The 72,089-nt window shown below is 39.0% G+C and overlaps 1 pseudogene across 3 annotated transcripts; it reads left to right on the plus strand.

Annotated features, from left to right (window-relative positions):
• Positions 1–27,428: 27,428 nt before the first annotated feature.
• LOC149149547 (putative pentatricopeptide repeat-containing protein At5g52630 pseudogene) lies at positions 27,429–54,269 on the plus strand (annotated as a pseudogene). 3 transcript variants are annotated; one of them, XR_016262589.1, is made up of 4 exons: positions 27,429–30,232; positions 44,478–44,598; positions 44,781–46,237; positions 53,974–54,269. The product of XR_016262589.1 is annotated as a putative pentatricopeptide repeat-containing protein At5g52630 pseudogene, transcript variant X1 (transcript). The 3 variants fall into 3 exon arrangements; XR_016262590.1 differs by lacking the exon at positions 53,974–54,269 and having other exon boundaries at positions 44,469–44,598; positions 44,781–46,137; XR_016262591.1 differs by lacking the exons at positions 44,478–44,598; positions 44,781–46,237.
• Positions 54,270–72,089: the final 17,820 nt, after the last annotated feature.

Consider the following 72,089-nt stretch of genomic DNA (forward strand, 5'->3'; position numbering starts at 1 on the left):
TTCAGACAAAGACCCAGTTGAGATCAGAGAAGGGACAATGTACTATCAGTTGGTTGGATTTTTCCTATAAAGGAAATCATCCAAGCAGAAGGATCAAGGTTCCTTGAGGATTGTGCAGTTTTACAAGGTGTGAGATCAGTGTTATACATGGTAATAGGAGGATCACCCAGGAAAAATTGCGCAAGGAAATAGGAGTTTGGAGTAGCAGAGGAGAAGGCTTAGGAGAAGTCTTGATTGCCTGTGAGCATCCAGGAGGATTGCACTGAGAGCTGGCTAGCTGTGAGAGCTAAGGCTTTATGTAATCCTGATGTATTTCCACCTTGAATCATCTGTGAGGATTGTACGGAGAGCTGGCTAGCTGTGTGAGAGCTAAGGCTTTGTATAAATCCTATTTATGATAATACAGAGAGTGGGGTTTTAGGATGAGGCTTTCCCCGGGTTATATCTTCTGTGTTATGTGTGATTGATTTCTCCATATCAGTTATATGTGTTCTTATTGATGTTTCTCATGTTCGATTAAGCTTCAGCTAAATTGGTTGTAGAAGTAGATCAAGTATTTTGCTTTAGTCTATTGCATTATCAGGTGATCTACAGGTGGAATTTCTAAATGGTATCAGAGCTCGCTGATTTGTAGAAAAATTCTACACTTTTGGACCATTGGTCCCACTACTAATTAACATGCCACCCTTCCTCATAATCATCACCCACTTCTATTCATCGTAACTTGACCACCTCTCTGATTTCTTCCCCTTGATGTGACCTTTCCACATGTCTAGTTGACTAACACTTTATTTTTTGTTATCGGACTAAGGGTGGCCAAGTTAAATGGCCACCTTCGTTTATAAAATCAACTTTCTACATATTCCTACAGTTTAATCCTATTAATACTTATGAGGGAGTATGGATGAGGTGACATACCTGTTGGTCCTTTGTCTTGTTGATGCATGAGAGTGGTGTTGTTGTGCTGCTCATGACTCAAGTACATCTTCTTAACTGCCTTTTTATTTTTTGTTGATCTCATTTTGTTGACAAGTTGTTTTCTTGTTGATGTGCAGGTGTTGGCTTCCTCTGTTGCTATTGAGCTCTAGAAGAGTTTCATTGTGCCTGCAGTTACGTTTCTACTCTTTCAATCATGGTGTTGAAGGTTAGGCCTGGAGCTTTTTGTTACTTCAAAATAGGCTGCTACAAGGTTTCGTGTAGTACTACTACAGGAAGTCCTGTAGCTGCCCTTTTTTTTTGGAGGGTGAATAGGTATTGGAATGAGTGGAAGGTGTGGCCATGGAGTGGTATGTGAGGTAGGCTGTTGCTTTTTTTTTTTTTTTTTGTTTTTTTACAGAAACGGTTATGGATTATATTAATTGATTGGTCTAAATGCCAGATTTCAGATTACAATGAGAGGGAGCAGAGCCCAAATAGTTTCGACAACCAGAAGTGCTATGGAGCTTGTGGTCAGCTTCCAGCTCTTTTTGGCTACAACTATGGAATCGATTTCTGTGATTTGCCCAAGCTTAAAAGTACAAACGAACTGTTTCAATAGCAAGCAGTAAAACATATCAGCTGACTGATTATGGAATTGGATCCCATGTTTCGTCCCCGTCTCTTATCATTGCCCCAGCAGAGAGAAGGGCAGCTTTATTAGCTTCAAGATCTGCTTCTTTGTTGTTGTCTCTCAATACGTGGAAGTATTTCAGGTTTTGGAACAATTTCCCCAAACTTCTGATTCTAGATATCAGTCTTGCCAATCTTAAGTCCCGAGGGGATGAGTTGGTCACCATGATTTTTATTATCACTTGAGAATCCCCAAAAATGTTTGCCTCCTTGATTTCCAAATTCAAGAGCAACTTAAGACCTTGGAAGAGGGCCAAAGCCTCAGCTTGAATGTTGGAGTTGATCCCCAGACCCCAAGCAAAGTTGTGGGTCGATATGCCTTTAGTGCTTTTTACAATTCCTCCTGCCCCAGCCTTGCCAGGATTTCCCTTTGATGCCCCGTCAAAGAAGAGAGAGTGCACCTTTTGATTGGAGATCCAATCTTGAAAATCTTCATTATTTTTCCCCCTTATTTGCCAGTATTTAGAAGGGGAGATATTTCTGGTAGCTTGATGAAATTGCAGGTTTAGGGAGGCACCCCAAACAATATCTAACTTATTTAGATTTGAAGCGTCTTTTTGATCTCCCAAGCATTCTTTTAACTAGAATTTTATCTTAGCCACTACCACCTTGACATCATGCTGTGTGTTTCTAAAAATTCTACTGTTTTGCTCTAGCCAGATCTGCCAACAATAGATTTTAGGAAGGGAAGACCAAGCCGCTTTAATCACTTTGTTTTTGGGAGGAGGGTCGAGATAACTGTTCTGCCAATTTGCAAAAAGATCAATTATGGAGATGGGAAGAACAAAATTGGGGTTCCAATAATCCATCAGCTCACTCCAAACCTGCACAACGAATTTACAATTTAATATGAGATGTGTGGCACATTCCACATTCTCTTTGCACAGGGGACACCTGGACGGGCCATGAAATCCACGTTTCTACAATTTATCATCAGTGAGGATTTTCCTGTGGCATAAAAGCCAACAGAACATGTCAATTTTGGGCAGAGAGGAGAGGCACCAGACCGCATTCCAAGGAGCAGGGTCAGGAGGGACATGCGGTCTCAAAGAGAGTTTTGCGTAGCCTTGAGCTATGGTATAACCTGCTGACAGCGAACCCCAGCCACGCGAGTCTCTTTTGCGCACATGCATGGGAGCAATACCGTTCAACATAGCACGAAGGCAGCTGCATTCCTGAAGAAGCTCCGGAGGCAAATCTATAAAATTCCAACCTGCCCAGCATGTCCCAACCCATGTGGATATATCCCACAGAGTGGATTTTCCTGAAGTGGTCAACCAGCAACGCAACGCATTCAAGGAGGAGCATTCACCAATCGGATCTCGGTCCATGATGCGATTAGTCCAAATATTTATATTCCTCCCATTTCCAGGAATCCAGTAAGCATTAGAGCGGATCAGGGGAGCGACTTTGGAGCAGAGCCTTACAAAGGGAGAGACGCCTTGGGGGAGAGGCCCATCCAGGCATCTAACTCTCTTACCTTTGAAATATTTCCTCCATATCGCTAATTGGGCCCAGCCAGGCTTGGGTGCAATAATTTTCCAGAGAAGTTTGGCTCCCATGGCAATGTTTTGAAGGGAAAGGTTCTTGAAGTTTAAACCCCCCTCCATTAGAGGCTTGGAGATAGTCTCCCAGTTAACAAGAGGGATTTTCCTCTCATTTTGTTTGCCTCCCTTCCAAAAGAAATTGCGTATGTGCTGGTCCATTTTCTGAAGAATGCCAATTGGAGCAAGGAGTACTGAGAACTGAAATAAGGGGAGACTGCAGAGCACAACTTTGATGAGAACTGACTTGCTCGCAATATTAAGCCAGGTGAATCCCCATGCCTAGAGTTTGTTCTTGAATTTTTCCACTTGGGGGAGCCAATCCCTGCTGTAGGCCCGCTTGAGGAAGATAGGGAGCCCAAGATATTTAAAAGAAGTCCAAGCTGAAGAGGCTGCGAATCCAAAACATCTGGCAATGGAACTAAGCAAGTTGGGCGTAGTATTCCAATAGTAAATGTGGCATTTCCCCTTGTTGAGACTACTTCCCGACGCCATACAAAACTCATCAAGAGCTTCTTTAAATCTGTTGGGCGAGTGGATCGATGCAGCCCCAGCAGCAAAGTATCGTCTACAAAAAGGGCATGATTGATGCTTTTGACTCCTCTTGCAATGCAAAGCCCTAAGATCTCCTGCTCTTGCATTTTCTTATTTAGATGGAAACTAAGAACGGAGGATTGGAGGACAAACAGAAGAGGAGAAAGAGGACAACCCTTCCTTAGTCCTCTTGAGGGTTTGAAAAAACCAGCAGCTCTGCCATTTACAAGGGGAGCAATCCATGACTTCGAGATGCAGGCCCAGATCCAATTTATAAAATTCTCCCCAAATCCAAACTTTTGTAGAACATTCAAGAGAAAACTGTGCCTAGCACGTTCAAAAGCATTTGCTAAGTCCAGTTTGATAGCCATACCTTTTTCCTTGCACTGCTGGCTTGAAAGGATTGCCTCTTGAACTAATATGAAGTTGTCCACTAGCTGTCTACCGTGAATAAAGCCCCCTTGATTCTCTGGAATGATTTTGGGAAGAAGATATTTCAGCCTGTTAGCTATTACTTTGGTGATCAACTTGTAACCAGTGTTGCAAAGAGAGATGGGACGAAATTTGTTGAAGGAGCTGGCGCCTTTCTCCTTGGGGATGAGTGCAAGGAACGCAGAGTTTGCACTACCTCCAATTTTTTGACAGGCTTGGGATTTTTGGACCATTTTATGAAGATCCTTTTCCACAATATGCCAGCAGGATTGAAGAAAGCTGGCGGAGAATCCATCCGGTCCTGGGGCTTTGTCTGGGTCCATGGCAAAGAGAGCATTCTTGACCTCAACCTTGGTGACTTTAGCTTCTAGCTGGTGGTTCATCTCAGCAGAGATTGAAGGGGGAACCCAGTCCAAAAGACAAGAATTCTAAACCAGATTCACATCCTCACTATACAAATTTTTGAAATGTAGAAATGCTGCTCGTTTGATGCTTGCAAAGTCCTTGTGATTGGTAGTATCTCCCTTGATTTCAGCAATGGAATTGAAGCATTTTCTGGCTTGAGCTTGCTTGTGAAAGAAAGAAGAATTTTTGTCTCCCACTTTGAGCCAAAGGCAGTGAGACTTAATCCTCCAAAATTCTTCTTCAGCCAGGCAGGCTTTATGAAAGTGTTGTTGGAGTTGGACCTCCTTTTCGAGGATTTCTCTGGTTACATATGCCTCTTCCGAAAGCAAATGATGTGCATCTAGCTGATTTTGGAGATTTTTCCTTTCAGTTGCTGGATTAGGAAGGGTTTTGGCCTAGCACTTTAGAGCAAATTTTGTTCTTCTGAGCTTTTCTTCCCACACATAGAATGGTGATCCATTGACTGGCTGAGACCAACTTTCCTTGACTATCTGCAAAAAATTGGGTTCCTTGACCCAGAGGGGGCTAAATCTGAAGGGGATGGGGCCAAGATCGGGATGGGCCCAGAGTTCAAGCTTGATAGGATTGTGATCAGATATGCTGCAAGAAAGGATTTGCATACTAGCGTCTAATCCAAGCAAAAGAAAGGAACTTTGGACAAAAAATCTATCCAGCCTTGCTGCAATGTGTCCAGGGCCTACTCTTTTATTTGACCAAGTATACTTACCAGAAGAGGGCTTGATGTCTAGCAGGTCCCAATCTTGCAGGAGATCCTCTGCCCATTCCCTTGCCGGATCTCGCACAATGCAACCTCCTCGCTTTTCTGAGGTGTGCAACGTGAGATTTAGATCACCTGCAATAATGATGTTGTCTAGGTTCCCAAGGTCTACTTGGCTTCTTATTGAGTCCCAACAGGCCTTTTTTTCTCCAGCATTGATTGACACATAAACATTGAAGAGACAAAAAGATTCTTTAGTAACGAGATGCTGCATTTTTAGCAGCAACCAGTGAGTATTTGAAGTCTCAGATACTAACGAAAACTTACTATCATTCCAAAGAGTGCCCAGCCCTCCAGAGGCTCCTCGGGCTGAGACAGCTTTTGCTTTACTTTTACTCCAGAGTTTTTTGCTTGTTTGGAGGAAGTCTGAGTCCTCCATCTTGGTCTCCTGGATAAGGAATATGTCCGGGGCTTCTATTCTTATTAAGTTTCTTATGGCCTCTTCCTTGATTTTGCTCCCCATACCCCTACAATTCCAGGAGACTATTTTCATTATTTACCTTTGTTCTGTTGGGCTCCCTTGGAGCCTTGAGACTGGTTTCTCACCATCTTCGGCTTTTTTGCTAACAACTTCTCCAGAGTTGGTTGGCTGCCTTGTAACTTATCCTTGTACGTTTCCTGCTCTCTTTTCTCCCGATCTGTTTTGTGGCCTCTTATGGATCTCCTTATAGAGGCTTGGGAGTCACATATTTCTCCTTCCTCCTCCGAGTCTTCCGACTCTTGGTCCTCTTCCTCGACTTCGACAGGGATTCCTTTTGAGTTTTCTGCAACACTTGCATCCTTGGAAAAGATAGATAGGTTATCTTTATCTAGAGACACTGCCTTTTGGTCCACGACCTCCTAGGTGTCCTCTAGCTGTGAGCTTAGAGGATCAAACTTATTTTCCGGAATAGGCTTGGGCGGGATCTGCTGAGCAGAGGCCTGGTGAGGACTTTTGCCATTAGGGCCTCCTGGCTTTTGTGACTTGTGAGAAGTTTTGGAGTGCTTGACTTGATTCCAGCCGTCCTCCTTCCCCTGGACAGCCTCGTTGTTGGACAAGCAACCTCTGGCGAAGTGGCCATAGACATGGCATTTCCGGCATTTGAAGGGCAGCTGCTCATAGTCTAGTTTCTGCACATGCGTCCAGCTTCCGACATTGATTTTGATGGCCTCTGGCAGCCCCACCTCTAGATCTACTTCTACGCAGATTCTGGCGCAGTCATATTGGTCCTTATTGTTTGCTCGATCTATGAATTTCCCAAGGGCATTTCCAATGTGCATCAAAGAGTCCCAATTCCAGCAATGAACTGGGAGATTTGGGAGCCTAACCCACACTGGGACTGCTTTGGGCACATCCACTGCTGGATCAAAGTTCGGAGTCCATTTATTTAGGTTCAAACCCTGAGGGCCCATGAAGTAGGGGTCGTTTTGGAAGATCAGATCTTTGTCATCCTTTGAAGAGAATTCGAAGAGGAAGAATCCTCTCCCCACAAAATAAGAGGTAACACTTTCTTTGATCAACGGCGCCCAGTTTCTGTTGACCCAGCTCTCAGTGGTTTTGGGGGATGGCCATAGCCCAATGAACTGGCCGATGAGAGCTCGCTCAGCAACCTAGATCAGGGTTTCTGGGGGAAGGGAGATCTCAGGTATATCAACCAATTTTTTGACGAATTTCGCAGCTTCTGAGTTCTTCTTCTTTGGAAGCCCTGCCAAGAGTTGATTAAAGGCCTCAGCAGACGAGGGCAGCGGAGGAGGAGGGGGAGGCACCTGGGGAGTGCCCAACACCTCCATGGGTGCAAGCCCTAGATTAGACGCGGACCTGTCACAAGTACAGACGCAGTAGCAGGCAGCCGCAGCGCGACTCGCAAAAAATAGGTAGGTTGTTGTTGGCATGCCCCTTTGATGTTCTTTTCTAACTTGTTTGTTTGTTTTGTTTTTTGTTTGTTTTGTTTTTTGTTTTTTGTTTTTTTTGTTTTTTTGTTTTTTTGTTTTTTGTTTTTTGTTTTTTTTGTTTTTTTTGTTTTTTTGTTATTTTTTTGTTTTGTTTTTTATTTTTTTAATTAATTAATTAATTTTTTTTTATTTTTTTATGGACACAGGGGGTGACATGGTCATGAAGGGTGTTGACTGAGATGTGGTGAAGTCAATGTCCTTTTTTCTATCCCAAAACATGCCTACACCATATTTTTTCCATCGGACTGCTTTTCCTGTAACTTTTCAGGGCTTCTTGTATTTCTACAGGAAACTCCTGTAGTAATTATAGGAAATCCTGTAGAAAGCATAGAATTGCCTGAATTTGGAATTTTTTTTTGCTGGAGATGAGTATGGATGAAGGAACATGGGGATTATGGAGGAGATGAAATGGATGAAGAAAAACATGGGGTTTTGTAGGGCTTGCTGCCCTCTGTTCTCTGTGTTCATTATCTTCTTGCAACCTTGCAAAAACCAGAATTGTTATGAGTGGGCAGGTTTGAGGTCCCTGCCATTATTTTTGTGTTTTTTCTCTTTTTTTTTTTTTTAAAGACAACCAGGTTGCCTCAAAGGAGGTTTTCATCCTAGTTTCCTGCCCTGGGCACCTCAAAAGAGGTTTTCACCCAGAGGTCTTTTATTTTTCCTTCTTTTTTTTAAACACTCTTGGGCTGCCTCAAAGAGGTTTTCAACCTAAGAGTGGGACTCAGGTGCCTCATGGAGGTTTTCACTTGGGTCTCTTTTTTTTTTTTTTCAAAACTTCAACAGACCTCAAGAACCTGGTGAGGTGGAAGCTGAGACTCCTTCAATCACCATCACTACCTTGTTGATGCTACTGATGAACTCCTTCTTTGACAAAGGCTTTTTGTAGACTTTCAACCTGTACCCATTGACAAGCAAAGGGATACCTTCTTCATCGATGGTTCTTATCTGAATAGTGCCATTATCATGGCACTTTTCTATCACATATGGTCCCAACCATCTGGTCATCAACTTGCCTTTGAAATCTTTGTACCAGGAGTCATACAACAGGGCCCAATCGCCTTCTTGAAATAATTTGTCTTTGATATTCTTGTCATGCCAGATTTTTCTTTGTACTTGAGTCACTTCTGTGTGTAGGAGGGCTTGCATCCTGAATTCATCTAACCCATTTAGCTGGAGAAATCTCTCTTGTTGTGCCCTTGTGACATCTAGATCCAATTGTGCTGCCATCCTTAAGGTGTTGTACTCAAATTCAATGGACAACAGAGCCTTCTTCCCATAGACCAAATCATAAGGGGTGAAGCCAGTGGTGGTCTTCCAAGTTGTATTGTAGGCCCAAGTGGCCTCCACCAGTCTGTTTGCCCAATCCTTCCTGCTGCTGCTAACCACTTTGGTCAGAATGCTTTCCAATGCTCTGTTGGTGACTTCTACTTGTCCATTAGCCTGAGGGTGGTAAGGAGTGGACTTTCTGTGCTTGATCTTATGTTGGCTTAACAAATTCTCAATCATGTGTGAGGTGAATTGACTGCCTTGATCAGTGACCAGCTCTCTAGGGTATCCAAACTTGTAAAACACATTCTCCCTCAAGAATTCAACCACTTTTTCTTCTGTGGCTACCTTGATAGCTTTGGCTTCAGCCCACTTTGTTAAGTAGTCGGTGCACACAATGATGTACTTTTTCTGTCTGGATGGAGGATCAATGGGCCCAATGAAATCCATGCCCCACTTGTCAAATGGCTTGAAAGTCACTTGAGGTTGCAAAGGCATTTCATCCCTGGGAGTAGGTTTCCCCATCCTTTGGCACCGATCACACTGGCTAGTATACCTTCTTGCATCCTGGTGGAGAGTGGGCCAATAATAGCCAGCTTGTAGTACCTTGAATGTTGTCCTTTTGGATGCAAAGTGACCTCCACAAGGCCCATCATGACAGGCCAGAAGGATGTCAAAAACTTCCTCCTCCCTGACACATCTTCTCAGAATTTGATCTGGGCCCAACTTGAAGAGATTGCCCCTAATCCAAGTGAATGGGGCGCTTTTCCTTATGATTATGCTCTTCTCCTTGGAGGAAAAATTTGGAGGGAATTGTGCAACTACTAAGTAGTTGGCTATGTTAGCAAACCACAAAGAGAGAACTGAAATGGCGAATAAATGCTCATCTGGCAGCTGGTCATCAACCATTCCTTCCTCACCTATAGGCAAAGTCAATCTGGACAAAAAATCTGCAACTACATTTTCTCTGCCAGCTTATCAATAATAGTTAGATCAAATTGTTGTAACAAAAGTAACCATCTAATAATTCGAGCATTCACATTAGGTTTGTTCATCAAATATTTAATGGCAGCATGGTTGGTATGTACAAATGTCTGGTAACTAGTAATGTAATGTCTAAATTTATTCAATGAATGGACAACAGCTAGGAGCTCTTTTTTAGTCACTGTGTAGTTTAACTCAACTTTGGACAGATTTTTGCTAATGAAGTAAATGGCATAAGGTAGCTTGTCATATATCTGGCCCAGAGCTACTCCTATAGCTTTGTGAGAGGCATCAACATGTATGTGAAAAGGAAGAGCCCAATTTGGGCCTTGGAGAATAGGTGCAGTAGTCAAATTGTCCTTTAGGGTTTCTAGGGCCTCTTGGCAACTTTCTGGACACAGAAATTCAAAGTCCTTGGCCAATAGTCCAAACAAGGGCAAGGCTACCTTGCTAAAGTGTTTTATAAATCTCCTATAGTATCTGGCTAAGCCTAAGAAACTTCTGGCATCCCTCTGCTTCTAAGGAGTAGGGACCCTCTTTATGATAGCTATCTTATTTGGGTCTACTTGCAGTCCTTCCTGGGATATTGAGTGACCTAGAATAGTCCCTACAGTCATTAAGAACTCACACTTCTCGGGACTAAGGGATAAGTTCATTTCAATGCATTTTTTTAACACCTTTCCTAAGTTAGAGAGAGCCTCTAGGAAATCACACCCATAGGGGGTGAAATCATCCATATAAATTTCCACATAATCATGGACTAGCTCTGCAAAGATGCTTAGGACTTCTCTCTGGAAAGTGGCAGGGGAATTGCATAAACCAAAAGGAAGGACCCTATAAGCAAAGGTACCCCAGGGATAGGTGAAGGTGGTTTTATCCTGGTCCTCTGGGCTGATCTGGATTTGATTGTAACCACTGAATCCATCCAAGAAAGAGAAGAACTTCTTTCCTGCTAGACCATCTAATACTTGGTCAATGAAAGGTAGAGGGAAATGGTCATTTTTATGGCTTTGTTTAGCTCTTGGTAATCCACACAGATCCTCCACTTTCCATTTTTCTTTGGAACCAGAACTAGAGGAGACACCCACTCACTATCTAAGATGGGGTAAATGAACCCTGCATCCAACAACTTTTGCAGTTCTTCTTTGACTATATCCTTGAGGGTTGGGTTCATTCTCCTCTGAGGTTAGTGGACTGGCTTGCAACCTTCCTTGATGTAAATGTGGTGAGTACACACTGCAAGGTGCACTCCTTTCATTTCCTTGTAACTCCAAGCAAAGGCATCCAAATGCTTTCTTAGCATGTCACATAACTCCTCTTCTTGGTGTACAGAGAGAGAGGGGTTGATTTTCAATGCTCTTTCAGGGCCGAATTCTATCATCTTGACATGAGTAGGGTTTGAGTAAGCTAAGCATAGATCAATCCAAGGGTTTTCTTTGGCTTCCTTTACTAACTCCTCAAGGGACATGGTGTTGGGGGATTGATTTTGGAGAATTTTCTCAATCAGGTCATCTTCATCAGGTTGCCCCCCTCCTATAGTAGCATCTAGGGTATAGATTGGGGAATAGTATACTTCATCTTCTTCTTCCTCTTCTAACCATAAAGTTAAGTCATGCTCTAGATATGGTTGAGCAGGAGGGTACAAGACCAATTTCTTGGACAGATGCCCATTTTTAACGGTCATATTCCCAGCCCTACAACTGCAACTTATGTAAGCATTGGCAGTGGCTAACCAAGCCCCCCTAAGGATGAGAGATAACCATTGAACTTGGTCTTAGGTTGGAGAACTAAGAAGTAAGCAGGGTATTCCCAGGAATCAATGGAAACCATCACATCCTCAACAATTCCCTCAGGAGCTGCTATGGATCTGTCCACAAGCTGCAAGCCTGTTGTGGTATTTCTTAATGATCCCTGGAGATTCAATTTTAGCATAGTATCCTTCGTCATCACATTGATGGCATCCCCAAGATCGATCAAGGTATGGGGGACAATGCTGTTATCAATGTGTACATATACTGCAGGACTTCCAGGATCTAGATACTTTGGGAAAATCACTTGCCCCATCATTAAGTCAGATAGTTGTCCAACGACATTAATGGTAGGGGTGTCTTTCTTTCTCCTTCCCAGATGTTTGAAACACTTCTCCTTGATTAAATTGTTGTAGATGGGAACATATTTGATATCTTGGAGAAGCGAGATTTTGACATAAAGATTTTTCAACTCACCCAGAAGTTCAGTCTCTTCTGGGGTGTGTTGGATAGGATGGGTTAATCTCTTAGGAAAAGGAGGTGAATTTGCTTGAGGGGCACTTTCCTCTTTTTCCTCTTCATGCTCCTCAGGTGGAGATGGAGGTTGGTTATCCGAAAGTACTCTTCCAGACCTAAGGTTAATTTCATGAATTTCCACATCATAGGTAGGGCAGGATGTTTCTCCTGATGTGCCTGTCTGTTGTTAGGGGTTTGGATTTGGTTGGGCAGGCATCTAAGGTTGTTTAGGTGGAGCAGGGTGTAGGAGCTATGGTTGAGATGGAGGTGGAGGCAATAGAGTTGGAGCTTGGTTGTATGGGGGCCTCCACCCTTGGGATGGTGCATTCCATTGAGGTTGTGGAGGAGCATATGGCTGAAATGGTTGGTTGGCAGATTGGGAATGGTATTGAGGTGCAAAAGACCAGGGAGAAGGTGTGGACCACAAAGGATGAGCAGGAGGGCACCAAGGGGGAATGGATGTATTCTGATTAGGGTTGTAATATGAATAGGATGCCCCTTGCATGCCTTGTTGGTATGGTCGAGGTCCTTGAGGCCTCCTTTGATTGATGTAGCAGAGTTGTTCAGTCACCCCTTCGGTTCCCTGATACACAACTTTTAATCCAGGTAGGGAAGGGCACTTGTCTGTGGAGTGGTTTTCCTCACAAATCAAGAATATTTCTATAAGATTCAATGGACATTCGTTCCTAGGGTGCCTCCTGGTGCATCTAGGGCAGAAGATAGCTAAGGCTCTCTCTACTTCCTCCTGCTTCCTCTTGATTTGCATGGTGTCCATTTGCAGAGCAAGGGTATGCAACATTTCACTCTTAAAGTCTTCCAACATGTTCCCAATTTCACTTTTTATGGATGTGTTGGAAGAGGACGAACTGGCCACAACTTGACTAGCCCTACCCTTCTTTCTAGTTGCCCTAGAATGATTCCTGAAAACTGTCTTGATATCATCATAGGGTAACTGGTAGATGTCCCCTCCTGATAACAAGTTTAGGGTTTCTAGGAGATCTTCCCTGATCCCCCTAAGAAGGACTAACTTAAGTGATTCAGGATCAAGGGTGCACCTAACCCTTTTGTAGCTGAGTTGGAATCTTTCCTCATAATCTTCTAAAGATTCATCATGTCCCAAGGTCATTCTAAAAATTTCCTCTTTGGTATCTTTGGACCTGCAATAGTCCCTATACTTGTTGTTGAAGGCTTGTTGCATCTGAGCCCAAGTGGTGATACTATCCCCAGGTAAACCCATGAACCAACGCAAGGCTACATCTTTGAGAGTGGATGGGAATAATTTCAACTTCTGATCATCAAAGGTGTAATCATAAGTTTTGCATATGACAACAAACTCAAACAAAAAAGTATCCGGGTCTTCTAAGGTTAGGCCATGGAAGTGAGGAAGAGCAGAGGGGCTTATGTTTTTCATCTTAGCATCCCCATTAGTTTCTCTGATGGGAAAATCACCCTCAACTCTATCTTTGTCTCCCCTTTCATTTCTATTTTCAGCCATGGTGTAAGTTGGTGGAATGGTCTCTTCTTCTTCCCCGATAGGCTCTTCAAAAATCTCTGGTTGTTCGCCTAATGGGTCCTCTGGCTCACAACCACTGATGCAGAGGGAAGGTTAGCTATTTGATGTGGTGGGGGTATTTGGCAAAAAGGTCCCTAAGTTGTATCTACTCCTATGAGGCATGAAAGGAGTTTTTTTTCTTTTTTTTGAACTTCTTGTAGAATGGAAAGAAAACAAAACCAAATTGCAACTACTTGCTGAATGGAACTATTTGCAGAATGAGAAAGAAATAAGGAAAGAAAGAAAGAAAGCAGAAATCACATCTACTCAGACACCTCCCTGACAATGACGCCAAAAAGTGATGAGCACTAGTATTGTAGCAAGAATGCTGCAACTTCTGGGGCTACCAACTTTACTTCATCAACCCGGGGTTCGTACAAACTTGGAGGTGATAGTGCTGTATACACAAATAGATGTAATGGTCTACTCTTGTCACTTTTCAACTGGGGCGATAGACCACTAGGGTTTCTCAAACCAATCTTCTATTCACTAAAAGAAGTTTGACTACCAACTGGAGAAGCGAAAATGATCCTAAATGAAAGAAAAGGAATGCTGCCTATTTTAAGGAATGAAAAATTTAATTGGAAGATGCTTGTAAAGTGACATGAAATCCTTTATCTACTCATTGACACATTTTGCTTGCAAAAGAAACCTAAATTAACCCTATTTATCACATGTGATGATTTAAACTAACTGAGCATGGAATCTGATCTAGGGAGTATTATAATTGCTGCATGCATGTGCTAATTAAGAAATAAAAAGAACTATTTTTCTTTATTTTTTCATTTTATGAATGCAAATGCTAATCTTCACTTGTTCTTTGGCAGGGGAGACAGGTATGGAGGAAGAGGGTTAGAATGGTCTTAATGGTATGGAGGTCAAGTAGAGGCCTAATCCTAGCTTCAATGATGATTTTGCTAAATTCGGGCTCAAAACAGGCTGCTACAGGATTTCCTACAGGAAAACTACAGGATGTCCTAGTTCTCCTACAAGATCCCCTGTTTTACTACAGGAAACATGCCGAAAGCTTAGGAAGTGGTTTAGAAGGTGGAATGAAGCATGGGAAAGGTAGATAATGGGAGAATAAGGCATGGAGGGGGTGAACACTATCCAGAGCTCAATCAAGTGCTTCAAGATGGTTGGATTTTCTCAATGGAAATGGCAATTTTTGCTTATAAAACAAGAATTCGGATTGAGATTTTAGTGGATTTTGGCAACATGGGTGGATAAGGCTTGGATGAGGCAAATGAGATGAGGTCTCCCTGCAATGTAGAATCTCCTACAACAACACACATTCTTGTCTGCATCTATACACAAATTCATCTATACATGGGAAAGATTTATTAAATGGAAGAAAATAGAGCTATTACCATCTAATGGCTAAGTGCATGAATGGAAGTGCTTTGAAACCAATACAGAACCTAAGAGATCAAAAATGACAATTTAAACTCATCCTAAGAAACTTAAAGACAATGATGTACTCATCAAGAAACCCTAGATTATGCAGGAAAGCAAGAATTTTGTTTTTGGGCTGTATGAAAGTGTCCCTAAAGTCATGATAACAAAAGAGAGAGATGAGGTGAAGACCACTATCACCAGTTTTTTTTGAAATGTCTTCTGTCACTATGATACCACTGTTCTAACTATCCACAAATGAAATCAAACTAATTAATCATACCAATACTTGCAAATTAACAACACCAAAATTAGTACAACAACTAACTATGAATGTAATTTAAGCATACATATACAAAAAGAGGAAGATTTGCTGCTAGGGTTGGGCCCTAACCCAAAAGCTTTAGCCCTCTGAGTCAACTCAATGCTGGATCAAGGGAATGCTTCTCCTTTTCATTAAAATATAAAAAATACATAAGAGTGTTCAGTCACAATGTCTCAACTCGAAAATGCTTCTTGGCTACAATAAACAAAAATCAAATCCTAATGAGGCTCTAGGCCTTCTTATTTATACAACTGAAGTTACCAACAACTTCCTTAAATTTAGGGAGGCTTGGTTCCCAATCTCGAGATCAACTGGTCTTCAACTATCACTGGCTTGGCTGCCAATGATATTAATGGCTCAACTGCTTGCAACTCCGAGCTGATGAGATTCGATGGAGGAATCTTCAAGTGAGTGAGGAGTTAAGGAGAGAGATACCATCTCCTAAAATCCCTCTTGCTTGTCTCCTTTGAGTTCTTGCACTTTAATTAGCCAAAAATTTCTCCAAAACCTGCAATCAATGCACATTAGACCACTAGACATGACATCTCATCTTTACCCTTCTCATTAAGTAAAATATAACAAAACATGTAAAGAATTATGAGAAATTTGATTTTAGTAAGCTGGAGAGTTGTATTGAGGTCCATATAATTTACCCATTGATGAGCCTCATCAAGTAGATAACCAATCCATGCCCAAAATCATGCTATATGAACCAAAAGGAAACACATTTAGGTGTGTTGTTGTAGGCATGTCATTAAGATAAAATGCACAAGATCTTAACCAATGGTGAACTCTTCTCTTGGTCCCTGTAGCCAACTACACCAACCAGGATTCTACATGCACTTCTTTATTCAAATGACATTGATCCACTAGGTTAAGACTAACCTAGCTATAATTAGATCTAGGATCAATCAAAATGGAAACAACTTGATCACGAAGATTACCTTCCATCTCAATAATAGATGTATGATGGTCTGCTTGCCTGTTATCAACTGCTACATAGATCCGAGGAATGCTCTGACCAACATCCCCAACTGTTTAAATCTCCTGAGCATTGTAGATCTATGGCCTTCCACCCTGGTACAATGGACAATCCTTCTTGCGATGGTATTTACCACAAATCCAACACTTCAACGGTTCCCTGCCACTGCCTTTATTTTATTGCTCTTTAGGCTGAGACCCATGTCCTTTCTTAGTTGCATTAAACTTCTTATGAGGGGCTGCATTTTCCTTCTCACCTGCATCCTGAGATATTCCTCGCTTCTTGGGACATTTTCCTTTAGTCTTCTCATTACCTTTCTAGTCACACTTGAACTCAGGCTTACGCTTTGACTATTCATAACAATGCTTTAACTTCCTGATGGCTTCCTCCAAAGACTGAGGCTCATCAAACTCAATTTGGTCTTTGAATGACAATGACAATCCACTGATGAATCTTTGGATATTTTCTTTCTCATCTTTGAGGTAGGGCACATACCTCAACAATTCTAGAAATTTGGTTGTGTACTCTTCATCTGTCATGGAACCCATCCTGAGCTCATAAAATTCCTTGGCCTTTCCATCATAATACCTCTCATACAGGTACTTCTTCTTGAAGAGTCTTTCAAACTCATCCCAAGTCAGATTCTCTTCTCTGATGCCTCTGGCATGCTCAATATCTTCCCACTGGATATATACTTTTCCCTTGGGATTGAAGGTGGCTATCTTAGCTTTCATGTTCTCTGAGTAATCATGCAATCTGAAAAAATTCTGCATTCCAAGCATCCATGCTTCTGCATCTTTTGATTTCTTCATTTCCCCATCAAAATTAGGAGGCTTGGCTTTCTTGAATTCCTCTGGCAAATACTCACTCCTCCTATGATGCTAGCGGTGATGGCGATGATGTATCCTAGAAGAAGAGCTAGAATAAAATCCACGCATACTAATCCTCTTGTCAGGTGTATCCAAGAGTCTGTCACTCTTCACTGTATCATAACTGTCCATCATGTACCTTCTCTGAGACTTGCTTCCATTCGCCCCATTAGTCTTCTCCTCCTGCCTATCTCCATGATTGATCCCCAGTTGTCCCTGCTTTTGTAGGTCCCAAAGGATTTGAAGAATCATTGCATTGACTTCGACTTGCTTTTCTTGAGCCTTTGCAAGTTTTTCTTATGCCTCAATCAACCTGTTATTATTTGCTTTACAACTTCCAATCTCTCTCCTCAGACTCTTAAATGTATCTGCTAGATTAGGAGAATATTCCTCTCCTTGTTGCTCAACTGAGTTTTCCCATTTCATTGATTTCACTTCGGCCCTGTACGGGGAGTCATGTGAACTGTAATCCACCATCCTGTTCTTCATATTTTTTGGCTTTCTATTTCCTGTAAACATACCATGTTAGATAAACCAAACATAAGACATTATCAAGATCATACCTTAATGTATCTCAAGGGACGCTATTACATCTGCACAAGTCAATCTAGATTAGCACAACATATAATAATAACAACAACATATCAACATCATGCATGAATCAAGATGAAAACAAAAAACTAAAATAATAACTGCATGCATGATAACCATAACCATCTGCATTCATCCTGAGGTCCAATACTGTAAACCTCGCTTTGATACCACTCTATAACACCAATACTAGAGAAAGGTTTACAGGGAACGAAACTGCTTTGATACCACCCTATAACACCCCACCCCACATTTACCTGCTTTTACAAGCTCTCCAGGGTAAAATGTGAGCTGAGAGTTACTATGCATGACCCGACATCCAAGATCTAGTTATGGAAGTGGGACCTACTACCTTTAATCTTTAATGCAACCTCCAAAAAACACCAGATCACCCAGATGTCAAGCAACATCTACTGATCAACTTTTCCTGGACTGGAACTACCTTTTTGACTCACCTCACAGCATCGTCACGTGCATGCCGAGTTGTCCATGTGGCTAGAAGGCTCCAATCACATGCATAGGTCATCCTCTGTGCAACTACAACCAAAATTTCTTAGCTAAGAGACTACATCCAAAAGCTTTGTTTTGGATTTTCAGGGCTAGCTCTAGGCTAATTGCCCAGAATCTTCTAGAACTGTCATTAACCTGTAGGAGTCTTCATTTACTGTTCTTGGCCTTATTCCTACTCAGACTTATCAAATACATGAAAATCATTTAGACAAACACTTGGTAGACAAGGTACCTATAGGTCATGAATGCATGAATTCATTAAGTTCATTAGAGAATCATCAAGAAGGCTTGCTACCCTCTATTACTAGCTGCAATAACACACATTAGCTCATGCATTCATACAAGATAACTAAGAGCCCATCAAACCATGGAATGGATCCATAACTAGAGCACATCATATTATGAGAAATATACCATGCATGTAACCAACATTTAACCAGATTAGAACCATGAAAAACTAGTCATAAAATCATACATAAAATCAGAACTTGTGCTCATTAATCTCAATAAGAATCAACACATAATAACATATGCAAATGCCAACCAAGTTAGGGACTTCCACGTACCACCCGACCATAGATTGGGCTGAACCAAATCTCTCTTTTAGCCAATCACCCCCATGCCATATTCTAAGCATGAATGTGGGATCTCATGGGATAAACCAAAACAAAACCAACTAGGGCATCCAGAGGCTAAACCACCTCAACCCTCAACCACAGTGATTTCACCTAAACCGGTCTAGAAATCACCAAACCAACACAAGCTTGGATGCCTTAGAATTTCTTCACCATACCCAGAGGAATTTTCCTGTCTCCACCCACTTGTCAAGGGCTTCCCAGAGAAAACCATCTCCACCCCCAACCCTTGGAATTTTTCTGAGACCACCTCACCCAGATCCAAAATCTTCCAATAATCCAAAGCTCAATGAAGAATGAATCCCATCACACCATGGCTATCCAGGAAATGGCAAGGTAAGGCTGTAACCACTGTCAATCCAAGCAAATCCCATGCCAATGACAACAAAGTGATCATGTAAACCAAATGCATGCACCATGCTTTCACATCGCAACAAGGAAATCACACATGCAACATGTTGCCTACAAAATCCTGTTGTAGTTGCTCTTCCAATATTCTCCTTGCACTCCCTTGCTTTCCTTTGCTCCCTTGCTTGTTCCCTCTCTCTTGGAGTATGATTTATTCCTTAGCAAAACTAAAGTTAACCAAAACTGAAATTGATCAAAAGCCAAGCAAAAGCTGTCAACTATTTCTCATATGCCTTTTTATCATTGATGTATGGTGTCTCTTCCTTTCCTTTTCCTTTTTTCTTTCATTTTCCTTTATTTTCTCTCTAATTTCCCTTGCATGCATATTCTTGTCTCTTCATCTTCCTTTTCTCCTAATTTCCTTTATTTCTTTTATTAAATTGCCATTTATTGCCTTTTTCCTTTTGCAAATGCCAATACTAATTTCCAAAGGCATCTTAAGGTGCGATTTCATGTCAAATTCTTGTTTATTTTATAAGCAAGTTTATATTGTTATCTTTTTTTTTTAAGCATTTTACATGCAAGTTATGTTCAATTAATTTCTTTCTAGTTTCAAGCAAGTGTGATTGTGTGATTTATGATTCCATAAAATTAGTGGTTTGGGGCAATTTGTCAGTCTGCCTTAGGAGCAGGTGTTGTTGAATTGAATGCTTAAGAATTGCTTAAGTACGAAGTCCACTCGGTGACAGTAAGCTAGTCACCCATAGAGAACAATTAGGTGCTTGAGGCACTGCATAACTGAGTAGTGTACCGTTCGTAAGTATTATTCTCTCACTCAATCACAAACTCTCATGAATTTCCTTGCCAAAGTCATCCAAATAAGCGCGAGGGATTTATCTCTTATGTATACAGCATGGAGAGCCGCACAATTCTACCAACCTTGGTCTAACAATTAAAACGAATTGTGTCGCCTAAAACTCCGCTGAAATAATCAAACATATAAATGCACTATCACTAAATATCATCAAAACTAAATACCCCTCAATATATTCTCCTTTTTTTTGCCACTACTCTCTTTCCCTTCAATAAAATAAGATGTCACTTGAAATAATACCTCTTACCTAATACATTCATGGCTCTTTAATAAAATTAAAGCAATCCTGTTCAAAATGATGCCATACATCCCGATTCAACTACCTAAATACCTCCTTTAATTCAACTTTTAATTAGCATCAAGTTTAGTTAATCTTAGGCATTGGAGTAAGGGCAATTGACTTTGGGTCGTCATATTCTAGAATGCATGTAAACCAATTAGAGGGAGATAAGGATTGTTGGATGAGGCGAGCATAAATCAATGATTGAAAGAAATTGAAGGGCAAGAATGAGGTGATGTCACCTTTAACCAACCTCCATACTCAATTAATGATGGTCGTTCGATTGTGGGGCTCAAATTGATGGTGAGGATGGATTGCGAATGGATTCAATGGGTCAACTTGCCATACTACTCAACCACCCATGATTACCAATGGTCATGGTATCTAGAGTATTAATTTGACATGCACTCATACCCACGAAATAATTTTTTTATGATGTTTTTTTAAAACTTCATTTTCGCGTGACATTTATATTTATTTGTTCCCATCATTTAAATATTATATGTGTTGTTGTTAATTTTTGTCATGAATACCAGAGCAAATTTTGTTGTGAATATAGAGCCAATCTATAATCACAATTTCCAATACCCTCATACAACCACAATTTCCATTCAAACAACAAAAGAAATAATGGTTATTTCAAAAACTTAAAAAAAACATCCGCTAAGATTGCAATTTTATACCAAATATCCATGAGCTTTATTTATTTCAATTTGAAAACAAATTTGGGTAGTTGCATGTGGGTACCGGACAATATTATCAATTCGTTACATTTTCTTCTCAATGTCTAGTTTTCATCTTGTAAGATTGTACATGTGATGGAGATAGGATTTTTCTAACATGCCTAAAGACCCACTATGGGCGTGGTCTATACATTTGTGTACTATGGATAAGAATTTATAACCCTTGACCCCAATCTTCTCTTCTCTCTCATGCTTCAACATGTCAGATATATGCATCATTATGGCTTGAATTGAGAAGGTCAAGCCATTGACGTAGTTGTGCATTTGATTAAGGCAAGGGTAAATGATGTTAAACTATAAGGATCATGCAAATTTGAGGGGGATCGGCTGTGTTGGAAGCAATATGTAGATCCAATTTGCATGATAAGCACTTTACATGCCCAAAGACCCAAAACATGGTGATGCGATATGCAGTTTGAGTCATTATCATATATGTGCGTGTGTGGGGTGGGGGGTAAATTTTAAACTTGCCTATCAATTTGATGATTTTAAAACTTAAGTGAACATTAGTATTGACATGCAAATTTTAAGATTATTAGTATTTGATAGTCACATGGGGAAAAATTGTTAAATACTTGTCAAATTTAACCACTGGTCAAATTTGCAAACCAAATTGAATGTCAAGGGAAATATACATGCACTTGTAATGCTTCTAATGTTCCATGCCAACCTAGACTCCACTAGCATGGACGAGTAAAGCGCTCCTGCACTAGTCTTCTCTAATGACATATCACTACCTATATTTAATTCCCTTGGAAAGAAGTTGGTTAATTATTTGGATTGTAAGAGATAAGCTATAACAAAGAACATGTGATCGCCTAATTAAGCCCAAGCCAATGGAAAATGAAAAGGAATGCTACTACGTCAAGACATAAGACTAGATATATTAAATATGTTAACAATATCACTAGTGCTTTGCCTTAAATGAGAAGACTAACAACATCAAATATGACAACAATGTCATTGTTACTCCACCATGAACTCTTTGGTATATGGCTATAAGGGAACCAACATAGGGCTATACAACCAATGAGAAGCCACATACTAAGACCAAATAGTCGCGCCAATATTAGGCAGTGAACGGATTGGCTTTAGTAATTAAGGAATAGGAGTGCCAATTGGCGCGGATCCAAGCTTGATAATCGCACCAGAGAGCCAATATCCCGATTGGCGCGGATCCGATGGGTTTAGTCGCGCCAATTTCCATACTCTAACTGATTTTGCTCCCGGCACCGATCGTCTGCTGTCGAGGACGCGCCAAAACCCCTTAAGCGCGCCAACCGAGGACTGTGTTGGTAAAACTGCAATTTTTTTTATTTGTTTTTGATTTATAATTTACAGTCTGTACAGGTAGGGCGATTTTTTGATAAAGTAAAGGCAGTACAGTAGAAGGCGAAGGCAATTTTTTGTTAGATATTAATTTGATTGATTAACAAGTTGGAATTGGAGATTGTTTTTTGGTTAATATAATATGGCAAAAACTTAGAGTGCTCGTTTTGAAATCGAGAAGTTTAATGGCAAAAACAATTTCGAGATCTGGAAGGTGAAGATGTACGATATGCTTGTGCAACAAGGCATGGCAAAGGTGTTGATGGGCAAATCCAAACAGCCATACAACATAACAGATGATGAGTGGGCCGAGATGGATGAAAGAGCAGTGAGTGCTATTCGGCTGTGTTTGGCGGATGATGTTTTGTTTAATATCGTGTCGGAGAAAACAACTGCTGGTTTGTGGACGAAGCTTGAGAAGCTGTACATGACAAAATCCTTAACCAATAGGATTCTCCTAAAGCGACAGTTGTACAGTTTGCGAATGAAGGAAGGTACATCGATTACTGATCATTTGAATGTTTTTAATACTCTCCTGGTGCAATTAGAAAGTATAGAAGTAAAATTTGAATCAGAGGATAAAGCTATTACTTTATTGTGCTCGTTGCCCGAGTCATGGGATCATTTTGTTACTTCTATAAGTCTTAGTTCATCAGAAACCCTTGAGTTTGATGATGTAGTTGCATCTTTATTATCTGAAGAAACAAGGAGAAGGTCGAATTTAGATACCTCTACATCAGAAGCAATGATGGTCAGAGGTCGTTCTAAAGAACGACGCTTCAGCAGGCAAAGCGACTCACGGTCAAAGTCGAAAGGGAAGAAGAGTAAGGTAAAGTGTTGGTTTTGTGGCAAATCGGGGCATTTGAAGAAGGACTGCTGGAAGCGATAGCAAACTTCTAAAGAAGATTCTTCGACAGAGAAGAAGGAAGCAAACACGACAGATACAGGTTCGGCATCTGGTTCAGGTATGAGTGATGAAGTGTTATCAGTTAATTTGTCAAATCATGATCAACATTACCCGTTAGATTCTAGTGCATCAAACCACATGTGTATTCATAGAGAATGGTTTAAGATGTATAGATCAATTAATGATGGAGTCGTGTACATGGGTAATGATGTCACATGTAATATTGTGGGAATAGGGAGTATACAACTGCAAATGTTTGATGGGACAACCAAAATGTTAACTGATGTAAGACATGTACCAGATTTAAGGAAAAATCTAATTTCACTAGGAGCACTTGACACAAATGGATATAAAACTGTAATTCAAGGTGGAGTAATGAAAATTTACAAAGGTATTTTACTAGTAATGAAAGCTAAGAAGGTAGGAAATCTATTTCAGTTAGAAGGAAGAACAGGGTCAGATCATGTGTCTACGGTGTCTGAACATGACAGTAGTTCCATTCGCTTATGGCATCAAAGGTTGGGCCATATGAGCGAAAGAGGGTTAAAAATTTTGGCTGATCGCAAGTTACTTCCTAATCTAAAGTCTGGAAAGTTAGATTTCTGTAAACATTGTCTGTTTGGAAAACAAAGTAAGCAAAAGTTTAAAACAGGCAAACATACTAGTAAAGGAATACTTGATTATATCCATTCAGATGTTTGGGGTCCAGCCCCTACAACCTCATATGGTGGCTCGTCATATTTTGTATCGTTTATTGATGATTTTTCTAGGAAAGTGTGGGTCTACATGTTGAAAAGGAAGTCTGATGTTTTTACAATTTTCAAGCAGTTTAGAGCATTGGTAGAAAACATCACTGGTAGAACTATAAAATGTTTAAGAACTGACAATGGTGGTGAGTTTACTTCCAAGGAGTTTGAAAACTATTGCAAGGATGCAGGGATCGAGAGACATAAGACCACTGTTTATACTCCTCAGCAAAATGGAGTTGCTGAACGCATGAATAGGACTCTTTTAGAGAGAGCAAGGAGTATGCTGAGTAACGCCGGTTTGCAGAAGGAATTGTGGACAAAAGCGGTGGCTATAGTTTGTTATGTGATAAATCGATCACCATCCACGGCGATAGGTTGCAAGATTCCTCAAGAGGTATGGAAAGGTCACCCTTGTGATTATTCTAAACTCAGAGTGTTTGGTTGTGATGCATATGCTCTAGTGCCTAAACATCAACGAACTAAATTAGATCCAAAGTCAAAAAGGTATATCTTTGTTGGATATGGTGATGGAACAAAGGGATATAGATTGTGGGATCCTACTACCCGCAAGATCATCATCAACAAAGATGTAAAGTTTAATGAATCCTCTCTTGTACAGTTAGATGTAAATAATAGATTGAAACAGGATGATGTATCTGATTTTCAGCACATTCAGTTTGAAAGCACTTCTAATGATAGTCATGATGACCATAGTTCAGATACTAGTCATGAACAGGTTTCAGAATCAGATCATGAACAGGGTTCAGATGTAGATCATGAACAGGTCTCAGATGTTGATAATGAAGAAGTGCCTACAGATGGTAGTCAGCCAATTGTGGAAGCACCAGAAACATCCTTAAGGAGGTCTACAAGAATCAAACACCCTCTTAAAAGGTATGATGATTATGTTACTTCAGTTGCATTTACCGCTAATGACGATGAACCTCTGTGCTATCAGGAAGCTGTAGAAGGTTCGAAAAGTGACAAGTGGAAAGCAGCCATGAAGGACGAAATGATGGCCTTAGGTAAGAATGGCACATGGGATCTGGTTGAACTTCCGAAAGACAGGAAAACTATGGGATGTAAATGGGTTTTCAAGTTGAAACGGGGTGTGAATGATACTGAGGACAGGTACAAAGCGAGGTTGGTCGCAAAAGGTTTTTCTCAGAAAGCAGGCATTGACTTTCATGAGATTTTTTCACCAGTTGTTAAAATAGTTTCAATTAGAATTGTGTTAGCATTAGTCGCTTTGCTTGATTTAGAATTGCAGCAACTAGATGTTAAGACTGCATTTTTACATGGAGCCTTAGATGAGGAAATTTATATGGAACAACCGGAAGGGTTTGTTCAGCATCGCAATAAGAAATTTGTCTTCAGGCTCAAGAAATCATTGTATGGCCTGAAGCAGTCGCCTCGACAATGGTACAAGAAGTTTGATTCTTTCATGTTGAGTCAGAAATATATAAGAAGTGAATATGATCATTGTGTTTATTTTAAGCAATTAAATGATGGCATGTTCATTATCTTAGTGTTATATGTTGACGATATGCTTTTAGCAAGCAAAAGCATAGTGGAGATCAACATGTTAAAGGCTCAAATGGCAAGGACGTTTGATATGAAAGATCTGGGAGTAGCAAGACAGATTTTGGGCATGGAGATTTTCAGAGACAGGAACAATGGTAAGCTGTGGCTATCACAACAGAAGTATATTGAGAAAATACTCTTGAGGTTTGGTTTGAACAATGTGAAGCCTATGTCAGTCCCTTTAGCTTCCCATTTTAAGCTTTCTTCCAGTTTATGTCCTAATACAGATGAAGAAAAAGAATATATGTCTTGAATTCCGTATGCCAATGTAGTAGGATGTTTGATGTATGCGATGGTTTGTACTCAACCAGATATTTCACATGCAGTTGGGGTTGTCAGCAGGTATATGGCAAATCCAGGTAAAGAACACTGGTCAGCAGTGAAATGGGTGCTTCGGTATTTGAGAAGCACAAGTGATTATTGTATCACTTATAATAAAAGTAGTGAATTTGTTTGTGGATATGTTGATTCCGATTTTGCAGGTGATTTGGATAAGAGAAGGTCAACATCAGGGTATGTTTTTACTCTTGCAGGTGGAGCTATTAGCTAGATGTCAAAGCTACAGAACATTGTTGCTTTATCCACTACTGAAGCAGAATACATTGCTGCTTCTCATGCTTGCCAAGAAGCGATTTGGTTGAAAGGTTTGTTTGGTGAGTTTGGTAGGTTGCAAGACAACATCAAGTTATTTTGTGATAGTCAAAGTGCAATACTTTTGGCTAAGAATCCAACCTATCATAGTAAATCAAAGCATATACCAATCAAGTACCATTTTGTAAGACAGGTTATCACTAAAAGGGGAGTCTCTCTTGAAAAGGTGCATACAAAGGAGAACTGTGCAGACATGTTCACGAAACCAGTTTTGTTAGAGAAGCTACATTGGTGTTTGGCTTCTCTTGGCTTGCAGAAAAGATAAAAATAATAAAGAAACAGGGTATCAGGCTAATTGTTGTCAAGGTGGAGATTGTTGAGATTTTCGGTTTTAACAAATTGGGCAAAATCTCATGTATGTGACAACAATAGGATTTGTTGCTAAATTAGCTCTATTTTGTTGGGAAAGAGTTAATGCATCCTATATTTGTTGTGAGAGGATTTATGAGTCAGTTGGATTCTCTTAGCTATAAAATATATGCCCGTACAGATATTGGGGTGTGATAGTAGAGAGTGTGAGGAAATATTTATTTGTAATCTCCTGATTAATAATAAGATTGCCGATGCCTCTATTTGGTGGACGTAGCTCAGATTGGTTGGGTGAACCACGTTAAATCACTGTGTCATTTGTGTATGGTTTTTTATACTGTATTTGTCTTTTATTTTCCGGAAATGAAATTCAAGTTCCCTCATGTCATTATTTATCTTTGCCATTCAAAATAATAAAATGATTATAGTTGTTATGTACCAAGTCTAAGTTTTTCTTATCTTCTATTTGCAATTTTATCAATCAATTAGAAATAATAAATATATAAACAAAAATTGTTTAAAAAGAAAACTTCAAAATGCATAAATTAATAAATTAATGGACCAATATCATTATAAGTGAAATCCAATATTCGTAAAGACAACTAATCCAAGGACTTGATTTCATAATCTATTGCTTGTAATTCACAACATTAAAAACCACTTATTATAACCCAAATAAACTTTTAAATTAATTTATTATAATATATAAACAATATATTAACTTTTTTTAGTAAAGAAATTCAAAAATAATCTTTATAAAAATAATTTTGTGTTTAATCGAATGTTTTTTTGGATATTACATTTATCATAATTCAATTGGTGAACCATCATCAGAAAGAGCTATTTACTATTATTAAAAAAAAACTATTACTATTCATTATTATTAAAAAAAACCTACTCTTCACTATTATTCAAACAAAAAAAACTACATCACCTGAAATTATTAACATTTAATAGCTAATACGCAATCCCAATTGTGTTTACCTGTTTTTCAATAATACTTTCGATTTTATGCGACCTACATCATTAGATTCTAAAATATTATTAACGTAAACAACCGCATTTGGAAGTTACATTCCAAGCGATTTGTTACAATGAAGGTTGCAGAGCACAGAGGGAGGACGGTTTTCTGTCCAATTCAGAACTATAAACTAGACCAACATGCAGCTGAAATAAACTAGACCTTTGTAGAAATATGCGTTTGTCAAAATTTGCTGACAATAAGATGAAATTGTTATTTGGGAAAGGGCAAAAAAGCATTAAAACCATCAGTAGTTATGGTACCAGTGCTCATAAAACAATGCTATGGGTTGGAGATCCAAACACCAGCTTTCCTGAACCCGCAGGCGCGTTATATAAGGAGGAGGGAAGATTAAAGAAGGCGCTGGATGGTTTTTGTATGCGGAATCAGTTGAAGGAAGCTGTAAATATGCTGTATTTGATGAACCAACAAGGCATTCCCACAGATTCAGATATATGTGCAAGTCTGTTACAGGGTTGCATTAATATTAAATCCCTGACAAAAGGCAAGCAGGTACATGATCACATAATTATTTATGGGCTTAATGCAGACGTCTTTTTGAATAATCGTGTAATGGACATGTATGCCAAGTGTGGTTGTTTGAAGGATGCACGCCAAGTGTTTGATAAAATGCCTAAGCGAAATATGTTCTCTTGGAATACTATTATTGCAGGTTATGTTAAGTTCGGATTTATGGAAGATGCGCGCGAAATGTTTGACAAAATGCCTGAACGAGACGGGGTTTCATGGAATGCACTGATCTCCGGTTATGCATCGACTGGGGATAGTGAGGAAGCCCTTAAGCTCTTTCGGGAATCGCAGCGGGCTGGTGCAACGCCATCCCACTTCACGTTTGCTAGCATTCTGAGTGCGTGCACCGCGATGCTTGCTTTGGAGCTGGGTAGGCAGGTTCATGTTCATGTTATTAGAGGCGGGTCCGAGCTAAACGTCTTTGTGAGCAGTTCCCTTCTTGATATGTATGCCAAGTCTGGGAGCATAGCAGATGGACGAAAGCTGTTTGACAGCATGCCTGAACGAAATGTTGTTTCATGGACTGCATTAATTGGAGGATATGCTAAGAATATGCATGTGGAGGAGGCTCTGAAATTGTTTTTCCAAATGCGGTTGGAGGATGTGAAACCCAATCAATTCACATTCGGGAATGTTTTAAGTGCTTGTGCTAATATAGTGGCTCTGGAACATGGGAGGCAGGTCCATGCTCAGATTATCAAAAGTGGATTTGAGTCAAATATCTATGTAGCAAGTGCTCTTATCGATATGTATGCCAAATGTGGTAGCATAGAGATGGCACATCAATTGTTTGGGGAAATGGATGAGCGGGATGTGGTCTCTTGGACTCTAATGATTGCAGGATATGCCCAAAATGGTCAGGGAACAGAAGCCCTCCGATTATTTGAACAAATGTTACTGGAAGGGATAAAACCAAACCACATTACCTTTATATGTGTTCTCGCTGCTTGCAGCCATTCGGGCCTTGTGGATGCAGGCCTTCGTTACTTTGATTCCATGAGCCGACACTATAATATTACCCCTAGACCAGATCACTATGCTTGCATGATTGATCTCCTTGGCCGTGCTGGGCTCTTAGATGAGGCTAAGAAAATCATCAACAATATGCCTTATGAACCTGACGTTAGCATATGGAGGGCATTACTTGCTGCCTGTAGAATCCATGGAAATGTGGAGCTGGGAAAACATGCCGCAGAATGTTTATTTGAGTTGGAACCACAAAATGCTGCGACATATGTACAGCTTTCTAGCATATATGCTGCAGCGGGTCAGTGGGAGGAAGCAGCAAAGTTGAGAAAACTGATCAGGGACCTGGGAGTGAAAAAAAAGCCGGGATGTAGCTGGATTGAGGTGAAGAATAGGGTACATGCTTTTGTTATTGAAGACAGATCACACCCACAAACAGAACAGATTTATGAAACATTGGAGAAATTAGAGACACAGATGAGAGATGCGGGGTATTTACCTGACACAAACTTTGTGTTGCACGATGTGGATGAAGAGCAAAAAGAGCGAGTTCTTTGCTATCACAGTGAGAAGCTGGCCATTGCATTTGGTCTCATTAGTACGCCTCCAACAGTGCCCATTCGGATCATGAAGAACCTGCGTGTTTGTGGAGATTGTCACATGGCAACAAAGTTTATATCCAAGATTGTTGCGCGAGAAATCATCGTGCGGGATTCCAACCGCTTTCATCATTTCAAGGATGGGGTATGTTCCTGTAGGGATTATTGGTGATGCTGAGCAATTTAGCACAGAACACAAGGTTTTAAGTCTTTTGTCTTGTCTTTAACACGCACGGTATGTGTTTTATATTCATATTGCAATAACCATGAGAGGAGAGAGCACTTTTTTAGTACGCGTGGGGACAAAGTTGAAAATGTGAAGAATGGAAGTGTCTGCTATGCGCACACTGGTATAAGCTAGCTATTTCTGTGTTTTATCTGCTTTTATGGGGGTGAAACTTATGGTGCAGTTGTTTAGCATGAGTTCATCCGTCTACTTATCTGGCATTTGTTTCCGTGGAAAGAGGATAGTAACATTATCTCATTACCTTTTCCTACTCTGATCTCTGCCATTGAAAAAGCTGGAAATCCTAACAAAGTCAAAAAAGATGAACACCATAGGCTGAGTTGCAGTTGATGAGGACTGGCAATCAAGTCACAAAGGAAGAACACCATCACTAAGCTGCAACTGATGAGGAAGACTGGCAATCGAGTCAGAAATGAAGAACACCGTTGCCGAGCTGCAGCTGATGAGGAAGACTGGCAATCTCTTCCTAGCAATAGCTAGCTGGCAAGGTACTGGGATAATTTTTTTTCTTTTTTTTTATAATTCTTTATAGTGTTAAATAAATCCTGTAGGCTCTAAAAAATGACAGACCTGAATCGTTTTAAAATCTTCTACCTTATTTAAAATAAATCTGGTGTTTATATTAAAGGACTTACATGAATAATGCCTGCTTTCACTCATGTGCCACTCACTTCGGCCAAATATGAATGCGTAGAATTATAAAAATCAACAGGCTGATGAGGATTGACAAGGCCAATCCTAGCTTCAACAACCTTATCCACAGCCGTGTCCTGCATCATACAATTTACAACCAGAGAAGCCTTGATTGGTATGTGCTTTACATGGAGGTGTGCAGTTCTTGACCTGACACCAACCCATCCACTGCAAAGAAAATGCCAAGAACAAACATCACCAAACCCCCTGGACTCCTTCCTCAGATCAGCAATAGATGCCTTCAACCCCATTTATATAAGAGAGGAATTATCTGAAGTATTAATCTCATTTTCCCCATCTTTGGACTTGGATCCATGAACATCCACACTGAATGATACATTACTATTAACAACAGATCTTCACACTCTGCATCTTCAAGGATTCCTGATAATTCTCTATATGCTAATTCAGTTTTATTATTAGCAAGTGATATCACCTATTTCATTTATCTTCTACTTTGCTACTGATTAACACTGTAAAGGTTCAGATTCTCTCAATGGCAAGATGTCATTGCTAGATCATTGAGAGAGAGAAAATAATATCTAAAAAGCTAAGTTGCACAAAATGGGGAAATGGGTATGAGTTTCCGAAATGGGCACGGGTACGAAACGTGACAATTTTGGAAACGGGGAAATGCGATATATATATATATATAGGGCATTTAAGAAATGTTATGTGCAATCATAAAGCATACATGATACATTATAATTTATTACATTTAGAGTTTAAACATTATGAGTAAATTTACATGACATTTACTCATGAATGATCACATAATAAAAATAGCAATATCGGAATATCCAAAATCAACCTAAGTTACCGGAAACGGCTCCCTGAAGGGCCAAAACGCCGTTTTCCGTTTCTGATACGTTTTCACCCCAGAAACGGCAAAAAAACGGCTTAAATACGTTTTTGTTGATTCCAAAACGTTTCGGATTTTTTAAGCCGTTTTTCAGGCGTTTTCATGGGAAAACCCTCCCGTTTAAAAAAACGATACGTTTCAGCATTTTTTGATACGTATTTAACAAATCGAAAAACGTTTCAGAAAATCGTAAAACGTTTTTAAAAAAAATCAAAACGTTTCGTCCCTGATAACTTGGGCGCCGTCGGGAACAGATTTTATGGATTTAGCGTTTTAGGTTTTGAAGTGGTAACTTACTTTTTAACTTTACGAGCACCCGTTTATGTCATATGATTCATTCTACCCTAAACCCTAAATAACAAGAGCCGAGTTCGCTGCCGCCATTGAGTGCTGCCCCGCCGAGTTTGCTGCCGCTGCTGAGTGCTGCCGCCGCCGAGTTCGTTGGATCACTGTTAGGCTTTCAGACTTCAGTTTTTGTTCACGGGAGATTACTTACTGCTGTTACTTCATATCACGTGAGATTACTTACTGCTGTTGAAGTCACTACTTAATATCTATGTTACTTCTATAGCTTTACTTTGGTGACATAATATCTATGTAACGTAACCGTAACGGTGTAACCACATTCCTTCGACTTCAAAGTTCAAAGCTGTTTAGATTTGTTTCCATCGTCTTGTTTCATTTAATGACAAGGTGAGAGATGAATTGTTGCAACAAATGCTCAATGAAATATTAGACCACATTGAAATGTCATCACCATAAACTGTTGTGAGAGTTCCAGATTTACATGATTGTTCAGCTGTCTATGAAGGAGAGGTCTGCAAATATCGTAGGCTGTAACTGGCTATAATCCATCAAACGTCCTCACAAAATGACCAAATGCTCTGAATAATAATATTGCCAATTCTGTGGTATATCATTGTTGTCAAACAATGTAAGTGAACACTCAAGTCTCAGACCATCATAATCATCAGATAATATCATAATTCCTTTGTCAAGATCAACTAACAGAATTTCATAGAACCAATGGTTTATTTGCTGAAGTGTGAAAGCCATGTAGTGATCCCTAATTAATGTTATTGCTTTGCTGTCAATTAAGAAACATTTACAACTAGTAGTTTTAACTTTAGACTTTTAGTGCCATTCTCATCCTAATATATGTCCAGACTCCACAATGTTAGAAAAATAGCTATTTAATCCTATCCTATCTTCATGCAAAATTTTCACATGTTAACTTATTATTCTTCTCAAGTATAATACCAACCTATGAGGTGTTTTCGATATATGTAGGACCTAGGTTATGTGTGAAAAACCTACATTGTGTTTTGATGTGATTACGACTTCCATTTTGAACTTTTTCAACGATTTTGAAGCATATTTTGCTTGTCAGATGAAATCCCTGTTTGGTTGTTGTCAAACTGAAATGCAAGAAATATTGTTTGAAACTTGAATTGATGATGAATCATGATAGATCATAGATGATATTGATAATCTAGATTCTGAAATATGAATGGTAATATGAATTTTTTTATTTTTAAAATATATATATATATATATATATATATATATATATATATATATATTATGTGCCGTTTCTTGCCGTATCGTATCCAGATTTTTTGAAAATTTGCCGTATCCGTTTCAAACCCCGTACCCGTATCTGTTTTCTGGTAACTTAATCAACCTTTATTATATATCTAAATCTCAAAATCAACCTTTATTACATATATGAGGCTGCAAGTACAATAAAGACTATGAGGCTGCAAGAATTATAAAGACAAAAGACTAATCCTCATCATCATAATCCTCATAAAAATTAGAAGCAGAAGCATGCTTAACAGTGGATGGTGGTGCTGAAGAAAATGATGGGCCAATTCCACTTCCAAGATGGATCTCAATATTCAGGGCAGCAAGAGAGAGATCCAAATCAGGACTTTTTGGATCGACATCCCATTCTTTAGAACGACCATTGTTGTATTCTAGACCCCTACGAGATGCAAGGCAAAGGTTGGAGTGCACATAAACAAGATCCTCTGCCTTTTATGAGCCCAACCTATTGCGCTTCACAAAATGAATAAAACCATAGGTGCTCCAATTCCTTTCTGCTGATGAAGAACTTGCCACTTGTGAAAGAACATGAATGGCAAGGTTTTGCATATGTACACCATTTGCTCCATGACAAATCCACCACCTAGCTGGATTCATGGTGCTTCTCTCCTCCAAAGCTAATATATCTGCATAATCATCTAATCCTGCAACAAAACTAACAAATTCTTCCTTTACCTCCCCGTGTAGATGAGATGGAAATATTTTCATAAGAGCTTATTTCACCCCATTAGCCACCTCTCTATCCTTATGGGGTGCCTTCCTCTTCCCATTGCTTTGAACAGTAAGCTCCTCAACATAAAATTTGGGGTTCAAGGCATGTGCTACAGTGTGCAATGGAGTTTTGAACTTGTTCCACCTATCAACAATGATTTTCTTGACTAAATCAACAAAATGATCATCAACAAACAAAAGTTGTGGAGACTCTTGTGAAATGATTTCCATAGTTTTCTCAACCATGGAATCCATGCCATCATATACCTCTCCTAAGAAAGGTTGGTCAGTCTCAGAATTCCAAAGAAGCTCAAATGCAGGGTTTGTGAACTTTAGCAAGAAATCTATCTTGCTCCACCAATTCTCATCAAGGCACATTCTATGCACTATATATCCCCGCTCTGAATCTGCTTGTCTCCACTCAACCCAAAGTTGATCCACCACCATAGAAACTAATGCACGCTTAACCTCAACAAGGTGGCACAACATCAGGAAGTTGGAGGCATATATTGTCTCAACAACTTTTAACAACTCCAACTTGGAGTACTCTCGAAATATTGCCTGAGATTGGTGGTGGTTGGTGATGAATTTAACATTCTCCCTTGCTTCCCCTGTGATTTCCTTTATCCATGGAACTTTGTTGTCGATCTCCTCTAAGAGCAGAGTCATATTATGGACAATGCAGGGTGTCCAAAAGATGTGGTCATGCCCCTCAATAATTAAACCTTCAGCTTGCAAATTGGTGCATCTGTGATAACTTGCACCACCCTGTTAGGCCCTTTTTGTTCAGTAGATTTTATAATAACATCAACAATGAACTATGCATCTTTTACCTCTCCTGAGCAGTCTTCCGCCTTTATAAACATTGCTCCTTTCGGGGAAGTGGCAATGATATTTATCAATGGTCTGTGCCTTGTATCTATCCATCCCTCTGAGATTATGGTAACCCCAAAGCTACACCCGGAAGAACGAATTCAGGATAAGATATCCTCCACAAGCTCCTTCTCATTTTTGAGAAGCTGGGTTCTGACTTTCTCATAGTTGGGCCCCTTGTACCCTTGAGGAGCTTTGTTAATTGCCCTTATCATATCTTTCCAGTGAGGAGAGCGAACAACATTGAATGGGTTACCATATGCATAGATACACCTAGCCACTCTGGAATCAGTGTCTTCTCTCGCTTACATATTCACCAATTTAGCAATTCTGCTATCCTGAACTGAAGGGGATGCCCCTCTGGTATTTTTGGATGCTGGTTGTTCATGTTGTTGAGTGGCATTGGCTCTCCTCTTCCTTGCTTCAACTACAATCCTTTGCTCAATGTTAGATGGAGCTTGAGGAGTAGCTTGACTAAGCTCATCATGCCTTTTCTTAATTCCATCCACCTCATTTTGCTGTCTTTGATATACCCTCCTTGCCAATGGGTCTGCTGTTTTTGTGCAACCTGCAATCCCCTGTTCTCCTCCATGCAAAAGATGTGCCTTCACTATTGGGTAGGAGCCCTTGTACGAATTACTGCAAATATTACATCGCCATTCCCATGAACCACCACCTCCACATTTTTGAAGCTTTTGAACATGCCTCCAAAGAGGATAATATTCAGCCCTTGGGTTGGACCCGGGGTTTGAACTTGCAGCTGCATCTTGGTTGGAAGCCATTGCTGCAAAAAAAAAAAAAAAAAACTGTAAAGAAAAACGTTTTTCATATATTTGGAGGCATAAACCCTCGAAAAATTGAAGAAATAGTAGGAAAAAACTAAGAAAATGAATGCTTCCAAACCAAATTAATTTTTTGTATCTGAAGCTACCCCAAAATGCTAGAAAAGATAAGAGAAATATGGCTGTAGCTGAGCCAAAAGCCAAGAAGGCCGTAGCTGGAAATCTCTTTCGCTTGTTGCTGAAATCTCTTTTGCTCACTGTTGAAAACGCCCTAGCTGAAACCACTGCTCTCTTCCTATTTTCTCCTTTGCTAAAATCGGCCATCTCCAAGAGAAATGACTTGCTCAATTGTGTGATGAGAGAATGAGGCGAGAGTCTTTTTTATAACTTGAGAGAGGCATCTAGAAGCATCCAGAAGATATTTTAGTTGGCCAATAAAAAATTAAAAGCGAAAAAATAAAAAATAAAAGAAAACGGCAATTGTTAAGTGGAAACTCCGCCGTATGGTCTGGAAAATTGTTTCCGGCCATACTGGCCACGTTTCCCTAGCGTGAAACGTGCTAGTACGGCCGGAAACGAGTTTCCAGGTCGTACAGTACGAGTTTCCTTGTTTCCGGCCGGAAACTGACCCTGGACAACATTTCCTGCAACATAGCTAAAAAGTGTATAGGTTGACAACAGTGCAGGTCCTATGCCATTTTTTCATGTAAAGACATTCTTATAATTGCCAAAAAATGGTACTTGAATTGAATTGAATGACCATTATTTATAGATTGCCTGATGTAGAATTATAACATCTCTATTTAGAGAGGCCATGACAACAAATGGCACAGAGAATCGTTATTATTTTGTTAAAATCCTCATAATCCTTCCAAGACCCATCTTGTTCCCATTCAGAGATGAATGATGGAATGGTTTTATCAGTTTAGTGAATTTTCTCATGAGAATCTTTGTCTGACCCAGGCTTTCTCCTGAATGTTTATGCACTGCCCAAATATGCTCATACACTATGTTCTGGATGTAAATCCAGCGCAAGTTACTAGTTTCTAACCTGCAGGTCAACCTTGGTAATATTATGTATTTGGCTTTTGAAAAGGAGGCAGCATCTAAAAAATTGCTTGCAAGTATCAAAGCTATGGCTGTCACGATATATTTCCTTACTACAGTAAATTAAGGCACGAATCTTAGTCTACATTTACGCCATAAACTGCCCCTATTCTAGCTCTGAATGCAAGCTAGTTGGAGATCATCCCTTTTTGATGGCTCATTTGAAAGATGATCTAAAAGTTTCTATGCATGATAGTTTCACCTTAAACCGTTTACATATAAAGCGAAATCCACTTGAGGTTGAGAATGCTACTTGGATGCCAACTGTGAGTCCTTTCATATAGCTTGAGTGCAATCTTCTCTTGTTGTTTTTAATCTTTGCTTTATATGTTCTGAATGTATTCATTGTTCGTCATAATGTTTCATTTGTAGGTACTCAATTGTTTTGGGGAATACATTTGTCTACATTTTGAAACATTTCAATTCGACATGGCCCCTGTGTATGTATATATATATATATATTTCTTTTGTGATTTTTCACGGGAGATGATAATGAAGCTAAAGACTTTAGCTATTACCTTGATATTGGTGGTTGGAAACTGATTTGGCATGGGGTTCCTGGAAGCTTCCAATAAATGTTTCATGAGTCATGATGGAGACATGGCACCATTCTTCTCAGGTGGTGACAGAAAAGAATTGAACCTTAGACTGACAGGACACACGTTGAAGGAATAATTATATATGGACTTTTTGAAGATCTCTGGATTAGGGAAAGCAAGCCGTACATTCTGTCTGATTTATCTTCTCCTTTGCTGTTGAATAATTCTGTGAAAGTTTAGATCCCTCTCAATAGCAACTTGCAAGGTGTCATCGCCAGAACATTGAGAGAGAGAAAATCGTATCTAGAAAGTGTATAGGTTGACAGCAGTGCAGGTCCTAAGCCATTTTCTCATGTAAAGACATTCTTATAATTGCCAGACAAAGGTCTTTCAAATTGGATCGAATGAGAACTATTTATGGCTTGTCTAATGTAGAATTATAGTATCTCTATTTAGAGAGGTCATGACAACAAACAGCACATATAGAATCATTATTGCTTTGTTAGAATTTAGAACCCTTGTAATCTATGAAACCGGATTCGCTCAAACTAGGTGACGTGTCCGAATCCCACGAACCGGACACGATTCATTGGAGATTTGAATCCCAAAATGGGACACAATCGAATCCTGGTAGTGTCCCGTTAGGACACAACGTGTCCCATTTTGGGATTCGAATCCCAAGAAGTGAAAATTGCAGTACTCTATATGCATGGACTCTCGAGTCTAATTAATCTCAGCATTAAGGGTGGTTATGGACACTATTCAAGTTTATGATGCTTGCATCAATAGATTCCTGTGTGTTAAAAGGAATGCTACATTTCGTAGCCTAGATCGTTATTAAATAAGTATACACTTGTGTGAAATCCTACATGTTGAGTCTACACTGCTGAAATAATGGTGATCATAATCATGAATTAACTTTAGCTACACTTGCCACAAGAATGCATCACAGTCATTGAGTGGCTGATTGTAATTACTATGTCTAATCCTGGGCTGCAAGAGCATAGATGTATATATACCCAGCTATTTTATTAACTGTTCTTGAACACCTATTTGAAACCCAAATAATACAAATGATACCATGTGAAGTACGAATAGTTCACCCTGTGTGCAATTCTGGAAATTAATCTCTTGCTGGGCAGAACATCATATGTTACTGTAGTCTCTACAGGTTTAAACATATAAATATTACAGTGCACAGAGATATGAATGTACAGTACGCCCTCTCATAAATATAGTTGTATGTAATTATTATTTTCTATTTCTATTTGCCATTGGCATTGCACTACCTATGTAACACATTTTGATTTGATGACTTAATGAGAAAACTACAGTTGTCAGTGTCTTTATCTTACTATCTTGTAAGTTGTCTTTCATTTATGAATCATGATTTATGTGACATGTATTTGAATTTTGTATGTACTATGCATGCTATAATGTTACTAACTTACTTTGTAAACAGTAAAACTAACATCTAGATGAAGATCTATGTTTGAAATCAATGAATTTGTATCATTAATGAGAATTTGTGTAAGAAATATCTAATTTTTAATATATATATATATATATATATATTTTTAATAAAATAATATATAATGAATCCTACGTGCCCTGTTCCGGGTGGTCAACGTGTCCAAATCCGACACTCGAATCCCCGTATCCTATGAATCCCGAATCCCCATGTCAGGTGACTTAGCTCGTAATCCTTTCAAGACTCACCTTGTTCCCACTCAGAGATGAAAGACGGAAAGGTTTTATCAGTTTAGTAGATTTTCTTATGAGAATTTGTTTGTCTGACCTAGGCTGTCTCCTGAATGTTTATGCGGTGCCCAAACCATAGAAAATTTTAGGGGTGAAATTTCATCCTTGAGTGAAATTTGCAATACTAAAACTTTAAGTGGAAGAAATTTTATAATGTAATGCTTTTCGAAATTTAGCCCAAAAATTATATAAAAACTATAAATTTTTCATCTTTTCACCAAACGCATTTTTAATCTACTTGAATATTTTCCCTTCAACCCTCTGCACTTAAAGTCCACATTCACACCTAAAATTTCCATCCTTTGCACTTCAAGGCCACATTCGCCCAGGAAAATTCGACCCTTTGCATTTGAAGTTCACATTCACCCCACAAAATTTGGTAAATTTAGTGCAGGTAATGTCGTTTGCCTTCCTGAAAATTCAAGAAATGCAAATATGCAGTTCGTCTTTGCAAAATATCTTGAAATGTAGTGATGCAGCTCACCCTCCAGAAAATTTTGAGAAATGTGGTGTGGGTAGTGAAATTCTCCCTTGAGCTGGTCAGTTGCCTATGTGAAATTCGACATGCTAAAATTCGTCATGTGGGGTTTGCCTGTGTTTTATGACCTTATTTTATCGCTTAGAGCATATTGTAAGGTTTCTTTAATTTTCTTCCTGTTAAACAGACATGGAAAACATAGAATAGGAAAGATATGAAAGATAAACATGAGAGTGCATTTTTTTATTAACAAGAGATTTAAATTTATAGTACATTATGTGACTCTTGGGTTTCAGATCCCAAGGTCTCTTGGACTGCTTTTGTCCATTCGACTTCCACATTAACCCACTTAGGATTAGGTGTCCAACATTCCCCCCCTTAATCCGAAGGGTTATGTATGAGTCTAAGAAGAGAGCTGTAATACAAAATGTGCAAAAAATGCATGGCAGCACTAGGCTGAATGTGCTCTATGTAATGTTGGTATAAAGGGCAGTGGTTTAAGGATGACCACCAACACTGGAACGCTTAGTGCAGTTCCCGGAACTCTTCCAAAATTGGCAAGAAACTGAAGTTTTCTGCTAGAGGAAGTGATCCTATTGTTTTGAAGAGGGAAACCTTCAACCATAAAAGGGAGGTCTCACCTGTGATGGTTTAAGGATGACCAACAACTCTGGAATGCTTAATGCAATTCCTGGAACTCTTCCAAAACTGGCAAGAAGCTGGAGTCTTCTGCTAGAGGAAGTGTTCTTAATCTGTGATGGTTTAAGGATGACCAACAACTCTGCGATTCCTGGAACTCTTCCAAAACTGGCAAGAAGCTGGAGTCTTCTGCTAGAGGAAGTGTCCCAGATTGCCAACTGAAGGCATGTTCAGGCATCTTTGTCTCTGGCTACAACTCTGAAACTGGTGTGGCAGGTTGTGGCTCAGGCTCGCTTGATGTGACTTTGAGGCTTGTAGATGACCATCATTTCCCCCCCTGTCAGATACAAGGTGAGAAGATGGAGAAAACTCAACTGCAAGACTGTTCAATATTCTGGAACAAGTTCTGACATGTGTTTGGAATATCTTCTTGGCTGTTGATGCCCATTGCCAAGAAGCGATCCATCCAAGATGAATCTTTGTTCTTGCAGGACGTTTGTTTCTGAAGCATCTGTGTGAAGAATGGCTGGTTTTATGACAGTGCTTACATGGATGAAGATCAAAACAGTGATCTTTCAAATGGCCAACTCGATCACAGTGTTGGCATTTCTCAATCTGTTATTGTTGTTGTTGTTGCTGTGGAAGAGGGGCAGAATCTGAAACAGCTGGAGGTGAACTGTCATGAGAAGCAGGTGAACTGTCATCAATGAATCCAGCACTCTGAAATTGAATGGGCTTGGCATAGTCTGGAATATGAAAGGACAAGTCCTTGTCATATCCAAGACCAGTTCTGTGCTTGTTGTGGACAAGCTGTTCCCAAGGTCTAATGATGGGCTTGGGAAGTGTAGACTGAGTTTCTGCATCTGCATGTACAACTGCTGCTTTATTTGAATGAACAGTAACATTATTAACATGCTGCGTGGTTGTCTCAATGTTTTGAACAGAAACAGGTTCAGAATGGTGTAGCTCTTCTTGCTGTAGCTGTGATTCAAGCTGCAAAAAGTCGATCTTTTCTTGTGCATCATGCAGGCAGGTCTGAATGTCACAAAGAGTGTCTTTGCTAACATTTACCTTCCCACCAATAGTGGAGTGTATTAGTGTATTCAGTAACTCTAATACATCATCAAATCTAGCCATTGTCTCAACAAAGAAATGAACACTCAGCAAGTCTAGACAAACCCCAGCTATTGAAGATTTCAAAAAATTAAGAATATCAGTTTGAAAAAGGCACTCAACTAATTCCAGCTAAGAATTTAGCCAATCACTAACAGATTTGTGTCCAGCAAGAATGAGAGACTCAAAGTCCTTCCAACACAGATACAATAGATATGTTACACCCTTAAAATGCTCAGGTATACCAAGATACGCTTTGTATGGATGCACAGTTAAATGACTTCTTCCTTCTTTGAAATTTGAACTTCAACTACAGGAATGGATTACATATACCTCTGATATATCAACTCAAATAATAACAGAGATTGGAAGCAGATGAACAGCTAATATTTCAGTGAAGATTTGCTCAAGAGATTATTAGAGACTGATGAACTAATAACTCCAAACAGATCAATACATCACTGAAGTTTGTGTTGCAACCCTCATGAAGATGGAGAATAGCCTATGCATATTCTGATGCATCTATGCCACTGTTCAACTCCGGGCAGAGTTTCCGTCCTGACATCTCTGTTGATTCCTGTACTTCATATAAGGTAACAGCGGGTGGAACTTTACACTTGCTGAGTAATTCGTGTGGAGATATTAATGAACTTGGCTTACAAAAGCGCACCTCAGCAGGTATTGATGAAAATGATACGAATGAGAAAACATATCAGTGTGCTTCGTATGAGATGTGCCGCAGAGGGTAGACAATACGAATGCCTCAAGTATATGCTGGACTAAATTCTTGGATTGCACAGATCATTTAAGGTCGGCTCTCTTTTCTAGGCCGCAATTACACAAGATCTCAGCCTTATATCAATCCGGAAATAGACTAATGATCTACCCTTACATATATAGTGATAATGCCCTTCATGTAGGTTCTTTCTTATACCTTAAAAATTCGCAGAAATAAAGACCGTGAGGATGTAAGACAAACTTTGGTTCTTTGATGCTTGAGCCCAGACTTTAGGCCGCAAAAAGTTTCAACGTGGATTCTGCTGAAAGTTGACCCAAAGTTTTGATTCCAGTTCCAAAAACTCAATGCACTTATCCAAAATTCAACATAATATGGCAAGGAATTTAATATGGCATTCAACGCTATTTACCAACGCATATAATGGCTTCAACACAAAAACCAACTTACAAAACAAATATACGTATGCAGAGTCATGCAACGCACAGTCTTCTTATATATGAGCCAATATACCATCCTCCAGCACACCGTTAACCACGACTTTCAGCGGAGATGAAAGATTCGATGCCTTTGTTCCACAGGAAGCTCGTTCGTATAGTGGCCGCTTGCCTAGCAAATAAAAGGGAGTGACTCGACTCACTAAGGGAGAGAGAAAATCGTGCTACAGGTGGTCTTCAACGCACAACAGAACCATTCAAAACCTTTGCAGCTATGTTGAACATCCACTGTAAGGGCTGGTTTGGACAAAATCTTGCAGATAATATGGCAGAGAACAGAGGGTACGTTGCAGGCTATTGTTTCAATGCTTCCAGTAGCAAGAATGTTTATAATTTCATCGCCGGACGTAGATGGAGGTGGACAACAAGTAGACACTTCATACACAAGTAGACACTGAAATATCAACTAAATATCCAACTGCGCACACAGACTTCATCACAGATGATCAAAGCAGCAGTTTATCAGTATTATGGATGATCTACAGTGGATGTGTTTACCAATACAGAGACTCTGCCCAAGTTCTGCAGCAGAGTAACCTACAAGATCTGCTGGAAATCGGCGTCTTGCCTTGCCATCTCAAGTAACATAGGATCATCGAAAAATTTGTTGATACTCACATCCTCACTCATACCCTTTCTGCGCCTGGTTTTCACCATGAACTCACGTGCAAGATGCTGAACAGGTGCAGGCTCTAATGGTCGCAAAACAACAGACTTGTCCAGTGGATCTCCTGGCACTATAGACCAATGGTCAAATACAGATAGGCAAAATGCTTGCCCCTGTGTATGGTACCTAAGGTCTGTCTCAAAACCAAAGGATTCAATGACAGTTAAAAAAGCCTTAACAATATAAGCTGGTGTCCCAGGCTTTGCTATATCAGCTGTGACATGACCTCTATTCCTTCCCGTTCTGGCTGTGTATTAATATTTCTTTCCTTTCCGCAGCGAAAAAATAGTCTCTGTTATAAGAAAATCCGCTAAATCCCTGCATTTCCTGATGCCCAGGGCCATCGCCATTGTTGTAACGCTCCATGTTTGAACCATCGTTGCCGGGCAAGATTCGTTTGACGTTGATGCAACGGTTCTGCGTATTCTGCGAACAGTCAGATGACAGTGACAGCGACAGCTAAAGAAATTTAAATTGTCAGGACAGCGCTTCTTTTACAGAACGTTTATAAACAGTAAAGAGCGCAGGCATAATTTAAAGGACAGAGGGCGCAAGTAACGCAGAAGAGAGAGAGCGCAGGTATGATTTCCAGGGTCAGACAGAGAGGCTAAAAATAGCCAGAGTCAGCAGATTTCTGACAAACAATGAATTAATGGAGCTTTATAGGTAATGGGCAGAACTGGAAGGTCTGCACAAATGACATATACATAGAGACCACAAAACAAGTGGCTCAAATATGAGCAGGGCCAGAATTCGCCTGCTCTGACAGACATGGAAAACATAGAATAGGAAAGATATGAAAGATAAGCATGAGAGTGCATTTTTTTATTAACAAGAGATTTACATTTATAGTACATTATGTGACTCTTGGGTTTCAGATCCCAAGGTCTCTTGGACTGCTTTTGTCCATTCGACTTCCACACTAACCCACTTAGGATTAGGTGTCCAACACTTCCCATTCTTTATTGCTCTATTGTTAGATATCTCTGTGGGTTCGTTTCAGATAAAAATTTCATGGCAAGGCAGTGATCTTTTGTTGTATTGATCTTAATGGATTAACACTATATGCATGCATACAATGTCTTCAGCTTTACTAGCACCTAGGTTTTTTTTGGAAGGGATCCACAACAAATATGACTACTATTGCCTCTTTGGAGAGTTCAGGGGTTTTTAATCTTCTAGGCATTGTCATGAGTTAATGTTCACAGGCATGGCATAACAGGAAAGGCTTTATTTTAACTTCAGTGTTTTTTTCCCTTTATATATGACTGAAAATAGTATTTTGTATGGGGTCAATGGTGTGTTTTCCACTAGATTAAATATATAAACTAGCAAACTGTTTTTAAATTAGAACTTTGGCATTGCTATAATGTCAATGTTTGGGAGTCTGTAAGTAACAGACAGAGTTCTGATTGGAGAATTTCGAGCAATTGTTTTGGACCCGGCAACCATGTTGAAACATGTTTTGGATTTGAATTTAGGTAAATGTTTAGCTAGAAATGAACTCACAGGCCCATGCTTTCAGCAACACTAAAACCACTATCAATCAGCTGCATTCAATTATAAATGCATGTCATTGTAAGAGCATAAATATGGTCAATCTTCTTTTTTGGGGATTTTCAATACCTAGCTTATCGAACTGATATCATCTTGGTCAGTATTGGCAGGCTCATATTCAAGAATACCTGCAAAGTGGTCTTTGAAGCAATTGCATTTGTGTTCATTAAGCATCCCTTTGATTTTGGTGATGGGTGTGTTGTTGACAGTATTCACTGAGAATGCAGAAAGGTTGGTTTTTTTTTGTTTTTGTTTACCCGAGGGAATGTCACAATTTTGTTTATTGCAATCATTTACTATTTATGATCATGCTGCTGCATTTTTGCGGATCAAGAGACATACATATCTACTACATATGAAAGCTCATTTTGTCTGATTTAGTTGCTGCTATTGCGTACTACGTTTTGTTACAGGTTGATTGTTGAGAAAACGAACATTCTGACAAGAGTTTGCCCATGGTATGATAGTGAGGAAATATACCATTCAAACTTGGCATTAGCTGAAAAGCACATTGGCAAATTTTACTGTAGTTCAGATAAGGATGATGACTTGCAGTTCATTGTGGATGTTTCTACATCACTTTAAAAGGTTGGTGGACAAAGGAGAGGATATCAAAACCCATCATATCTTTGGATAGGGATAGATATACTGATTCATAGCCCTCCTATATAACTGGAATGTCTCTGTTGGATTCCAAGATTAATACCAGATCAAAGGGAAGTTTTAACATATTGGGATCAACATTCAAAAAATGATTGATTCAGATTTGGTGAATATGTGGTTGATTTTTGTAATGTCATCTTCTGATTAATTGCCCAATGGAGGATGAAGTAGCCTATCCAACCCCATAGGCTATAGTCAATTATAAAGGGGAAAACCCATTATTCAATTTATTGGGGTAACATTGGGTAAATTGGGGTATTTGTAGGAGTACTTGTGAAAGAAGCCAAAATTGGGGCAAAGTGGAGGAAAACTTGTTAGCCTCTAAAATTAAAATTAGGAGAAGAGTCCCCAAAGGGAATCTATAAATAAGAGAGAGGAGAATCATTTTTCTCATCATAGTTTGTGGATATTTCTGTTTGTGAGCTGAGCTTGTTGAAGGTTTTAAGATCCCTTTCTTTATGATTGGGTTTTGTGGTGAAAGATTCCACCCTAGCCAATCCCTCTGTTTGGCATAATTTTCCTCAGGCATCCTTCATCTAACTTTCGCAAGCAAGGAAGGATATCTGTGGAGTGATTGATCTGAGGAGCAATACTGGAGCACCAAGGTCTGTTTGAGACAGTTTTAGGTGAACGGAAACCTTATGGCTGCAGGCAACTCTTTGTGGCAGTGCAAGCCTGTTAAGGCCAATAAAGGGCATGCGGGAGTCTGCCAGCAGAAAATTAAAACCTAATTCAAGGCATGCAGAGGAGATTCCCTGAACAGTGAGGGTAATTGAGGGCTGAAACTCAGGTCTGTGACAGCAGCCCACAGGAAAGTGAGTTCTCTATGGCAAACGAAGTCATCTGGGGCAGCAAAACTTACTACCTAAGGCAGTGTGGGTCTCTGAGGCTGTATCTCTGTAGCAGCAAGGTCTTCCTCATTATGCTGGCAGCGTGGGCTCATCTTGTGGATGTGGGCCATGTCTAGGGTTTTTTGGAGCAGCATCATATCTTGGAAGCCTTCAACTGAGGCAGTGTAGGGTTGGAACCCTCTTTTCTGTGATAGTGAGGGTCTTGAGGCAGCGGAGGTCCTCTGAAGGACAGCAAAGGGCTGTAGGTGGTTCTTAAGGCAGAAGGGGTCTTTTCTGAAGGGCAATGAAGGACTGTAAGTGTGCTGAAGGTAGCATAGGTCTGCATTATTAGAGCAGTGAGGAATAAGGTTGCAATTGTAAGCTGAATAACCCTGTTGTATTGATTGATGAACTTGTAAATTATTTATTTGCGTGGGATAAACTTTGATTTGCAGTGTGCATGTGGAATTAACTGTTGTTGAAGTTCTTATGTATGTCCCTTGTACATTCAATAAATACATCGTTTACTATCTATAAATTGATGAGTACTGTGCTACTGTTATGAAATACAAGTCAGTCATGTTATTGGAAACCCTAGCTCAAAAGAGAACTGCACCCTAAGAGTAAAATATTCCTAGGGATAGTACAATCTTGAAATGAAGTGTCAAACTAATCAGAAAAAGGTTCTATTCCATGAAATTAATGAAACTTTTTCTTAAAAGAATGGACTGAGATCTTTTACCAAGTGTTAATCAGAATTATACTCTTACAAATTTATTAGCAAGGTGTGGATCTGAGTCATTTGTTATTTGTCAAAAAAATTGATAACTAATATAATTTTTCATTTCTTTGCCATATGAATTCTTGGTATTTTATTTCCAGATGCCAAATTGATTCAGAGTAAATAGATGCAGTTCATGTTTTTTGCATTCACTGCTATTTTAGCCTTCTAAAAGGCACATGCATTATATGGAAGGTACTTTAATTTTGTAGAAAATCACTAAAATCTTTTTAAGCAAGTCTTTGTAGCTACTTGAAAAGGAAGTCACAACACTGCTACGGAAAGCACAATGTGGCTTTGAATAAAGATAGAAAACATGAACAAGGTGAAAGCTTAAAAGGGCATTGCACATGCAACACAATGAACCATCAGAACGTGGTTGGGAAATTGAGTTGAAGATCTGAGTTTGTGTTGGAGATGAATCAAATCTGTGAGGAGATTGAAATTAAATACCATGTGTTGCCCAAGACATCCATGTCAAGTTTGTTGATTGTTTCACAAACCAGATTCCCTTTCTATACCAACATGTGAAGTTTTGGAGGGTTGCGATTCATTTTATGCCTGTTAGCTAATTGTAGTTCCCAACATGATTTGTATTTGTGTGTGCGTGTTGCAATATGATATTTAACAAGGACCTATTATGCATGATGGTTAGTTGCCCCTATCCAATTTGATCTGGTTACAATTAATGTTGTTTTTGTGAAAAATTTTCAATGGAAATGTTAAGTATACTGCAGTTTCTTTTGGCATTTCAATACCCATCAACAGTATCAAAGTTGGATATGCAGGCAACACTGGAGGAAGGGTGGCAGGAAGAGATACATTTTAGACAGGAGGTTCTGCTAACTGAGTACAATATTAACCCAGATATAGACAAACTGCATATTTTTATATTTGTAATGTGTGACGGATTGACTATTCAAATGCTAGTTTTATCACTAGTACCGCGCATAAGATGTGGTTCACAATTTGTGGTCTGGAAGCAGCCTAACTTCAGTATGCTACTATTTAGGATATGTAGTAAACATTCAATAGTCATGTTTCAATTTATTGGTTCAGTTGTTGATTTTCTTCTACAACTAATGAATTCTCTTTATTAGAATACAATGTTTTGCTATTTTGTGCGCAAATATCTTTTTGCAAGGGGAGTTATTAGTCTAGTTGAAAATAACTTAATGCAATTCTAAATTATTTAGATGTAAGGTGGCAAGTAATAATGCACAATGATATAATACTAACAATAACAATAAGTGGGCTGCTCTGCATCTCGGCTCCCGCTGCAAACCTTTGAGACCGCATCTTGCACGTTCGATTGACAGCGAGCACACCCGCTCTCAGCCGCCCTGTTCCCTGCGGGCGGATCCGCCTGGGGCTCTTTTTCATCCTGCAGGCGAGCTGGTTAATGGAGGACTGCACTGTTTTTTGACAGGCCCATCCCCTAGGGCTTGCGGCCATGGAGGTACTGGGCACTCCCCAGGCGGCCTTCAATCGGCTTCTAGCAGGGCTTCCAAAGAAGAAGAATTCTGAAGTCACGAAATTTGTTAAAAAGCTGGATGATATCCCTGTGATCTCTCTCCCTCCTGAAACCCTGATCCAAGTTGCTTTGTCTTTGGCTGAACGGGCTCTCATCGACCAGTTTACTGGGCTATGGCCGTCTCCAAAAACCACTGAGAGCTGGGTCAACAGAAATTGGGCGCCGTTGATCAAAGAAAGTGTTACTTCTTACTTTCTGGGGAGAGGATACTTCCTCTTCGAATTCACTTCAAAGGATGACAAAGATCTGATCTTCCAAAACGACCCCTACTTCATGGGTCCTCAGGGTTTGTATCTGAATAAATGGACCCCGGATTTCGATCCGGCAGTAGATGTGCCCAAAGCAGTACCGGTGTGGGTTAGACTCCCAAATCTCCCAGTCCATTGTTGGAATTGGGACTCACTGATGCACATTGGAAATGCCCTGGGGAAATTTATAGATCGAGCGAACAATAAGGACCAATATGACTGTGCCAGGATCTGTGTAGAAGTAGATCTGGAGGTAGGGCTTCCTGAGGCCATCAAAATAAATGTAGGAAGCTGGATGCACTTGCAGAAACTGGATTATGAGCAGTTGCCCTTCAAATGTCGGAAATGCCACGTTTATGGCCACTTCGCCAGAGGCTGCCCAACCAACAATGAGGCTGTGCAGGGGAAGGAGGATGGATGGAATCAAGTCAAGCGCCCCAAACCTCCCAAGACACAGAAGCCGGGAGGCCCTAATGGCAAAGGACCTCAACAGATCCCGCCTAAACCAACTTCAGAAAATAAGTTCGATCCTCTCAGCTCGCAACCAGAGGAAACCCAGGAGGCAGAGATCCAAAAGGAGACAGAAGCTACTCAGGAGATCGAGAACCAAAAACCAGTCTCTCCAAGCAAAGGTACATCTTCAGCCTCCCTTAAAGGTACAAGCGCTGAAAACCCCAAAGGTAAGAACTTAGAAGATAATGAAGAAGAGCAGGACACGGACGAGTCAGAGGAGGAAGGAGAAATAGGAGAGTCCCAAACCTCGGTAAGAAGATCTACGAGAGGCCGTAAAACTGACAGGGAAAAAAGAGAGCAGGAGACGTACAAAGATAAACTACAAGGCAGCCAGCCAACTCTGGAAAAACTGCTAGCCTCAAAGCCTAGGATATTGAAAAACCAGCCCCAAGGCTCCAAGGGAGCCCACCAGAAACATAAATAATGAAGGTCATCTCCTGGAATTGCAGAGGTATGGGGAGTAAAGTCAAGGAAGAAGCCATGAGAAGCCTAATAAGAACAAAAACTCCAGACATACTTCTCGTCCAGGAGACTAAGTTGGAAGACATAGCCTTCCTGCAAGCAAGCAAGAAACTTTGGTTTAAAAGTGAAGCAAGAGCAGTCTCTGCCAGGGGCGCCTCGGGAGGGATTGGCACTCTATGGAACGCTAATAAATTTGCAGTCATCAGTGAGGCTAGCAATACTCACTGGTTGCTGCTGAAAATGTAGAATTTGGATACTAAAGAAACACTCTGCCTCTTCAACGTTTACTCTCCAGTCAATGTGGGGGAAAAAAAGGTTTGTTGGGATTCGATAAGACATCAAGCAAACTTAATGAACCCGGAAAATATTATAATTGCTAGAGACCTTAATCTCACCCTTCACTCGTCTGAAAAAAGGGGAGGTAGTGCAGTTCGAGATTCGGCAAGGGAATGGGCGGAGGATCTTATGCAGGATTGGGACTTGCTGGATATCAAGCCTTCTTCCGGTAAGTACTCTTGGACTAACAAAAGAATAGGCCCTGGTCATATTGCTGCCAGATTAGACAGATTTTTCATTCAAAGCTCCTATTTGTTACTAGGTTTAGAGCCCAGAATGCACATCCTTGCTAGCAGTATCTCGGACCATAAGCCCATAAAGCTAGATCTTCTAGCCCATCTTGATCTGGGTCCTATTCCCTTTAGATTCAGTCCCCTCTGGGTCAAGGAGCCAGACTTCATGCAAATAGTCAAGGAATGTTGGAGTCAACCTGTCAAAGGATCTCCTTTCTATATCTGGGAAGAAAAGCTTAGAAGGGTAAAAGGAGCACTAAAACGATGGGCTAAAACCCTGTCCAAACCTGATATAGAAAGGAAAACTATTAAAGTCTCTCTTGCCACTCATCAAACGCATATGGAGAATGCTATAGTCACAGAGGAACTGTTGGATCAAGAGGCCCATCTGCAACAGTGCTATCATAAGGCCTGCTTAGCTGAAGAAGAATACTGGAGATTAAAATCTCGAAATCTCTGGCTCAAAGCAGGGGACAGGAACACTGCTTTTTTCCATAAACAAGCCCAGGCCAGAAAATGCTTCAACACTATCTCTGAGATTAAGGAGGATAACGACACTTACAAGGAGTTTGCAGACATCAAGAAAGCAGCCTACTCTCATTTTCTAAACCTGTACAGTGAAGAAAAGGATCAGCATCAATCCCCAGATCTGTTAGACACTATTCCTTCTGCAATTTCTCCACGTATGAATGAGATCTTGGAGGCCAAAGTCACTAAAGACGAAGTTAAAAAGGCCCTTTTTGATATGGATCCGGATAAGGCCCCTGGGCTGGATGGCTTCTCTGCCAGGTTTCTCCAAGTTTGCTGGCCGATTGTTGAAAAGGACCTGCTCAAAATGGTTCAAAAGTCACAAAATACACAGAAAATAGGTGGCAGCACAAATTCTGCTTTCTTAGCCCTCATACCCAAGGAAAAAGGCGCCAGCAACTTCAGCAGATTCCGTCCGATTTCCTTATGCAATACTGGGTACAAACTAATCACCAAAGTAATTGCAAATAGACTGAAGCACATTCTTCCCAAAATAATACCGGAGAATCAAGGAGGCTTCATCCAAGGAAGGCAGATCGTGGACAACTTCACCCTTGTACAAGAGGCAATTCATTCAAGTCTTCTTCGAAAAGAACAAGGTATGGTGATTAAACTTGATTTAGCAAATGCCTTTGATCGAGTAAATCATAGTTTTCTTTTAAAAGTCATGAGCAGGTTTGGTTTTGGAACAAATTTCATTAACTGGATCCGGGCATGCATCTCGGAGCCATGGATTGCTCCTCTTGTAAATGGAAGAGCCACGGATTTTTTCAAAGCTACGAGAGGGCTTAGGCAGGGGTGTCCCCTTTCCCCTATGCTATTTGTCATTCAAGCCTCTGTTCTCAGCTTCCTGCTAGACAAAAAGATGCAAGATCAAGATATTAATGGACTGTGTATTGCAAGAGGGGTCAAAAACATAAATCACGCCTTATTTGCGGATGACACTCTGCTTTTGGGTGCTGCCTCTCTTTCCTCTGCCTCTAAATTTAAAGCAGTTCTGGAAGAATTCAGTGAGGCCTCAGGCAGCGTTGTAAACAAGAATAAATGTCACATCTTCAGCTGGAATACTTCGCCCAGATTGCTCACTGCTATTTCTAGATGTTTGGGATTTGCAGCCTCCTCTTCTTGGACTTCTTTCAAATACTTGGGCCTTCCTGTTGTTCATAAAAGACCTGCAAGCAAAGACTGGCTCCCTCAGCTTGAAAAATTTAAGTCAAGGATCCAAGCCTGGGGTTACTCCTGGCTCAACTCTGCTGGCAAATCTGTCCTAATCAAATCTGTGCTTTCCAGCCTCCCTCTATTTCAATTTGTCGGGCTGCTCGCTCCAGCATCCATATTAAAAAAAATGGAAGAGTTCATTTGGAGGTTCTTTTGGAAGGGAGGAAAACAGAACGAAAACAAGATTCCCCTTATCAGTTGGGAAACCATCTCCAAGCCATTGTGGGAGGGTGGTTTGAATTTCAAAAACTTTTGTCAGCAGAATGTGGCTATGGCAGCTAAGATTATCTGGAGGATCATCGCGCCCAAACCTGGCTGGGCCCAATTGGCCCTCTGGAAAAAATACTTCCGAGGTCCTCGTTCTAGTTGCTTAGACAATGTGATCCATTTGCCTAACTCGTCTTTCCTCAAGCTGTATGCTAAAGCTGCTCCTCTAATCAAAGAACACACCTACTGGATCCCTGGAAATGGCAAAAAGATCAACATCTGGACTGATAAAATCATGCATATGGATCCGATTGAAGACAGAGCCCCCATTAGAGCGCTGCGATGCTGGATGGATAGAGAGGGGCTGTGTTCGCTGTGGGACATCTCTCTTTGGAGCGATTCTGATTGGGCAGGATGGAAAAGAATTGAGGTGCCGGTCCATCTAACCAACGAATGGTCCACGCTGCTCGACCTTCTTCATGGATTGGCGCCCACGCACAGGAGGAAAAGAGATGCGAAAGGTTGGGGGCTGAATGCCAGAGGCTATACTGTCTCCATGGGATATGCCAAGCTGAACGAGAGACCACACATCCCCCCCAATCCAGCACCTTGGCAGGGGGTCTGGCGTTTCCAGTCATGGCCCAAAGTCGATTTTTTTGCCTGGCTCCTTTGTCATGGCAGAATCCTAACGTTTGACATATTGCAGAAAAAAGGTTTCTACGGTCCCTCCATTTGCTCGCTATGCAATGAAAATGCAGAGACAACAGTCCATTTAACTCTGGAATGCAACTTCTCCAAGCAGATCTGGTTCTCCCTTATTCACACCTTGGATCCCAATTTTCTGCTCCCTTGTTCCACTGCTGATCTTTTTTCTAATTGGGCAATCAAATATCCTGGTCCCCCTCCTAAAAACCAGATAATCAAAACAGCATGGGCTATCCTTCCAAAGGTTATTTGTTGGCAGATATGGCTAGAACGAAACAGAAGAATCTTCAGAAATTCTAATCAGAATCACAAGGCCTTAGAAGTCAAGATCAAATGTCATTTAAAGGAATGCTTGACTGATATAAAAGATGATTCTAGCCTCAACCAACAGGATATCGCTTGGGGTTCATTCCTTGACTTACAATTTCAACCAGCAGTTAGAATCGTCCCTCCTCTTAAAGACTGGCAAATAAGGAAATCGGAAGCAGACTTTCAAGACTGGCTCAAATTGCACTCAAGGCACTCTCTCTTTTTTGATGGGGCAGCTAAGGGCAATCCGGGCAGAGCTGGTGCAGGAGGTGTTGTTGTAAATTCAATTGGGGAAAAATTCATTCCTATGCTTGGGGGCTTGGACACTCAACCAGCATTCAAGCTGAGGCTTTGGCACTCTTGCAAGGCCTCAAGATCCTTAAGGAGCTAAACATAAAGGAAGCAACTGTTATAGGTGACTCCCAGATCATTATAAACGCAATGGTTTCCAATTCCCCAGCTTTGGATCTTAAGCTAGCTAGGCTGATATCCAGAATTAAGGGCTTGGAAAACGCTTTTCAGAAGTTGAATTACTATCATGTGCTGAGAATTCATAATAAAGACGCGGACACTGAAGCCAACAAAGCTGCCCTCCTCTCTGCCGGGGTCAAGATGAAAGACGGAGAAGAATCATGGGAACCCATCCCATAAGCTGATTATCGTCATGTTTTACTGCTTGATCTTAAATAAATTTGTTTGTATCTCCAAGTGGGGAAAAATTTCGGAAATCGAATCTATAGAATCCCTATCAAGGAAGAAGTCCTCAAGCTTCAGCAGCATTCTCACTCTCAACAGTGAGACGCACCAGGATTTAGACATCCTCATTGTAAACAGATTTTCAGCATTCAGGCCAAGATGAATATAAATACACCATAACCGTTTCTGTCAAAAAAAAAAGTAATGCACAATGATATAGAATTGCAATAATGAATTGGTACTAAGCCACCAATAATATTTGATCTTTAAAGGATGAAGAAAGGAAGATAGAAAAGGCCAGCAATCGTTTGATATTGTCTGATGTGGCCATTTTCAAATGCAGAGTCAGCACAAGCCCAGTCAACGAGGAATGTTGGCACCACATTTGCATAACTGCCTAGCCAATGGATGAGCAATTGGCCAAAGATTTCCCAGGCCAAGGGAAAAATGCAGGGAAGAGAGAAACGAGGCCATTTGTCTTCTAGCAAAAAGAAAAATAGAGGGGATTCACAGCCTCTTTTTGGTAGGAGATTTGAGACTCTTTTGTATGCAGTCACAGTAAATAGATGTACATGGGAGAGTACCCATTGTTACCCTTTAATAAAACAATGGATTTGTTTGGCAATGTCATTTTTTTCATCCCAGGAGGGTTTTATCCAAAAATCCTTGTTTTAATGCGTGCATCCTATATTTCTGTGTTTGTTTTCATTTCAGTGATAATGGTATTCTGTGTGCATACTGTTAGTTTTTTTTCTATCCTCTTTATGAAATTGATTTACAGAAGGGGAATATGCAACGACTGTATTTGTGAGTCACTATTGATGTTGATGGCAAAATAGAAGTGAATTCACTGGCTCTGTTTGCTCATAAACAGATTTAGGGACACCTCATACAAAACCCCACAATAAAGAAATATACATAGAGATTTACGCAGGTAATCCAAATGGGAAAACCAACATTTGGTGAGGGGTTTTATGAGGCTGAGGAAATTGTTACAATGGTGAGCTATGCACTACAAGGTATTTTTTTGGGATGAAATTTCACCAATTGGCTATTTATAGCCATTTTTCTAAAAAGTATATGTTTGCCAATTAATCATTTTTTATTTAAAAATTCACTCATTTACTACATAAAATATGATTACATTGATAATATGAGTTTTTAACTTTGGATGTTTCGGAAACTGTACACAGTTTACTTACAGAAGAACTGTATCAACAACATGATGACTAACTGTGAAAACCTGCACACTTTGTAAGTTATGTGTTTTTTTAATTGAATAATTGTCCACATATCTATATGTAATATTTTTTCAAACCGAAATAGTTGCCTAGATTATGATACATACGCATAATATTTGAATCCTTGAAAAACAACTTGGTGCACTTTCAATTGAGACTATGATGCAATCTTACTACATACGTATAATATTTGAATCCTTGAAAAACAACTTGGTGCACCCACAATTGAGACTATGATGCAATCTTACTCATTGACACATTTCTGTAGGTTGTTTTGCCTTAGAGATAGAGTTTGATTTTTGAATAGAATTTTTCTTCCAAGTCCCTCACTCTTTGCTACTATTGTGATTCTCAATACCTCTCCAACTCTGTTCTTTGTTGATTATCCTTCTCCATAGCCTTCACATTTAATGGGTTATCTTGGAAGGCCAACCATCACAGTGATTTGTTTCATCCAAGAATTTTTTGGACTATTCACTCAACTTTACAAAATAATAAATACTTATTACAATGTTTTGCAAAGAGATTCTAATTAGGATCCAATTATGATCACACCTCCCAATTTGCAAGCTTTTGGTCCCCAAAAGCCTCAACCTCTTTCTCTTCTTCTTCTTCGACATTTTTGTACCATTTTTGTACCTGTCTCCTCTGTTGCCATCGAGTAATCTTCAACAGGTCTCTAAGAAAGGGTGCTTTTGTTACAGGATGGAAGAGAAGAATTGAATAGGGGCTACCTTTTGTAATGAGCCTATTGTAGTCTCCAACTCATGGCCAAAGATGATATTCTTCGTTGCAATATGTTGCTGGACAACCATTGCTTGCTGGGCTGCAGGTGCAAGCAACTCTCCTTTCTCTTCGACCTCAACTCTCCAAGCTTTCTTCTTTGCTGTTTGGTTATTGGGATGTAGTTTTGGATGAGGCCACCGACATTTGGCCTTTCAATGTCCATTTAATCTTTAGTATTGGCAATATTCCTACATGCATTGCTTGGCTTTCTAGAGTGCCAACAATTTTGTGCCTTATGACCTATTTTCTTGCAACAAAAAGAAACCAAAGAAACTATTCTATACCTTTTTGGTTTTGTGATGATGCTTGCTAGTTTGGTTGCTTGGTTCCCCAAATGATGGAATAGTTTTGGGTGGTAGAATCATCCATTTGCTGCACCCTTCCAAGCCTAGATTTGAGACATGGTTTGTTGCCTACTCCTTTTTGAGCTGCTTTTTCCTCATTGGGAATGGATTCTTTTTTGGTTCCTCTTGCTTGACAAAGGTGGTTTAAGTTGAACTTGTGCTCGTTTCTTGTCCACCAAATCCCAGTCCTCCATACTTGGGCTTTTGTTGTGCTACGACAAGAATCACAGTTCCTTGGCCTTTTATGCGTAGCGCTTGATCCCTGTAGCTCATTTGCATCGACAACTTGGAATTGATGCCTCAAGTGTGTTTTTCGAATTTACTAAAGGGCTCTTGAGGAAGGATCTTGGAAGGTGAGTTGACCATGCTTGGATTTGTCATGGTTTTGGCTTCCACAGTGGCAATGAAAGGGGATTGCTTGGTCTCTTGAACAACTCCTTGTAGCTTCTTCAGTGCCTTTTCTTTTGCTGTCAAATCTCTGTATTTGGTGAACCTCTGTTCTTGTCAATTATTCAACTGAGTGAATTTCCCTGACAATTGCAAGATTTGCAATCTGCTTTTGTCTGCCCGTATAGTGGTGAAGGAGTCTTGCAAGATCGATTCGGAGGAATAGTAGGAAGATACAGAAACAAACTGTATTTCTCGGAAATATTCCTTTAATGAATTCCCATGGAACATTTGTAGTAAATGGGATTTACAGAGTCGTGGTTAATCAAATATTAGTAAGTCCTGGGGCTTTTATTTGGACTCTACTGTCTCTCCCACCTCTGCTCCCACTATAGCTTCTATCTCTGCGGAATCCAAGGTGCTGTAAGGCTGCTTGACCGTAAGGGAAAGGAAGGCCCGGAGGGTCTTGCGCTTCCGAGTGCAAGGTCCGGCAGGGGCTCGACTGATAAGGAGAGGATGCCCTGCTTGTTGAAGTTTCTTAACTCTTTCAACCTTTCCTTCTTTAAAGCTTTTGCCCATTGCAACTACTTCAAGGTCTTCAACAAAATTTCTCTGAAACTATAATATCTGTAAATTGTAGGCATATGGGTTGTTTATTTCACCCACATGGATACTGTACAAAATAAAAATAATTCAATGTTTACATTCAAACAATCAATTGTTGATGCAGGCCCTATTATGCTATCCCTGTTTTTGAAACTGTTCCACTGCATAGTCCATTGAGCATGGATTGGAATCCTTTTTCTTTTGGTATTGCCAAAACCAACACTCCACCAAGGACACAAATTAAACTTGCAAGTAGAGTTGCAAATCCAGACCGCTGTGATAAATGGACATTGCATTCAGTGTTTAATTTGTATGCCATACATCACTCCTTATCTATTGGCAAATTGGGTTTATATGCTCTCATAAATTTGCACAACTCAGCTTTGTGTCAACTACATGTTCTGCAAGTACTTTATTAATGATCAGCTATATCCAGGGAAACAGACATATTAACAATCCAACCAACAAATTGATATACAGGTAATCCTCTTCCACGCGTATAATTAAGAATGGGTTTATAGTTGTCTACTTATACACATAACAGTTCACAATCAACAAATTGATCCACGAAGGAATTAAGAGAACCATTATCAAGATTGCCTAATCACACGCGGTTGGGAAAAAATAATCCAATTGTTGTTGGTTGTTGGCTGTTGTTGACTTGCACAAGATGCAAGGATTGGAAGTATTCCATGATAGCTATTCATTTAACAAGAATTCAATTCCTGTGGTCACCGAACATTGCGCTCAAGGGTAAATAAGCAATGGGAATTTAAGGAATTGATTTCCAGCGTCCTAGCAATTTAAGCGATGGAGTTCCCATTGTTTACACAAGTATACAATAATTGTTGTTCGACAGACCAATTAATTCAGTAAACTGACAGCAGTGCTGCATGTGGGTCTTTGTGCAATTAACACAACAAAGTGATATATTGAAGCCAATATATAATTACCACACAATTGCTCTTCTATTTCTCAATTGAGTCACGGCACAAAAAGAAATTGATTTGCTGAAGGAGAATATATAATGATTGTATTGGTGATTAGCTACTGATTCTTGTGGCAACACAGAAGTGAATTCACTAGCTTTATGTGCTCATAAATGACAATACTTTAACCAGATTTAGAGGCACTTATACAAAACCTACAATGAAGAAGAATTTATAGAGATTAGAAAACCAAATATCTGGTGGGGCAGTTTATTAGGATGAGGAAATTGATACAATGGTAAGCTATGCGCTCTACACTGACATTATGATGCAATATTACTGACTGGCACATCTCCACATTGTTTTGGCTTAGAGACAACATTTGATCTTTAAATGGGCTTCTTCTTCCGAGTCCCTCATGCTCTGCTTTTTCATTTCCTTTCCAGCACTTTTCTCTGTTGAATGCTTTTCTTTTCTGCAGCCTTATATTTAATGCGCTGTCGTGGAATGTCAACCATCATAATGGTTCATTTCATTTCCAAGATTTTTTTGACTATTCACTCAACTTTGCAAAATAATCAAATGCTCACTGTAAAATTTTACAAAAGCATATTTTAATTAGGATCCATATTGGATCAATTATCAATTTCCTAGATCGTACTTTGCCCTTCCTTCTTCGCTCATTTGATATTCCATCTGTTTGTACAATAAAACAAGAGCTGAACTTATGATTTGATACCAATCGTATTGTGTTTACTTAGAACCTTGAGTCCATGTGACAACTTTATTAGCCTCATAAGCTAGTTGTCCCTTTACTTACAAGTCTAATGACCTTAAATTGTTTATGTTCCCCGCCTGTTTCTCAATACCTCAAATTTGGTAGTAATAACATCATCTGAACTCTTACATGTTTTGCACGATAACATAGGCAATTTCAATACATTGCACGTTTCCTTATCAGGAGCATGCAATCAAAGCGAATTCTACGTCGAAAACGGCTAAAGTGTAGTTTATGAATCGTGTATATGGAGTTAATACTCTTGTTAACTTGTTCTCTGGATTGGGCCAGGAAAACTATATGATATATGAAGGAAATTATGCATGTTAAACCCGACAGGGTACTCAAGAACTCAATTAGACGATAATGAGCTATAAGTGATGGGTTGATTCATCAAGAAGGAATGTTGTCACAACATATAATGATCAATTATCATATTCGTTGTTGGTTGTGTTCTCTAAAAAAGTTAATCATTTACAAACTTGCATCTTGCGTTAGCTATGGAACCTAAATCTCTAGGATGTACATTCTAGGCTACTGGGAGAATAAGCTATGCAATTTCTCTGTGGAATGAAGATTAGCAAAAGCAATTCTATGGTAAAATGGAAAACGCTCTTGAATAAGAGTGTAAGTATCAAGTGAACAATACCTTAAATGCTATATTTGGTAACCTGCACAACTTAGTCGAATTGCTACAATGGCATTGTAGCTTACGACGTTGAGTTTAAATGATATGTGGGCAACTTGATATGTTGAGTTTAATGCTATATTTTGTGGCTTGTTGGTTTAGTTTAAACGCTGTGGTTGGCAGCTAGAACGTTGAGTATGATTGTTTTGTTTGGTATTTTGAATTGTGGGCTGAAGTGTGTGTCTCTTCAACGTTATCGAATCTCGAAGTCTTGGGCCATCACATTGTGTTTTCAAGTAAGGTTATGTCTTGATTTTCTATCTCCTTAAGGCTTTCCAGCTATATTTTTTCTTCTTCTGAAAGCGTATCTTTAATTCAGGGAAACCTATTTTTATTCTTTTCTTTACTGTTTAAAACTTCTCTATATTAAATCAGATTCTATAAAAGGGGTTGTACGATTGCATCCATTATGGAGATTGTACTGTTGTATCCATTATGGCAAAAAATCTAGGTAATATTTCTTACACCTTCCATTTTGAGTTTATTTTAAACCCACAATAACCAAAAGTTTTAATAATAGTTTTTTTTGGACAAATAAATAATTTCTCCAATATTATTACAATTTTTGAATGTTATACACTTTTGGATTACATGCAAAATATTAGGGAGTGGATGCTATGGTTTTTTCATACTCTGATGATTGGCTTTAAAAACATCCTTGAAGTTTATTATGTATATATATTTCTTGTTGGATTTTTTTGTTGTAGCTAGGTTATGTGAGTCATGAGATTATTGGCATGCCTAACCTGTGGCTTGAGTAGTCTTTGTTGAAAAGTGTAGCTAGCTTTGGTCTTCTTAATGACATGTGTAATCATGATTTTATGTAATTGATGTAAAGAAGAAAATAAAATTATTTTTGTAATGCTTGAGTCATGGGTTTCATGCTCAAGGAATTTTATTTTTAGTTAAGGCTCCCATTGTGAGTTTTTAGGATTGGTCATCATGTCGTAAAGGTCACTGAGTCTGTAAAAAATTGAAGACCCAATTGGGCATATTATACATTGTAAAATTGAAGTCAAATGTGTCACAAACCCTCCAAGACCTTGTCACAAGCTATACCTCAAGTCGGCTTTCAAAAGGAGAAAGAGATATCTCTAGAAGGGCAAGTCGGCCTACCCCTTGGCTCATGTCGAATTATTTCTATAGGCAAATCACTATATATTGAAGGATCTCGACCTCCATTTGGACACATTCTCGATCAAACAAGGAAGATAGAAAGATAGGTGCGAAGATCACAAGAAGTAGTCCCATCACTGAGCGAAGGAAGAAGGATCATCACCGAGCTTGTTTTCTGATCTATTTTTGGGTTGATACTCTCCACACGTGCGGAAGGACCGAGGTATCACAATCATGTTAAGAGGGCAGTTTTAAGGAGAAAACAAGTTGACCCTTATGTCGAGTTCAAGAAGAAAGTGTCTCCATTTGAAGCGAAGGAAATCGAGGAACAAAATTTCTCATTCGTTGCAATTAGGGTTTTTGAAGAGGCTGAAAGGTTGCAAGTCTATTTCAAGAAGTTGAAATTTGAAGTATATCGAGAAAGAGGGAGAAGTCAGTGGTTTGGCCATCGTTGACTAGTGGAAGAGGATGAAGCCTTGTGACTTGGTCTTGGAGAGCTGAATAGGTCAAGGCTCTTGGTCTTGGTATTCATCAATTGAAGTCTTTATAAGAAGAAGAATTCATTTTGGGTTTTCCTCTCAAGTTGGAGAGGTTTTGACCCTAGATCATTGCATACATTCTGTGTCTCTTGTCTCTTTATTGTTTATGCTATGGTAGCTGTTTGATGAAGAAGAACTCTATAATAATTTAAGTAAAGAAAAGATATCTAAAGAAGTAAAAAGCATTCACAAGCAATTATCATCAGAGAAAAATCTCCTAATCCTAATGCCCTAGATTTCTCAACATGGTATCAAAGCTTAGGTGACAAAATCAAGGAAAGGACATCTCATCAAGGGACACCCAAGCATTCAAGGACCGAATCTCGAGAAGGGCACCAAAGAAAATCTAGAGGATCATCTTGAAATCAAGATCTTCAAAGAAGTGTCAAAACCTAGATCAAAGAAAGAAGTCTTGGGATCCTCAAGTTACCATCTAAAGACCACAAAGACCCTACTCAAGTTGAAGAAATATACAAATCAAAGTAACTTGAAATCTATTCATCCAAGAGAAGCAAGACCAAGGATGTTGTCATCATCATCAGAAGTTTGAAGGCAATCTCTCTCTCGTTGAAGCAAGGACCTCCTTGAAGAAGATCACCCAAGAAGCATCAAGACATCATCACGAAGTCATCAATCATAATCAACCGTGAGATCAAGTTGAAGAGTTCATCTTCACTTGACAAGTAAGTACCTTTATTTCTATAATTAAATCTAGTAAAATGACTTCATTTTGCAAGGAGATCACCAAGTTGGTTGGGCCATCAAACTTCATGAAAGAGGAGGATAGACATAGTCCTTGAAGAAAATGAACATAGTCCTTGAAGAAAATGAAGTTATTGATAATGTCAATGAAAAAGTCTCCAAACCATCTAAAAGACAAGCACTATTTGAATATATGGAAAATGATCGAAGGGCTCAAAGGATTATTATGGAGTCCGTCAAAGACTCTCATTCTCTATATAGCAGAGTTGGAGACATCAAAAGAGATATATGATAAGCTAGTAGAACTATTATTTGAAAGCGCGATAAGAAATATCATATCACTAAGATCTGATCTATACAAATTGAAAGTATCAAAGGATGAAGGGATATCTACATGTCTCTCAAAAGCATCTCAAATAAGAATTCAACTTCAAGATCTAGGAGAGATGATATTTGATAAAGAAATGATCACCATTGTTCTAAATGTACTAATTTATGAACAAGGTAACCTCGTATCAAATGCCCGTGAGGAAAATAAAGCTATCCCATTCAATAATTTGTGGTCTCTATGCAAGATAGAAGAAGACAGGTTGAAGGAAAAATGTGTTGAAGGATCAAATGAGAAGGATCAAACATTTACTAAAAGGAAAGGGAAGTTTGGGAAGCTTAGTTCTCAGGAAAATATGTCTAAGATTCAATGCTATGAATGTCAAGAATATGGGCATTACAAGAGAGATTGTCCTGTGCTTAAGAAGGAAAATAACAAAAGAGGAAGAGAAGAAGCCCATATCACTGAAGAAGTGGAGGAAGTTGGAAAGAAGAAATCCAAGAAAGAGGAAGTAAAAGATCTCCAATATGATTGAGATAGTCTTCCTCACCCAGTTCTTTTCAAGATTATGCTTTTAAGTTTTTTGTTGTAAGATATGGCTATCATGAGTTTCTAAGGAGCATGATAGGATGCATCATGGCATCATGGAAGCATTGAAAGCAAAAGCTCGTGACATCATCATAGAAGAACATGAAAGATAGCTGAAATACAAGTCTATGGAAGTCACCTATGAAAGGATAGATCTTAGTAACCTCATGAGAAGCATAAGTGATACTTATGAAAAAGAAAAAAGTCATCTAGTACAAAGCTCATCATACATCAGTCAAAAGGAACATTCGCTGGATGAGGTTACTCAAGATCCTCTATTGGAATCTTCATTGGAAGATTCACCATTTAAAAGGAAGCAAGGGTTTCATCAAGAATTCCAACTTGTGGGATTTCATGGGATGATGGTATGATGTCAAAAGAAGTAAAGCAGATCAAGGAATTGAAGATCTTTCAGTGAAGGAAGCCACTGAAGATAGTCTAAGATAACATTAAAGAAAATGAGGTATGTATGCTTGTATTTGGTAAAATAGAGTCATGTCATATGGTTGCAGGTAACATGGATAAATGCTCTATTTCGAAAGCATAATCAAAAGAAGAGGATGTCCTCCTTTTGGAAGGATGCAGGAAGGCATGGGTCACACATTGACTAGATGAAGTCAACATAATATGTCCTCATATGAAATATGAGATGGTTGACAATAGTTGTAGGAAATATGATTAGAAGTTCCTGGAAAGAAAATGTGTAAAGGAAGAGATCATGAAAAGTCCAACCATGGAAAAAGGCAATCAACATCCAAGGACTAAAATATTTGACTATGAAATCTCCATAAAAGATATGAAGACTCTAATGAAGTTTGAAAAAGAAAGAGACCCTTGACAATATATATCTTTTTGGAGATGTGTCAATATGTATGCAAGATGCTGATGCAAACTAGAAGATGTCATGATGAAAGACCATCACAAAGGTAATTTTGATTTAATGTTCGTTTCTTATTTTTGAATAATATCTGGATGGGCTTATGCAGGGTTGCCAAGGGAAGCGCTGTGGATGTCTTCCACCACTGATGACCATGTAGTTGGATGAAAGATCCTTAAGGAAACATGGCATGAAGAAGGCAACAAAGCATGAAGGAGGACCAAATATGGACTAATAAATCACTTTCTAATGAAAGGAATGATGACATGACTGACTCATGGATGAAAGTGATGGATGTTATGAGCCCTACAAAGAAGTCCTGAAAAGTGTAGACTCTATGACAAAGAAAAAAATTCATGACGTCAAAGGAAGGAGTTCTACAAGTAGCTGGTTATCCCATGTTCCCCACCTGAAGAGCTGCTAAAAGCAAGTCCCTAGTTAGGAGGGAGCTTGGTCAAGTCCCTAGTTAAGAGGGAGCTTGGTCAAGTCCCTAGTTAAGAGGGAGCTTGGGTACATTCCTTCAGTGGATTGCGTATGTCCTCCCTATATTGAGAGGGATAGATAGACACATCATTCTTGTCTTCACTTGGGAGGACATAATGGAGGATTGGATAAACATTTGGTATCAAATACTCTTTGAGGATGAGTTAAGGAATCCAAGATAAGAGTAGTCATAGAGGACCGATATTCTTTGAGGATTAAGAATCCAAGATAAGAATAGTCCTGGTGGAACACACTCTGAGAACCTGGGTAGGGTGTGTTCCCAGAGAGACAACGATGAGGGTGTCTATACATAATTGGTCTCGCCAACATTGAGCTCTAATCTTGTGGAGATATAGAGTTGTTAGTCAAGGTCATGTTATGTAACAATGCTGGTTGATATGATGCTATACAGATGGGTTACCAATCCCACTCTTATTATGAGAATTTTTCAAACTGAGAATGTCCAAGTACCTTGTATGGATTATGAATACCTCCCTAGTTAAGAGGGAGTGTTGAAAAGTGTAACTAGGTTCGATCTTCATAATGACATGTGTAATCATGATTTTATGTAATTGATGTAAAGAAGAAAATAAAATTATTTTTTTAATGCTTGAGTCACGGGTTTCATGCTCAAGGAATTTTATTTTTAGTTAAGGCTCCCATTGTGAGCTTTTAGGATTGGTCATCATGTCATTAAGTTCATTGAGTCAATGTCAAAGTTTGAAGACCCATTTGGGCATATTATACATTGTAAAATTGAAGTTAAATGTGTCACAAACCCTCCAAGACCTTGTCACAAGCTATACCTCAATTCAACTTTCAAAAGGAGAAAGATATGTCTCAAGAAGGGCAAGTCGACCTACCCCTTGGCTCATGTTAGCTTATTTCTATAGGCAGATCACTATATATTGAAGGATATCGACCTACATTTGGACACATTCTCGATCAAGCAAGGAAGATAGAAAGATAGGTGCGAAGATCACAAGAAGAAGTCCCATCACCAAGCGATCACCACCGAGCTTGTTTTATGATCTATTTTTGGGTTAGTACTCTCCACATGTGCCAAGATCTAGTATTATCTACTGCAAGAAGGACTAAGGTACCACAATCATGTTAAGAGGGTAGTGTTAAGGAGAAAACAAGTTGACCCATAAGCCGAGTTCAAGAAGAAAGTGTCTCCATTTGAAGCGAAAGAAATTGAGGAACAAAATTTCTCTCATTTGCTACAACTAGGGTTTCTAAAGAGGCCGAAAGGTTGCAGGTCTGTTTCAAGAAGTTGAAATTTGAAGTATAGTCAAGAAAGAGGGAGAAGTCAACAATTTGACCATTGTTGACTAGTGGAAGAGGAATCCTTGTGACTTGGTCTTGGAGAGGTTAATAGGTCAAGGGTCTTGGTCTTGGTATTTGTCAATTGAAGTCTCTATAAGAAGAAGAATTCATTTTGGATTTTCCTCTCAAGTTGGAGAGGTTTTGGCCCTTGCTGATCGCCTACATTCTGTGTCTCTTGTCTCTTTATTGTTTATGCTATGGTAGCTGTTTGATGAAGAAATCTATAATAATCTAAGTAAAGAAAAAATCCTAATATAAAGAAGTAAAAAACATTCACAAGCAGTTATCATTAGTGAGAAATCTCCTAATTGTAATGCCTTAGATTTATCAACCGCCTTGACTAAGGGGCACCTAAGCCGTCAAAATAACTCAGGGATTGCACCCGACCTAGGCCACACCAACCCCCAACATCACTGGATTTTTGCTTTTGAACTATTGATCTTTATACCACGGAGTGCCTTAACATAACACCTTATCATTGTATTACTTGTTGGAATTTTCATAATACAAAAGATAGTAAATTATTCCTACATAAGAAGATTTATATTTGTAATTTTATTTTGTTTGAAAATTATGTTAATAAGCCCCTAACACTTATATGGCCCTCCAATGTCATACCATACATAATTGCTGCATTATGAATTCGTATTTGTGCTTATTGGAAAGATTTTGAAAAGCCTAAATTTATTTTCATATTTTATCTTCTTCATATTTCGTAAGTGCATCACCACCTTCATAATTGGGTTTTTATAATTATTATTCATTAAAAAGATTTCTATTGTTTATTGGTTTAAAATATGATGGTCATTTAGACCCCATTAAATTGGCATAACTATCTTGTATGGTAGATTTAGGTGATATATAATTTTTTTTTAAAAGTATGTTTTGGCATAACTATCTTGTAAGGTAGGTTTGGGTGATATTTTTATTTTCTTTTTTAAAGTATGTTTTCAAAATATAGGGTTAGAACTAGTTGGATTTATATTTTTGCTAAGTTATGGTTACCATAATATAATTTTCTTTTCTTGTAGGTTCTAACGTAGGTTAGAAACTCAATACCAGAATATTTTACTTAGCAAGAGTTATGGTAATACGTTATTGGAAATCCTCGCATGTGATAGCATCCTCTAGTTGGGGGGATTGTTCTTCCATCTAATAAGTGTGCAAGCCCTTGCCTAGATTTGAAAAAAGAAGGAAAAAGAATAAAAATATGTTATTGGAAACCCCCCCTTACACTGCATTAAAAACTTAGTTAACGAAAGTATTCTTGAGTTGATGTATTGTCCCAAAGGTCAACATTATTGCATATCCTCATCGAGTATCTCATTGAAATAAAGTTTGACAAATTGCAATAGCTTTTTGGGATGACCAAAATAATCACTAAAGGAGCTTAAGGTTGATATAATAATGCCTTCACCATTTCAAACTCCATCCCCCATAGCCAGAGTTGAGAGGGGGTGTAAAAAAGTATCACCAAATTCTAATATTGTTATGAAATAATTGTTAGAAAAGTGTAAATGATAATATTGTCAATATCATGTTAAAATTTAATGCAAAGTTGTAAAAGATACAAAGCTACCAAGATGTATACAAGTTAAAATTCTACCTTATATTTCATTTTTCTCCATGCTTCTCCTTGTAAAAAGGTACATTGTCCTAGTTGTGAATCATTGAATAGTGTGGATACTTCATCATCCATGGAGTATCATTGTAATTAAACATTTAAGTGGAGTTTCTTCCTTCTGAGGCTTTATTCACTATAAATTTTGGTGTTCTTATTTCTTGTAGTTGAGTCCATTCTTTTTTATTTTTTATTTTTTATTTTCTATGTTTTCTCACAATACTGGAACACAATCTTTAAATTCCAACAAGATGCTGCTTTTATCTTATTATATATACATTTTTCACAATAAATCTTGTTGAACTATAGAATCCACCTACAATTATGATGAAGGTTATTTTCGGTATGTATCATTGCTTTATCTTATTATATTTTTTTCACAATAAAGCTTGTTGAACTTTGAAATTCACCTACAAATATGATTACGATGTTGGTTATTTTTGACATGTGTCATTGTTTCAACTAGGTGCAACTAATAACACTATATGACTATTTTGATCTTCTCTTCCTACATGTGTATTTTTTTTAGTTTAGATGTATGCACGGTTTGTAATTGTCAACCATCATTTTGTTACTCCCATATATGAGAGACATTCTAGACAAAGATATATTGTCATACATGTTGATGTAATGGTTATTGTGAGTTCATTGGCCTAAATATAATATAAATGTTCTTGTTTTTATTTTATTTCTTCCAAAAAATGTAGTCATAATTCAATAATAGTACCACATATAATGTGACTAATTGGGAGGATCAATTTAGGTGGAGAAAAAACAAGCTAGATATTTGACAAGATTTGAGAAACAAGTAATTTTGATGGGACAAGGGGTTTAGGCTAAATTTTAGGGGTTGGTTATTTTTTAATGATCTCATGTGAAGAAAGTCATTTTTATCAAATAATTATTGTCTTATTCTATAATAGCTAGCAATATGTACCCCAAAGTAGAACATTTAATGTTGTGTATGCTAGGATGTATACCATTTGATCTAAATATGCTTTAGGTCGACTGTCACATATCCCAACATATACAACATTAAATTTTATGATGCAGGGTGGATATTGTTTACACTATATGATAGGAAGAATGCATTTTTTAATCTTTAGTATCTTTTTTTTGTTTGTTTATTCCAAATAAGGAAATGTGCACCATAAATGTTTATTCCCATGTAATAGAAGGGGAAGCACAAATTTGAGGAAGGAAACGCTTCCTTTCCATGTCTTGTAGTTGTGTGCTTGCATTAGTTAGTGTTAGAGCCTCAATTTGGCCCCATTCTTGTCTTCTTGTAAGTCAAGCACTACACATGGGTCTACATATAACTACTTTGGGTTCTTGGCCAAAATTTTCTTTTATAACCCACAATGCAATCGTGTTTGATGTCATTCTAACTTATCTTAAAGTTTGTCTACAATTACATCCAAATTTGCATCAGTTATATATCTATGAACTTGTCTTTGTTTAAAACTCTACTTCCATATCCAAGTTTGACATCACTTGGATTTCCCTAACTTATCTTAAAGTTTGTCTACAACTACACCCAACTTTGCATTAGTTATATATCTATGAACTTGTCTTTGTCTATAACTCTACTTCCTTATCCAAGTTTGACATCACTTGGATTTCCTTCATTATTAGCATCTGTATCCCATTGCTGAACTTGGTTTTCATCCCTATATTCTTCAAAGTTTCTCTTATATAGGAATTGTATGAACAATATATTCTTAGGTAGTATGTTGAACTTGGTTTTCATCCCTATTTTCATCAAAGTTTCTCTTAGGTTGGAATTTTGTGAACAATATATTATTGGGTAGTTCACAAAATAAGCTATGCATTTGGAACTTCTATTTGCCGTGTTAGAAATGGGAAATACCGCTTTTAATGTTTGAAGTTCTTCCTTGCAATTGTGCGATTAATTAATGCATTGTCTAGTGTAAAATTGCTTAGCCTAATCACTACATGAAATATGTGGAATTCTTAGGCCAGGTTGGCCCATGGCTTTATAAAACCCATTAAGATCTAAGGGTCCTTATGCTAATCCAAGTAGTTGTGTAAGTTTTATGGGGTGCACATTAAATTCAAATGAAGTTTGAATAAGACAAGCTCAAGACTATGAGTGAACACACCACTATTTATATTGAAACCAACAACCGTACAAGTTATCTTTGAGAAGTATCTCAATTGAGCGTTAGAAAACATGTGACACTTGCGATTGCCACCTACTAAAGAGAAACCTGCAATGTGATGCTTATATGCTCATAATTTGACCAAACATACTATGAATTAATTTAGTTTGAACCATTAAAATAGTCTTAGAGGGAACTTCAACATGGAATCATAAAATCATGAAATTGAATCTAGGAGGATGGTCCTAATAATAAAGTGGAAAATGGAGGTTTATAGCTAAGCCTAGGATAGACAAAGTCTCCTCAAAATGTCATCAAATACAAAACTAATTGATTGATCATTGTTTAAACAATTCAACCACTAAATTGATGTGACACATGATTTGAAACCAATATGCTTTATGCATTACCATTGAGAAGCCATAATTGTGGGTGCTCTTATTTTCCAATGCAACAATGTAACATCATTGAAAGATGGTTAATGAAAATAGTTATAGTTATGAGTTTGATTGTTAGTCAGTACTACTACATATAAACCATGTTTCACTTGAGTGCAATTTGAGATCAACATTCATAGCATTGGTTAGGAAGTGCTTGCAAAGGCACATTGAATATCTAAGCTATACCCATGCAAAAGGTGGGGATACTAAAGCATGTAGTAGTGGTAAGGGTGGATAAAGGTACCACGGTAATAGCCAAAGGATGAAAGATACATGGCATACATAATAAATATTTTATTGAGTGGAAAGAAATAGATAGAAGAATGAGAAGAAAGGGTTGGTCCTATTGAATAATATGAAACAATAGACATGGTAACTTTGATTATGTTATGGTTTGACTTTAGGTATTGGGACATAGTGGGAAAGTTGCCTTAATTTGGGGTCAAAAAGCATATCACCAATATTGACTTTATGATCATGCAAACAAGTAACTTTGATGCCTCAAAACACTCCCGGAAGGTTTCAGACCCCATTTTGCCAAACTGGGTCTTGTCGGTAAAAGTGGTCTTGTGAGCCGATACCTCCACTTTTTCCACTCTGAATGCATTGAGATGGATGAAAAAAAAATATAATGATCCAATCCGGATCAAATAAAGGTGGTATAGTGCAAAATTAGTTTCCATGGAACTCGTTCAAAAAACCGTACTTCAATTCTTTCGATAGAATTTTATTCTTCTATAGCTTGCTCCTCACATAAGTCGTCTAATATATTTTCGATCCACTTGTGTAGGTTTTCTCTTCCTCTATTTGTTAATTTTAAAGTTACTTGACCATCAAGTTCTATTTGTTGCATTAGTAATGTGGTTGAGGTATTCCTTTATTTTAGTAGGATCTGCTTCAATAATTTTTTCATGCACTTCCATGAAGAAGTGTGCTTTAGCTTCTGCAATCAAAAATCTGTTCCTCCTTGCATAATCCTTCAGGTAATTATTGATTTTTGATTTCCACCACTCTTGTATCTCTTCCAAAGTTAAGATTTATGTATGTATAATATGTATACTTGGGTCCAATACTACCGGCAACAAAATCGATGTTGTAATCTAGTGAAAAGTATGCATTGGTTACCAGTAGGAAGGGAAAACAACTAAGCCACATAATCATATGAAACACATGGAAGAGTAAAGAGACACAATGTAGTGGAGAGCCAAAAAATCAAAACATTATATTATATATCCTCAATAATCAATCGGGACTCGTATAGAGAGTTGAGTACACACACATATCCTGAATATCCAGCTACAACAATTTATTTTTTGTATCGACTTTACTAGACCGACTGGACTAAGGAGTTAACTGACCTATAATAGAATATTTTGTGTGTTGAATCAACTGGGCTAATCGACTGATTTAACTAGGCCCTTCAAAAACAACCTTATTTTAAGAGGGGATTATGTAGCAACTATGTAATCATTAAGATATATCTAAAAAAAATCTTGTTGGTTTTCTTAGTTTTTGGTTTTTAGGATAAAATATGTGTTAATGCACGTGTTTTCTATGAATAATGAGAATCTATTTGCAAGAATTATTTGTGGAGGGTTAAAACCTACATTTGGTTTTATAAATACTTTTCCTTCAAGGGGATGCCTTTGTAGAACTTGTTATAGTGGTATATTTGTAGAAGTAATTCTTGTAGTGAAATGGAAATGATGAGAAGTTCATAGATAGAGACCGAGAAATTCAAAGGGAAAATCTTTCAGATATGGAATCTCAAAATGGAATGTTTGTTGGTGGACAAGGATCAATGAATCACTGTAAATATGGGTACTGCACCAACAAAGATGTCAACAAAAGAATGGACCAATTTGGATCAAAAGGCAAAGAGCATAATACGATAAACAATGACAACCCAACAACAACATTTGCTAATGCATCCGCAGTTTCATTATGCATTCTAGGAGCATATACAATATTAAAATATTGGAGTTGAGAATTAAACACCATATCTCTTGTTGATAACTTTTTAAATTAGGTGACACATAGTGTATAGTATCTCGTACATGCCGTACGACGATCTCAGAGTCACCTATTGCTTTAAGAAATCCAACTTTAAGGTTAATGGCCTTCTATAAGCCTAGGATGAGTGCCTCATATTCTACAGTGTTGTTAGTGCACTCGAATTGCAAGCGGCTACAGATTAGGTGTTTTCTCTATTGCGGGTCTTTTAAAACACAACCAACTCTAGATCCCTCCCGCATCTTAGAACTGTCAAAATACAAATTCCAAACATCATATATACAAGAACTATGCCCTACATTAGTAATACTACTATCTACTGTATAAAGGCCATTTCGCTAGTTGGAGTCCAAAGAGTTCCAAATGTGTGTCTGGTGGGATTGGGGAAGGCTGAGCAAGGTAGCACCCTAGGTCAGTCTCCAAGAAGCAATTTCCAAAGATCAGATTTGTGAAAGCAACTAGTTCATTTTTCCCCTCGAAGGGTGTGACAATGTGCTTCATGTAAGGTTCTGAGTCTACCCAGATTTGGTTATTCCTGCCC

The sequence above is a fragment of the Pinus tabuliformis genome, chromosome 9 (genome assembly GCF_031772625.1).
Source record: "Pinus tabuliformis cultivar Carrire ecotype Pingquan chromosome 9, CPIR1, whole genome shotgun sequence".
Taxonomy (NCBI): domain Eukaryota; kingdom Viridiplantae; phylum Streptophyta; class Pinopsida; order Pinales; family Pinaceae; genus Pinus; species Pinus tabuliformis.